This window comes from Apium graveolens, chromosome 2, assembly GCF_009905375.1.
Source record: "Apium graveolens cultivar Ventura chromosome 2, ASM990537v1, whole genome shotgun sequence".
In the NCBI taxonomy this organism is placed as follows: Eukaryota; Viridiplantae; Streptophyta; class Magnoliopsida; order Apiales; family Apiaceae; genus Apium; species Apium graveolens.
The window spans coordinates 86,220,411-86,284,796 of record NC_133648.1 but is presented as its reverse complement, the minus strand read 5'-3'; the positions used below and the strand labels follow the sequence as shown (position 1 = coordinate 86,284,796).

The 64,386-nt window shown below is 34.4% G+C and overlaps 4 protein-coding genes and 1 non-coding gene across 6 annotated transcripts; 2 read left to right on the top strand and 3 right to left on the bottom strand.

The window, feature by feature from the left end:
* Positions 1–19,378: 19,378 nt before the first annotated feature.
* Positions 19,379–20,056, bottom strand: LOC141691150 (uncharacterized). Its single transcript, XM_074495891.1, has one exon. The coding sequence runs from the start codon at positions 20,054–20,056 to the stop codon at positions 19,379–19,381; it is 678 nt and encodes a 225-aa protein (XP_074351992.1).
* A 2,250-nt stretch (positions 20,057–22,306) lies between these two features.
* On the bottom strand, positions 22,307–26,736 carry LOC141707612 (hypothetical protein At1g04090-like). The gene is made up of 2 exons (XM_074510859.1): positions 26,341–26,736; positions 22,307–24,423 (listed from the first exon to the last, which is right to left on the bottom strand). Exons 1-2 carry the CDS (start codon positions 26,564–26,566, stop codon positions 22,820–22,822), a joined length of 1,830 nt encoding a protein of 609 aa, XP_074366960.1. The 5' UTR covers positions 26,567–26,736; the 3' UTR covers positions 22,307–22,819.
* Positions 26,737–31,748: 5,012 nt separating this feature from the next.
* LOC141707611 (uncharacterized) lies at positions 31,749–33,572 on the top strand. Of its 2 annotated transcripts, XM_074510857.1 has the most exons (4): positions 31,749–31,895; positions 32,020–32,885; positions 32,982–33,154; positions 33,239–33,572. In XM_074510857.1, exons 2-4 carry the CDS (start codon positions 32,055–32,057, stop codon positions 33,375–33,377), a joined length of 1,143 nt encoding a protein of 380 aa, XP_074366958.1. In that variant the 5' UTR covers positions 31,749–31,895; positions 32,020–32,054; the 3' UTR covers positions 33,378–33,572. The 2 variants fall into 2 exon arrangements, with proteins under 2 accessions (XP_074366958.1, XP_074366959.1); XM_074510858.1 differs by having other exon boundaries at positions 31,826–32,885; positions 33,263–33,572.
* A 103-nt stretch (positions 33,573–33,675) lies between these two features.
* On the bottom strand, positions 33,676–39,420 carry LOC141707610 (nuclear transport factor 2-like). Its single transcript, XM_074510856.1, has 9 exons — positions 39,266–39,420; positions 38,628–38,762; positions 37,617–38,133; positions 36,867–37,123; positions 36,485–36,668; positions 35,525–35,646; positions 35,378–35,443; positions 34,840–34,933; positions 33,676–34,029 (listed from the first exon to the last, which is right to left on the bottom strand). The coding sequence occupies exons 1-9, from the start codon at positions 39,293–39,295 to the stop codon at positions 33,932–33,934; spliced, it is 1,503 nt and encodes a 500-aa protein (XP_074366957.1). The 5' UTR covers positions 39,296–39,420; the 3' UTR covers positions 33,676–33,931.
* Positions 39,421–58,435: 19,015 nt separating this feature from the next.
* On the top strand, positions 58,436–58,542 carry LOC141709297 (small nucleolar RNA R71). The gene has a single exon (XR_012569883.1). It is a non-coding gene; the product is annotated as a small nucleolar RNA R71 (small nucleolar RNA).
* The last annotated feature ends 5,844 nt before the right edge of the window (positions 58,543–64,386 follow it).

Below are 64,386 nucleotides of genomic sequence, written 5' to 3'. Positions count from 1 at the left end.
TTCGTAAATTCTCAAATTAATTAAACAAATATTTGAATTTTAAATAAATTAATAAATTAAAAAATAATTAAATTTCTCTCATCATTTATACTTTTTTCGGTACCAAAAATATTTGTATATGTGATGAATTTTATCCATGTATATAATTTCTTATTATATATAATACTATTCGAATTTTTATTTTTTTTTAGTATTTTCAAATTTTTCCCCATTTTAGCAAATTAATAAAGGAATATTGGGAAAATATCTCGCCATTTTTTGCAAGGCTAAATTCTACCGACACCGGTTGAATTTAGGAGTTCCAAATAAATTCATTGGCGGGAAAATTCCCTTCAATTTTTGGCAAGGCTAAATTCAACTGTAAAAATATACCGGTTGAATTTAGCAGTACTAAATTCGACCATACAAAAAATCGCTGGAATTTAGCACTACTAAAACTAAATTCGACCGTACAAATAAGCGGTCAAATTTAGCCGTGCCCGTTCAAACTTTCAGGTTGACCATAAATTCAACCGAATTCGGTCGAATTTAGACCGATCAAATTTGTTCGGTTGTATTTAGCCTTATTTTCTTGTAGTGCAAATAATTAAAGTTAAAAACTAGATATCACACATTAACCTAAAGATCAAGAGTGAATAGTACATTGCAATCATACATTTTGCGAGATTTAAGTAATACACATAATAATCATTGATCAGTTGATACGACATGCACAAGTATTTCAAAAGCATGGTAAGTAAATATATAGACAGGATATTAAAACCTGGTGCAAGCATGATAAATGGCAAGGTCATCAAGAGCACTAAGAGCAAAGCCAGCAGTGACATAAATTAGTGCCCCAGAAACCAATCTTCTTCCCCATTTCCTTCCCTTATTTTCGTCAACCAACTTTTCACCCAAGCTATCATTGTGTAACACACACACAAAGTTAGGAGCTTTAGTTAAATTCATGAGAATCTTGGCAAATAAAATTAATGGGCATTTAAGAAATTTATAAAATACTACTCCCTCTGTCCCAAAATGTTATTCCAGTTTTGAATTTTTTTAATGTTCATGGTAAGAGATTGACTACTAATTTACGTCTAATCTATAATATCAAATATAGTCATGAGTGATTTTGTTGGATTCATATTTATGAGTACTTTAATACCATAAGGTTTTTATACTTAATACTAATACGAAATTAAAGATATTAACAATCAAAAGTGTGCATTGGCAAATGGGTTCAACACAAATGCGAAATATTTTAGAGACGGAGGGAGTACTACTACTCCCTCCGTCCCGGCCAATTGTTTACATTTGGTTTGGGCACAAAGGTTAAGAAATATGTATAAAGTAGTGAAAAAGAGAAAGAAAAGTAAGTGAAGTAGTGAGACCCATTGATTTTTAATGTATAAAAAAGAGATAGTTGAGTAAAAATAGTGTGAAAAAGGAAAAAAAAAAAAAGGAAAGTGGTGGGACCCATTTACTATTTTTGGTAAGTTTTGAAATGTAAAGAATTGGATGGGACATCCAAAAAAAAATTTAAAGAAATGGTTGGGACGAGTAATAAGGAAAAGAAAATATGATTACCTAGGGAACTGTGAATGTGGGGTTTTCTACGGAGGGAGTACAAATTTACGTACTTTAGCATGTTTTCTACTACAAATTAAAAATTATGTAAATTATTACATATTTACGTTAAATTACAAAATTTGACATTTTAGTCATTGTTATATTTATATAATAGATGTGGTAGAAACTAGAGTGAAATTTTGGAGAAGATAATGTTTTATCTTATTCACAGAACTAAACAATGTACAAACAAGCCTTTATATAGGCTATCTAAACATAGATTACAAGATAATGAAAAGCCAAAGGTTGGAAGATCTAAAGCTTGGAGAGCCAAAAGGTTAAGAACTTGAAAGGTTGTGATAAGCAAGAGTCAAACAAGAGTCATTCACATTTAACTTGTACATAACACTCCCCCTTGAATGACTTATACGAACAACATGCCTCATAAAACCTTTACTAGAAAAAACCCAGTAGGAAAAACCCTAGTAGAGGAAAAAGAGTACATGTTTGTAAATAGTTTAAAATAATGCCTCCCCCTCATTTTAACATAACTACAAGATGTCCCGAAATTTGCGCATTCCAATCTTGTGTACTAACTTCTCGAAAGAAGATGTTAGAAGTGCTTTTATAAACAAATCTGTTGGATTTTCACATGAGCGAATTTGACAAACATTAATATCTCCCCTTTGCTGAAGTTCATGAGTGAAGAAGAATTTTGGATCATGTGCTTTGTCCGATCTCCTTTAATGTAGCCTTCCTTGGTCTGAGTGATACATGCTTTATTATCTTCGAAAAGAACAGTAGGAATTCCTTTATTAACTGAAAGTCCACATGATTATTGAATATGATGGACTAGAGATCTTAACCATACACATTCTCGACTTGTTTCATGAAGTGCTAACAACTCAGCATGATTCGAAGAAGTTGTTGCAAGAGTCTGTTTTGTCGATCTCCAAGATATTCCAGTCTCGCCATATATGAATATATAACCTGTTTGTGATCTTCCTTTGTGTGGATCAGACCGATATCATGTATCTGCATAACCAACTAATTCCATTTTTGAGTCTTTAAAATAAAATAAACCCATATCCATTATTCCTCGAAGATATATAAATATTTATTTCACACCAGTCCAATGTCTTCGAGTTGGAGCAGAACTATGTCTTGCCAAAAGGTTAACAGAAAATGCAATATCAGGACGTGTACAATTGGCAAAATACATTAGTGCACCAATGGCACTAAGATATGGTACTTCAGGACCGCGAAGTTCTTCTCCCTTTTCTCTTGGGCGGAATGGATTTTATTCTTTTCTAATGATCATACAATCATGGGCATGTACAATTGGTAAGATACATTAGTGCACCAATGGCACTAAGATATGGTACTTCAGGACCAAGAAGTTCTTCTCCCTTTTCTCTTGGGCGGAATGGATCCTTATTCTTTTCTAATAATCGCACAATCATGGGTGTACTCACAGGATATGCCTTGTCCATAATAAATCGTTTAAGAATCTTTTCAATATATGAAGACTAGTGGACAAAGATTTCTTTAGATAAATGTTCAACTTGAAAACTAAGGTAAAGTTTTATTTTACCCAAATCCTTCATTTCAAACTCTCTTTTCAAATATCCAATCGTCTCATGGAGTTCATCTAGAGTTCCAATGATGTTTAAATCATCAACATATATTGCAATGATAGTAAACCCCAATTTTGTCCTTTTAATAAAAACATATGGACATATTATATTATTAGTATATCCATCTTTCAGAAGATATTCAATAAGACGATTGTACCACATACGACCCGATTGTTTCAATCCGTATAATGATCTTTGTAATTTAATTGAGTAAATCTCTTGGGGTCTTGAACTATATGCTTCAGGCATTTTTAATCCATCGGGGATCTTCATGTAAATGTCACTATCGAGTGACCCATACAAGTAGGCAGTCACAACATCCATTAAATTCATTCGGAGCCCTTCTAGAATTGATAAACTTATTAAAAATCTGAATGTTGTTGCATCCATTACTGGGGAATAAGTTTCTTCGTAATCGATTCCCGGTCTTTGTGAGAAGCCTTGAGCAACAAGGTGTTCCTTGTATCTTACAATTTCATTTTTCTCATTTCTTTTACGCACAAATACCCATCTATATCCAACGGGTTTTACACCTGCAGGTGTTTGGACAATAGGTCCAAAAACTTGGCATTTTTCAAGTGATTTTAATTCTGCTTCAACAGCTTCTTTCCACTTTATCCAATCATTTCTTCTTTTACATTCATAGATCGATCTAGGCCCATGATCGTCGATTTCCTCAGAAATGTCAAGTACAGCTGCATATGCAAATATATCATCCATGATAATTTCTTTTCTATTCAACCTCCTTCCTGAAATGACATAATTTATTGAGATCTCTTCATTATCAATAATTTCAGGTGTTTGATCATCCTTGGAAGACGTCTCTTCAGTGATCAAATTTATGATGTCATTTGATGTTCCAACTTTCTTATCAAGTTTCCTTATTGTTCTTGGAGTTTTATCCTTGGATCCAATAGGTCTACCACGCTTCTGGCGTGCTTTAGACTCATTTGCTAGCATGATTTTATTATCTTATTCAGGAAGTTTAATCTTGCAAGGAACATTAACAGCTGGTATATGTGACTTTGTCACATTCTTGACATCAGTAAATGCATCAAGCAATCTATTTGTGACTTCTTATAGGTGGATAATCTATTGAACTTCAAGTTCACATTAATTTGTTCGAGGATCATAATGAGCCAAAGATACTGCATTCCACAAAATTTCTTGCTTTTCTTTTTCAAATTTTGTCTTATTTCCCCCTAATGCAGGAAAAAATGTCTCATCAAATTGACAATCGGCAAATCTTGCCGTGAATAAATCACCAGTCTTGGGCTCCAAATATTTAATAATCGAGGGAGAATCAAATCCAATATATACCCCTAATCTTCTTTGGGTTCCCATTTTTGTTCGTTGGGGAGGGGATATTGGAACATAAACTGCACACCCAAAAATTTTCAAGTGAGAGATATTTGGTTCTTGACCATTTACCGGTTGTATTTGGGAGTATTTATGATAAGAAGTCGGTCTTAACCGGACTAAAGAAGCCGCATGTGATATTGCATATCCCCAGGTGGTAGTTGGTAAATTTGTTCTCATAAGTAATGGTCTCGCAATTAGTTGTAGCCTTTTAATGAAAGACTCAGCAAGACCATTTTGAGTGTGTGTGTGGGAAACAGAATGCTCCACTTCAATCCCAATAGACATACAATAATCTTTAAAAGATTGGTATGTAAATTCTCCTGCTTTGTCCAATCTTATTTTCTTTATATTATATCAAGAAATTGTGCTCGTAATCGAATTATTTGAGCAAGGAGTCATGCAAAAGCCACATTACGAGTGGACAATAAACTAACGTGTGACCATCTTGTTGATGCATCAATGAGTACCATAAAGTACTGAAATGGCCCACTAGATGGGGTAATTGGTCCACATATATCTCCTTGAATTCCCTCCAAAAATTTTGGGCATTAAATGACAACTTTCACAAGAGATGGTTTTGTTATCAATTTTCCATGAATACAAGCAACACATAAAAAATCTTTGGACAATGGAATAATTTTGTGGATGTCCATTTAAATTTTCAATAATTCTTCGCATCATTGTTGAACCCGGATGGCCTAAACGATCATGCCATATAGTAAAATTTGTCTGGTCAATTGATCTTGTATTAATAGTCATTTGTGATTCAACTGGATTTATGAAAGTATAATATAATCCAGAATTATATAATTTCTACAGTGTGTGTGACCTAACAAGTGGTATCAGAGCTTATGTGTTAACACACAAACAGTTTAAGATCCAAAAACAATCATGTCTGAAGCAGAAACTCCAACCAAGCCCACCAAAACTGAAGAACCACCAAAGACTCAAATCCATAGTCGATATGAGGCTATTAGAGTTCCCATACTGAAGCCATCTGAATATCCCATATGGAAGGTGAGGATGACTATGTTTCTGGAAGCTACTGATCCAGAATATCTTGACAGAATCCATGAAGGACCTCACAAGCCAATAAAACTCGCTGTTGTTGCAGGTAAAGCAGCAAAGTCTGTACCAAAGGAGAAGAGTGATTACACTGCTGAAGATATCGCATCAATTGCTAAGGATGCTAAGGTACGACACTTACTGCATAGTGCCATTGATAATGTAATGTCAAACAGGGTAATTAACTGCAAGACTGCGAAGGAGATATGAGATGCCTTGGAGACAAGGTACCAGGGAACTGATTCGATTAAGAAGAATAGGAAAACAATACTCACTCAAGAGTATGAACACTTTGACTCAAAGCCTAATGAGTCATTGACTGATTTATATGACAGATTTGTCAAACTCTTGAATGATTTGGCACTAGTTGATAAGGAGTATGATATTGAAGATTCAAACCTTAAATTCCTGTTAGCTCTTCCTGAAAGTTGGGATTTGAAGGCAACAATTATAAGAGACAACTATAATCTTGAAGAAACAACTCTTGATGAAATTTATGGGATGCTCAAGACTCATGAACTTGAGATGGAACAAAGAAGCAAGAGGAAAAGAGGAAAGTCAAGGACAGTTGCTCTTAAGGCTGAAGAAGAATCCCCCAAGGCAGCTACCTCAAGGAAAGGCAAGGGAAAAGCGCTCATCACAAAGTCTGATACTGAGTCATCAAGTTCTGATAGTGATGATGACTCAGAAACTAAAAGCTTGCCTGAGATGGATGCTGATGAAGAGATGATGAAGCTGTGTGCTCTTATGGTGAAAGGAATCACAAGGATTGCATACAGGAAGTTCAAGAAGGGAAAGAGGTTTTCCAGGAAAGGTGCAAGTTCTGATAAGAAGAATTTCAGAAAATCTGAAGGCAAAGGAGGGAAGTCTGACAGAGGAGATCACTCAAATGTCAAATGCTACAACTGTGGTGAGAAAGGCCACATATCTCCTGATTGCAAGAAAATGAAGAGTGACAAAGGCAAGGCTCTTTTCACAAAGAAGAAAAGCTGGACAGACACTTCAGATTCTGAAAGTGAGGAGAACTATGCCTTGATGGCAAATGCTGATACGGCAAATGCTGATAGCAGTCCTGAAGCTGCTGAGTTAAAGGTACCTCAAACTACTTATGCCTTTCATACTGATGATATTAATTAGTTGAGAAGATATCTTACAACCATGTTTATTAGTTATAGAGATCAAACTTTAACATGTGAAAGATTAACTTCTGAAAATCTTACTTGTAAAAAGAGGAATGATTATTTAGAAAAAGAGTTAGTCATGTTCCATCAAACTCAGAAAGATAGAGATGATGCTTTCTATGTTAGGGATGAAGTACTTAAAATGAATGAATCTCTAAAAACTGAGCTAGAAAAGGAAAGAGAGATTATCAGGACCTGGACTAACTCTGGCAGAACAACTCAGAATTTGTTAAGTAGTGGAAACTGGAAAGAGGGCTTAGGTTATGGAGATGATAAGAATGATAAAGGAACTGTAGAAATTAAGCCTATAGTTGTTAAACAAAAGCCAAAGTTAAAACCTGTTAAGTTTGTAGCTGTAAAGTCTGAAACTGAAAAATCAGAAGTTAAAGAGGAATTAACTTCTGACAAACTAAAACAGGAAAAGACAACTGAAGTAAACGTGGGCTTAATGACAAAGAAGCAGCTTAAGCAAAAGCTGAAAGAAGTTAAGAATATAAACAAGGTAAAGTCACCTAGGAAAAATAGGAATGGAAAGGAAGGTGTAAATAAAAGCAATGATTATAAGCCTGTTCCTAATACTCCTAGAAAAACATGTCATAATTGTGGAAGTTCTAACCATCTGGCTTCTTTTTACAGGAAGAATAAGAACATAAACTCCTTAACTTCAAAGTCAGGAGTTAAGAGTCAGTCTGTTAGATATAAGCCACAAAATCCTTGTATTCATTGTGGTAGTTTATGGCATTCCATTTATATTTATAAGGAATATCATAGTTTGTACTATGATTATTATCAAATAAAACCTTCTTTAAAGAAACTTAACATTGTTCCTTCTAGTGTAAGTTCTGATACAAAGTCTGATAGTATAAATACTGATAAGAAAAATGTTAACATAAACTCTGAAGCTAAATCCGCTGCAAATGTTAACAAACTTAATAAGGCCACAGGATCCAAGCAAGTCTGGGTCCTTAAAACTAATCATTAGTGGTCTTTGTGATTACAGGGCAACAGGAAAAACATCCTAGTTCTGGACAGTGGATGTTCAGGACATATGACTGGAAATAAAGTCATGCTATCAGACTTTGTGAAGAAGGCTGGCCCAAGTGTTTCTTATGGAGATGGAAACATTGGAAAAATATTGGGATATGGCAATATCAATCTTGGGAATATCATCATTAAAGAAGTAGCCCTGGTCTCAGGACTTAAACACAATCTGCTGAGTGTTAGTCAAATCTGTGACAGAGGTTATCATGTGGATTTCTTTGAAGAACATTGTGAAATTATAAGCAAATCTACAGGCAAAGTTGTTCTAAAAGGATACAGGCATGGTAACATTTACGAAGTCAAGCTTTCAACAAGTACTGATGGGTCTGCAATCTGTCTGGTGAGTAGAGCATCAATTGAAGAAAGCTGGAAATGGCACAAGAAACTCTCTCATTTAAATTTCAACAATATAAATGAACTGGTCAAGAAAGATCTTGTGAGAGGACTGTCAAAGTCAGTATTTGCTCCAGATGGCCTTTGTGATTCTTGTCAGAAGGCTAAACAAAGAAAATCTTCATTCAAGAGCAAGACTGAATCATCAATTCTTGAGCATTATCACCTACTACATGTTGATCTATTTGGTCCAGTGAATGTCATGTCTATTGCAAAGAAGAAATATGCTATGGTCATAGTGGATGAGTTCACCAGATACACATGGGTGTATTTCTTGCACACAAAAAGTGAAACTGCATCTATCTTGATTGATCATGTCAAGCAACTAGATAAATTGGTCAAAGATTCTGTGAAGATAATAAGAAGTGATAATGGCACTGAGTTCAAGAATTTGACAATGGAAGAGTTCTGCAAAGACCATGGAATCAAGCATGAATTTTCTGCTCCTGGAACTCCACAGCAAAATGGATTTGTTGAAAGAAAAAATAGAACTCTTATTGAAGCTGCACGAACTATGCTTGATGAAGCAAAGCTACCAACCTATTTTTGGGCTGAAGCTGTGCAGACTGCTTATTTTACTCAGAATGCAACACTCATTAACAAGCAAGGAAAGACACCATATGAGATGGTGAAGAAAAAGAAGCCAAATCTGAAGTATTTTCATGTATTTGGATGCAAGTGTTTTGTTCTTAAGACTCATCCCGAACAACTATCCAAATTCGACTTAAAAGCTGATGAAGGAATTTTTGTTGGATATCAACTTTCCACAAAAGCCTTCAGAGTCTAGAATTTAAGAACAAGGGTTGTCATGGAATCTATCAATGTCTCCTTTGATGATAAGAAGATTACTGGACTTGAAGATTTCAATGATCATGATCAGCTGAGATTCGAAAATGAAAACTTCAATTCTGATACTGAAAATCCAGACAGTCTAAATCCTGATACTGCAAACTCTGATGGATTAAACTCTGATATTATTGAAAGTGTGGTGACCATGTCAAAGGAAGATGCACATGTGCAGGGGGAGCATACTGAAGATACAACAACATCTCAAGAAGCAACAGAACATACAACTGGCTCTTGAAATCTGATTCATCAAGTTCTGATAAGCCAAGTTCTGATAGTTCTGAAAACTTAAATTCTGAAGGATCCAACTCAGAGTGCATAGTTTCAGGGGGAGCATCAGAAAATATTGATGAAGATAGCATGGATCATGGGGGAGCATCCAGTTCTAGAGAAAACCTTCCATCTGCAAGGAAGTGGACTAAATCACATACACCTGACTTAATTATTGGAAATCCTGATGCAGGTGTCAGAACTAGAACAACTACTTCAAGTGAATGTCTTTATAATTCTTTTCTTTCTCAGACTGAACCAAAGAAAGTGGAAGAAGCTCTTCAAGATGCTGATTGGGTGCAGGCAATGCAGGAAGAGTTAAATGAATTTGAAAGAAACAAAGTCTGGACCCTAGTGCCAAGACCAAAGAACAGATCTGTTGTTGGTACAAAGTGGGTGTTCAGAAACAAAACTGATAGTGATAGCATAATTACAAGGAATAAAGCAAGGTTGGTTGCAAAAGGATATTCTCAACAGGAGGGAATTGATTATGATGAAACATTTGCACCAGTTGCTAGATTGGAAGCCATAACGATATTTTTGGCTTATGTTGCTCACAAAAAGTTTACTGTCTTTCAAATGGATGTGAAAAGTGTTTTTCTCAATGGAGAATTGGAAGAGGAAGTATATGTTGAACAACCTCCAGGCTTTATAGATCCCAAATATCCAAATCATGTCTACAGGCTTGATAAAGCACTTTATGGCCTTAAGCAAGCTCCAAGAGCATGGTATGAGACTTTAGCTCAGTTTCTTCTGGAAAGTGAATTTAACAGAGGAATTATAGACAAAACACTGTTCTACCTCAACCATAGAAATGACTTACTTTTGGTTCAGATATATGTTGATGATATCATTTTTGGTTCTACAAATGACAGACTTTGCAAGAAGTTTGCCAAACTAATGCAGTCAAGATATCAAATGAGTATGATGGGGGAACTTAGCTATTTTCTGGGCCTTCAAGTCAAGCAGAATGAAGAAGGCACTTTTATTTATCAAACCAAGTACACCAGAAATTTGCTGAAGAAATTTGGAATGCAAGATTGTTCAAGTGCATCCACTCCCATGGCCACTGCAACAAAATTCGATAAGGATACTGGTAAATCAGTAGATATTACTGATTACAGAGGTATGATTGGCTCTCTACTCTATCTAACTGCTAGTAGACATGATATCATGTATGCTACCTGTCTTTGTGCAAGATTTCAAGCAGATCCAAGAGAACCTCACTTAACAGTTGTGAAAAGAATTTTCAAGTATCTTAAGGGAATAGCTGATCTGGGATTGTGGTATCCCAGAGAATCAGACTTTAAACTAATAGGTTACTCATATGCAGATTTTGCAGGTTGCAAAATTGACAGGATAAGCACAAGTGGAAGCTGCCAATTTCTTGGAGGCAGATTGGTTTCTTGGTTTAGCAAGAAACAAAAGTGAATTTCCACATCAACTGCAGAAGCAAAATACATTGCTGCAGGAAGCTGTTGTGCACAGATTTTTTGGATGAAGAATCAGTTACTGGATTATGGGTTAACATATTTTAAAATCCCTATTTACTTTGATAATCAAAGTGCTATTGCTATGACAGGTAATCCAGTTCAACACTCAATGACAAATCACATCAGCATTAGGTACCACTTCATAAGGGAACATGTGGATGAAGGTACAGTGGAATTACATTGTGTTCCAACTATTCAACAACTAGCAGATATCTTCACCAAACCACTGTGTGAAGCTACTTTTACAAGATTGGTAAATGAACTTGGAATGGTTTCAGGTTCTTTCTCTAAATCTGCTTAGCTTTTGTTCTGATGCATCAGACTTTATGATCAGTATTTACAGATATTACTATCTTTGTGTATTCTGTGCCTAATTGAAAATTGCTTAAGTACTGATTGTTGTCTGATGTGAATTTCTAAACTCTGATAGTGATATAAATATTTCTGTGACTATTCAATCCAATGAGGATAAATATGCTAGATGCTAACCTAGTAGTCTTTAATATACTAACAAATCCCATGTTAGAAGTAATTATTTATGTGGAAATCTATTGACACAAGCAAATTCTGATATTGAGCTTAGTTAAGTTTACTTTGTCTATCTTATTACTAAGTCAAAAACTAGAATAATGTTTCTCATCTGTTAAGTTCTGATGTTAGTAAATCCGATGAATGTACTAAGTGCTGATAAGCCTCACTTATCAAAAGAAAAGGAAAAGAAAAAGAAATAAAAATCAGGTACTCCTTTGAGATCTAGAGTAAAAACTGTGGAAGGGAAGACCCAAGTGCATTGCTGGTATTAAGTAATATGCATCTTAAAAGCAAAAATAAATATTTTTCTTGGTGACTTTTCACACTCTATGATTACTGGAGAAATACTCTGATAATAGCATAAATTCTGATAAGCAGTCGTGACTCACTTACACTGAGAAGCCACTGTAAAAATGCAATTTCAAAAGATGCATAAAATGAGCATAAAACAGTTGAGGTAGACTCATGCATGAACTCATTCTAAAGTAGACTTCAGAATCATGACAGGTTTTGAGCAAAGTTCTTAGTTATGCCTTATTTTTAAGATGTATTGAAGTGAATCAGACTTTAATCTTTATCTAATATTTAGCTTACTACACACACATACACTCCATATGAATGATGAAAATTACTGTGGTGATAAATGATATTTTAGATGAATAGTTTATGTGTCAGATTGCATAAATATTGAGGACAAGTCATGATGGAAGTTCTGATGATTAAGTTCTGAAGAAATGAAATCAAAATTTGTGTGAAGAATTGCAGAAATAGGCATTTACTTTTCGAGTTAAGAAATCATGTTCTGATGACTGTTAAATTCTGATATGAGTCTAAGTTCTGATATTACACTCTGATTCTTTACTTGACTTATTTGTGGTTAAAATCTGAAATAGTCTTATTTAAAACCAGAATATGTTTGGGTGAAATATTAACAGTCAATACAATTAGGGTTAGTGGTACACGTTCATGCACAATAATTTTTACTTGTTTCATGTGCGCATTAAATCCTGTTTTACACTTCCAATTGCTGTTTTTATTCTCATCAGTCTAGGGAGACGAGGTAGAATTATTTCTACCTATAATCATTAAATTTTCCTTGCATCTCCTGACATTCCATTGGCTATATAAACCAACACTTCATTCCAGCCAGCACATCTCTCATTTTCTCACACACCCACTCTCGTTTTATTCTTATCACCAAAAATGGTTGCGTTTGGCTGGTTTTACAATTATGGTACAGAGACAGTACATGTTTTTCTAAATGGAATTCCAACTCTATACCATATCAACAACATCCCTCACAATCTCTAGATTCAATTTCCAGAGATCATTAAACGTGATATGTTGACAGTTCGAAGAGATCTACATCTCTGTCATCTCCGACAGCAGGAGCGAATCATTCGTCTCGCTGTTCTTTTTGTTGAGAGTATGAAGAAGAAATAGTTTATGCTCCCTGTTTCTCTTCACTGTCAGCTTTGTCTGGCTTCTAAAGCTTAGGATAAAAGCTGTTGATGTTAGGACTTGTAGCTTAGGATAATCTTGTAATTTTGTGATGTAATTTAAATTTCATGGAATGTATTTGCTCAATATATTAATGAAATTTTATATTTATGCAAGATTTTGTCTCTGAGTCGTTTGATATTCTGATGCATTTTTAAATCCTGAATTACCCATATTCTGATGACCGTTTTAACTCTGATACAAATCAAGTTCTGATTCTGACGTGTCAATATTTGTTTACCTGGTTTCTTTATGGTCATTCCATCATTGGTCATATTTTTACAGAATATTGGTCTCGCAGTGAAAATAATTTATTAAGTGGGAACAGTTTTAAATTTAAAATAAAACTGAACTACCTTAATTAATGGGATTACTTGGTAAGTGGAACAATTTTTCCTTGAAAAACTACATGTGATAAGTAATGATTACTATATTCTCGTGCCCATTAATTATCCTTTACTGCTGCATGTCTGACAGGTGTCCAACGGTTACTTTTTCTACCGTGTATAAGTAAAAGAGAGAAAAGATTCTAAAATCTTTTATTTACTTTCACATTTTATCTCTCTCTTTTTACTACTATTCTCTCTCATCTCCTGACGCTTTTTCATACAGACATTTTATCAAACACCTTACAGGCAACCTTATTTCTCAATTTTTCTAATGGCACCTAAGGATTTGATTATAGATGGAGCCAAGTTTGTACCCAACAACTATGCTGCAATCTTGAACCATGCTGAAGCTCCATCTGATTTGCACTTTATGCAAAATCTTCTAGCACACAGTGAGATTGGGTATACGTTAACCCAACCTCAAGTCATTTCAAGCCAACAAGTTCTGACGTTCTGGCGGACTGGGCATTTTGATAATGGTGGTGCTACTGGTACTTCAAGCATTATTTTTGAAGTAAATGATGTTGAGCATGTGGTAACTCCTGGAGCAGTTCGTAAAGCTTTACACTTACCAGAAGGCTGCATTTTCTCAACAGCGGAGGAACCTGTTCTACAACAGCTCATGGCCAATTTGGGGTATGAGAAGAGTTTGGCCAAGCTTGGACAGTTGAAAAGAGCACATATCAGAAAGGAATGGAGCTTTTTCGTCAACTGCATCACTAAGGCATTCTCCAATAAGTTTTCCAACTTTGATGTCATTCCAATTATGAGTCAACACATCGGGTATGCTATTATTCACCAAACTCATTTTGATTTTGCAAGAGCTGTGCTAGGTTTTATAGGGGTTAGGATGACAGAAGATAGGAATGTAGTATACTTTGCTAGATTCTGTCAGCTTATATATAACTTCTGTTGTGCTGATGAACCCCAACCTACCACTGACTTAATTCCACCCTTTAAACTTGCAAAACGGGCTTTTAATGACTTGGTAAATGCTGACCTTAAGAAAAAGGTGGTTAGACCCTTACAGATACCTCAGTCTGTCAAACAGATCCTGGTAAATGCTGATCCTCAAACCTACAGATCTGTTTACCCTGATGTTCAACCCACCAACACATCCCAGACATCACAACAACCATCAGAACATACCACATATACACCTCAACCTACTCAACCCTCTATCAGAACATATATCAAACCTTCACAAATATCTCAACCTTCATCATCAGCACATACTGTGAGGCCTTCATCTTCAAGCCCAAGAGGACAAAGACTATACCTCAGACACCACAGAAGAGAAGAAGGATTATTCTGAGAGATGAGTCAGACAGTGAGGAACAGGTTCCTGTGTCAGAACCTGTGGTCAAAGAAGCTGAGAATGTCTCTTCTCAGAAGAATACTGGAATTGGGGGCTCTAAGCTTCTCAAAAGGCTTAGAAGGATGTATTTTGTTGAAACTCCCAAGGAATCTCCACCTTCAAAGAGATACAAGAAACAGAGAGCACAAAGGTACATGGTTGAGTCAGTTTCAGAGGATGAGGAAGTAGCAGCTAAGGAAAGAGATCAGGAATCTCTGATCTCAAAAGAGCCAGAATTTGCTGAAGCTACTGCATATACACCTCCATTGTCACCAACTCAGGAAACTACTCAAGATAAAGTATCTACACCACCTGTGTCTCCTGTAAATAAACCAGTATCTACTGCAGACCCAGGCACAAGTACCGAGATTGATATTCACAACCTAATTGTGCCTGAGGTTCTCTACTTAGAAGCTCCACCAGCTCCACTCAATCCATCAACAATACCTATTCTTGATGCTAATGAAACTCCATAATTGTCTACAACACCTTCTCTACATCTAGACATTGAAGATCAAACTATAAGTGAGCATCAGAATATGGCTGTTGATCAGAACTTGGAAGCAGATCAGCACTTAGAGGATTATGTTGATATTGAAGCCTCAATAGCCTCTCATACTGTTCTTTTATCAGAGGATGTTGACTCTGTAAGTTCTGATGCTGCAAATGTTGATGATACTGATGATGCTGCTACAAATATTGATGCTGATGAAGCTGGTCCTTCTGGACATGCACCTCTACAAGCTCCTTCAAAAGCTGAACTAGTTAAAAAGTTTGTTAGAGGAGATGCACCAATACCTTGGATTGAAACTCCTAGAGGACAGGAGTGGACTAAGGAGTGGAACACAGTTACCTTTGTTCCAAATGAAAGAATTCTTGCTAAGCACTTGGCAAAAGCTGATGAGATGCTAGTTAATGATGATTTCAAGACACATCTGAGAGTTACTGCATTGAGTACTAGACACCTTCAAGGTCAACACTCAACAACTCATGCCGAGGTGCATAAAATTCAAGAAGCTTTACTCAAGCAAGAAATTACTATGAAACTTGAAAAGAAAAGTTTTTTCCAACCTACCTTTGACAGAGTTGCTTACATTGAGAAAACCCAAGAGAAGCAACAATCTCAGATTGATGAAATTTTGAAAATTCAAGCTTCTCAGCAATCTCAACTCGATGAAATTCAATCCTCAGTGGAATTGCTTGTCTCTCTTCTTTTACCTGCTGATGCCAAAAAGGGGGAGAAAGTAATTAAGTCCAAATGCAAAACTGTTAAGACACTGAAGGGGAAGGATGATGAAAAAGATGACCAGGGAAATTCTGGAATGGGTTGAGGTCATGGTCAAGGTAGAGGTCTCTCATCAAGAAGAACTGGAACTACAAGTCATACAACAAGTTCTGATACTGGAAGACGAATAACTTCTGATACTGGTAAAATGATAAGTTTTGATAGGGCTGTCAAACGGATAATTCGGATACGGATCTGCCTATATCTGTATCCAAATCCGAATCCGAAAATCCATATCCGTATCCGTATCCGAATTCGAAAATATTTAAAGAATTATATCCGGATCCGGATTCGACGAATACTATCCGGATACGGATAATATCCGGATCCGAATCCGATTTTAAATCAGATTTTTTATTTTCTAATTAAAATTTTAAAAAAAATGAAAAAAATTAGAAAAAATATAGTAAAAATTAAAAATTCATTTTTAAAAATTAAAATAAGAGATAAAGTGATTTAATCATATTTATTTATTTTTTTAATTATTTTTTTATTTATCTTTTCAATAAAATCGTTATCTTTAAATTGTTGAACTCAAATGATTTTTTTCTCCATGTCTATAAAATTTTACAAACATAATATATCCGTATATATATATATGCATGTATATATATACACATAAATATACTATAAATTTAATATAATATATTTTTAAATTATTTAAATATTTAAATATAAAATATTTTTAATCGGATACGGATATTATCGGATACGAATATGCCTATATCCGTATCCGTATCCGCAATCGTCGGATTCGAATAAGGATAATATCCACTTTATTTCGGTTACGGATAATATCCGCTTTATTTCGGATACGAATGTGGATTTTTCGGACGAATATCGAATTTTTTGAATTTTTTTGACAGCCCTAAGTTCTGATAAACTTTTGGATCTTGATGAAGAAATTTCAAGACATCCAGGAATGGACTTTGAAAGTCTAATGGAAGAAGAAGCTAGACTTAAGTCATAAAAGAAACTTCATACGGCTAAAGGCATTGTGATAAAAGAAAGGACAAATCCTGTGGCAACTAAGGTCAAATCACAATTGCAGATAGATCCAAGGTCCAAGGGCAAAGAAAAAGTTGGTGAATCTATAAAGGTTTATGTGCCTCCTATGGATGAAGAAATTTCTGTTGAAGATGCTGATCTTACTCTGAGTTCAAGGAAGATTTCTAAGACAACCTCTGACATGGCTCAAGTTGTTCAGAGTCAAGATTTAGTTAGTTCTGATATAAACATGAAGCAAGCAACCTCTGACATAGTTCAAGTTGACTTGATATCAGAAGATAAGTCAAAGGAAACCTCTGACATTGCTCATGTTAAATCCTTAAAGTTACTACTACCAGGATTCACTAAAGCCAAACAGACTCAACCTTTGAAGACTGCAGCAAGTGGTTTTGAAGCAAGAGTGGTTACTGGAAAGGAAGCAAGAGATAAATCTGGATGGGGTTGTGCTGATGAAAGAAGAGTGCAGAACACAACCAATGATCCAACTTCCTTAAGTGAACCAGGTGTTGGAGCAACTCCTGAAAGATTGAATCAACTAGAATCTGTACAGATGGTCTACCATACCTACTTGAAAGAAAACATCTTGTTATATTTCATGACAGATGGTAGGGTTTACCATATAAGGGAAAATGTTATACCACTGAAGTATTTTGAAGAACTAGAACATGTTTTATTCTTACTTCAAGTTAATGACAGAATAACAGAAAGTGCTGCAAACTATTTGAAGACACAAATTCAGAGACAGAAAAGGCTTTATTCTGTAAAGTCTGACATTATATATCGTCCAAAGTACAGAGATCACAAGGGTGATATTGTTGAGATGAAGCCTAGCTCTTCTAAGATTATAACTACCTTTCTGGGTTATAAGGCTGTAGAATTCAATCTTGAGTCTGACAAGGCATATTTGATCAGACTGGATCAGGACATAAGGAAAGCTAGAATAAATGATCTTAGGGCTGCTATCTTTCAAACTGATGAAGATTCTGCAGAACTCAAAGATGCTAAAAGGAGGATGATTGATGAACTCAGATATGCTGAGAGATGTTTGTTAAAGAACTATCTCAGAACAACTCCTGACATCAAAGAGATCAGAAAGTGAATCCAAGTCAAGATCTACAACTGCTCAAATTTTGATATATATATATATATATACAGACTGAAGTTGTTATCAGAAGTTAAAGTTGGTAAAGCTGTAAGGACTGTAAGTTGTAGTTATCTAGTCCATTTCTCATGCATTTGTACTTAATATTTTTGACATCATCAAATATCTGTTAAACTTGTATATTATGCTAATTTATAAGTTGGGGGAGATTGTTAGATATATTTGATAATGTCATGTCTCATATGATTTATGTTTAGTTTTCAGATCTTATTTAAACAGGACAAATCAGTACTTAACTGAAATCAGCACTTATACTGAAGTCAGAACTTAAGTAATCAGTACTTAAGGTTCAGGAGATATTTATCAGGAGATAATATCATAACTTAAAGGAAACTTTCAGATAAGGAAGGCGGCTGATTGAAAGGAAAGAAGATCGAGACAAACGTAAGAAGAGATATGCATGAAGAAGGAATTCTACGAAGAATGGAATACTTGGAAGAAAAGATATCTGATTGATATATTTTAGGAAGCAGAATTATATTCCATATCAATTAGCGATTATCTTGTAACTGTGTAGTATATAAACACAGACAAAGGGTTTACAATATAAGTGTTATCATTATCGAGAATATTATTCATTGTAACCCTAGCAGCTCTCGTGATATTTGTTCATCACTGAGAGAGGACAGTTCCATATTGTAACAGAGTTTATTGCATTGAATAAAGTATGTTTTCTGTTACTTGTGTTATTTGAATTCGATTTGATTGTGCTATACACTGTATTCAACCCCCTTCTACAGTGTGTGTGACCTAACATAGGAGTTTTTCTATCACATGTCTCCTCCCTGAGACTATAGTCGTGATACATAAATATTCATTATCACGTTCATTTATCGTCTCAATATGATAACCATTGTGGCGTATATCTTTAAAGCTCAAAAGATTTTTTTTGATTGGGTGGAAAACATTGCATTTTCAATCAATAAACATGTACCATTGGGTAGCACTATACTTGCTCTTCCGGAGCCTTCAATTATATCTGATGCACCCGATATTGTATTTACATTAGCTTTGGCTAATGTTAGATGCGAAAAATATGCTTTATTTTTCATAATTGTATGTGTTGTTGCACTATCCGCCAAACAAAAAGACTCATCATCTTTTATAATACATGATGAGAGGCTGCTGGCCATATTTCTTCACGAAAAATTAAATAAAATTATAAGTAGAGGTAGAACATCTCAAGTACTTCATTAACGAAAAAAAATATGTAAGCAACTGATAAGGATGATTATCATAGTTCAAAAGTTAAAACTGACAATCCAAATAAAGAAAAAAATTCAACAAGCAATGTAAGGCCTTGTTTAGTTATTCTTAGGCTCATCACCACCAAATTTAGGCATATTCACATCAATATCTTCAAAGAAATCACTAACTTCCATGTAAGTAAAGGTCGAAGGATCAACTTGATCATCACTTCCAAGATGTGCTTCAAGATGGGAAATCCCCAAAGGATCATTCTGTTTGGTGAAATTAGTTTCAACATTCTTTAAAGATGCTTGATATAGGTCGGCAAAGTGCTTGGAGGTACGGCATGTACTTCTCCAGTGACCTTTTATTCCACATTGACTACAAGTTCTTTCACCCCTTTTAGCCATCGTACTTCCCTCAGATTTCTCCTCATTTATTGTCCGTTTCTGGTAGTAAGGCTTCCTTTTAAAGTTAGGGGGGTTTTGTTGATTACGGCTTCTACCATGCACAAAATCATGACCACGGGCACGTCCACGTCCATATCTATGCCCACGTCCACGTCCAAATAATTTATTATCTCTATATTCATTATTAGTCACCGCATTTACTTCAGGGAATGGTGTTGAGCCAGTTGGACGTGTTTGATGATTTTTTAGCAAAAGTTCATTGTTTTGTTCAGCAAGAAGCAAAACAGAAATCAGCTCAGAATATTTCGTGAATCCACGTTCACGATATTGTTGCTGCAAGAGCATATTATTGGCATGAAAAGTGGAATATGTTTTTTCCAACATATCTTTATTGGTGATATTCTCGCCACATAATTTCAATTGAGATGTAATTTTAAACATGGTAGAGTTATACTCGCTCACACTTTTATAATCTTGCAATCGCAAGTGTAGCCAATCATAGTGAGTTTTAGGAAGTATCACCGTTTTTTGGTGGTCATATCTTTATTTGAGATCCTTCCCAAGTGTTGATGGATCTTTAATAGTCAAATATTCAGTTTTCAATCCTTCATCAAGGTGGTGGCAAAGAAATATCATGGCTTTTGCCTTATCTTGTTCGAGGTTTTATTTCCCGTTTTTATAGTGTCACCGAGGCCCATTGCACTAAGATGGATTTCAGTATCAAGAATTCATGTCAAATAATTTTTTCCGGTGACATGAAGTGCGTTGAATTCAAGTTTTGTAAGATTCGACATTTTGATTACTAAAAAAAAGGATAATACACATTAATATCAAGATAATGATATATCTTAATTTAAAAGTTCACCAAAATTTCATATTTCACATGTATAATAAACATAATATAAAATAAGACTAAAATTCATGGCAATGAATTTATATTCATGCCCATGAATTTCTGTTGTATCTCAAGTTGGTTCCCTTTCATGTGCATGATTCGTTAACACTTTTATAATAAACACATTCAGTCAATATTTAAAATATGCCAGGAAAACACATATGACATATGCATTAATATTTTAGAACGCATGATAATATAACATTATGATGGTGCATTAAATTCAATCTAATGGTACATTGAATGCAATCTACTGTATATGTAACGACTTAGCACATTGCACCCATTTTCACCTTTATAATTTGTCTCACCCCACTCCAAAAAAATAGAGTTTCTTAGTATATTAAAGCAAGGAAGGTGAGAACTATTAAAGCAAACAAGGATGAAATATATTGATCCAATATCTCAAATCAAATATCGTACAAAATGACTAATTATGATAAAGTCAAATCTGATCAGTTTCAAAGAATACCAATTTACTCTATAAAGATGATTTTAACTGAAAAAGTATAAAACACGAAAAATATAGAAAATTCCGGGATCTTTCCAGAATGGTAAGGCTCGTTGAAAAAGAACAAGTAACGAATTCAGAAAATAAATATTTGTGGACTGTAAAATCAAAATCAGCTCCTGATTATGATAGTATTTTGATATTTAAGACATCAAAATCATAGTATATGGTAATGGAATGTAAAAACAAAAGGTAGATATCAAAATGAGATTTCCAGAATGGTATGTCTCATAATATTTGAACAAATATTTAATTTACTATGAATTTTAGAAGTTACTGCATATCACCCTTAATCATACAATCAGATTACACAAAATGCGGATTTTGACATACTTATAAGCAGATTTTGGAAAAACACTAGGAAGAAAGATTGTATATAATCAAAAAATCTTTACAACAAGTATAAGCTCAATAAATTCCGATGGATAATGAATCAAATACAAAATATACAAGAATCAGACAAATAATAAGCACATAAAGATCATCTTATTGCCAGCGAAGCAAAGTAAACTTAAAAAAATAGTGTACTTACCTGATAGACAAACTGAAATAATAAAAATTTCGTAGAATCCTTCTTCTTCTTGGATTTCCAACACGCATTTACACTATCGTGCTGATAACGTGTTATATTTATATAATAGATGTGCTAGAAATTAGAGAGAAACTTTGGAGAAGATAATGTTTTATCTTATTCACACAACTAAACAATATACAAACAAGTCTTTATATAGGCTATCTAAACATAGGTTACAAGATAATGAAAAGCCAAAGGTTGGAAGATCTAAAACTTGGAGAGCCAAAAGGTTAAAAACTTGAAAGGGTGTGATAAGCAAGAGTCAAGTAAGAGTCATTCATATTTAACTTGTACATAACAGTCATTTTAATTTAAAGTTGATGCTTGGAAAGGAAATTTTATCTATTCAGAAATTCACTGATTTTTAAAATATTCCATTTTAAGGAAAAAAAATTTGAAATGTAACTTAATCTCCTTCTTTACATGTCTCGTTACAAGCCTGCAAAACTATGCTATAAATTTTTTAGAATTTAAAATACGAAATTTTACGGAAGAGTAAAAGTCGTTTTCCTAATTTTGTTACGTTCCAAAGTGCTTAGCGTGCCTAATCAAAATATCTCCCACCTGAATTGGAAAATAAAATGATTTACTCAGCTTAATATGAATGAAATTTTTATTTCAGACAAATAAATTGCTAAACTGAAACCATTAATCTTGAACCAAACACCCTACTTATGCGTAAACTTTCCAAAATTCTGGTAGGTTAATTCACATCAGGAAGCTGAAAAATCTTACATGGAAAGGAAAAAAATGCAAGGGATACAAATAATATTTTCTATACCATTAGTCCATATTAATCAATGTACAAACTACCACTATCTCTCACAATTTACTAATTTCTTGGCTATTTCACAATCATGAGGCAAAATCGCTCGTACCAAAAGTATGATTACTGCAATTTCACGAATTGTACCTGCAGAGAAGAATATTTACCGCGCTGATTGAATTCCAAATGCTTAAACACACTTCGTTATCTTCCTTGCATTCAATATCACATCATTCAAATTAACTTCCCTTGAATCCCTGGCAACAACGGTAAGGCCCCAAGAATATCCCAGACAAAGATACAATACCAAATACTTAGCTACTCTACAAATCTACAACATATATGCTTCAATGTCCGATCTCTGCTACGTGTTAGTGACTCAATCCGCCTTGCATACGAACTTACCATCTTTCATCTCCAAACCAATTATCTTTTTCCTTTGGCCCAGTTGGACCTTTCTCCCCAGAAAGTTCGTTGGGAAACTTGGCAAAAACATTTTTTAATGAATCTCTATACCTTTGAGGCAAATGATTGATAATCTTATCAACCTCAATTCTTGAATTATATTTGATCTTTGGTCCCCACTCTCTCATATATTGCAACCAAGTAGGCTCGGTTACAACTCCATCACCAAGATACTCTGCAGCAACAATTACATACTGGTTATTTGATTCAATATAATGATTGCTTTGAGCTGCATCATTCCTTATTCCAATTCCTATCTTAGAGGATCCTTGAAGGTAAGTCCCAGGATGATGAAAGCATGCGTGCCCATATTTTGATGAATATATAATAGCTTTATTTTCCTCTATGAATTCCAAATCAGTGGCTTCCACCCATTGGCCGCCACTGTGCTGCGAAAGATAGATACTCCAAAGTTCACCTGTAAAGTTACTTATTCGGAGAGTAAAATGCTCCCAGTCACCCACATGCTGCCCAATCTTTCCAAGACTTACATTCATAAACTCAAACTTCAGAATGCCTGGCCCGTTGAAAGGGCAAAACACCCACATAACGATATCGGTAAATGTACCACCCAGAGCTGGTTTTACATGTACATAAAGTTTTGCACTTGTTAAATTTCCGTGCTTGACGATTTCTCTTTGAGCGTCACTGGGCAAATCTATCCAATACTCCCCATCATTTGTCCCACCAGCAGGCAAGTTAGAGCCTTCAGAATTAATGTTCTCACCATGTGAAACATTTTTTTTATACAGCAGAGCTCCATTTTCAAAAAACCAAGAAACAGATGAAGGCATGTAAATTTCACTGGGATGGAAGAAAACAGTAGGCCCATAATGTTTAATGAGTGCATGAACCTGATTGAGATTTGGCATTGCATGCAGATTGGAACTAAAGTTTCTCAAACATGCCGCATTTACTTCTCCAGAACTGCAATCACTACAGCAGAAAAATGTGCCCACGGCTACACCTTTCTCATGCATTCCACGATCACGGGGTCTGGTGCTCCAGACTTCTAATGGTGACTGTAAGTTTGTAGCGACAATTTTGAGTATTTGATGGTAAGTTTCACAGTTGTCCGTCAGGTCTGCTCGGACACATCTAACTTCCTCAACATTGGGCCTTTGTAGCTTGTTAGTGACTAAATATCCTAAAGCTTTATAACCATCAGGTGGTTGTGGAAACCAGATGTAAACACCTCCGTTAAAGTTATCCTTGCTCCTTTCATCCATACACCAAAGTAGTGAATAACTAAGGGGTTTGATGAGAGCTGGTGCGTAATCTGGGTTGTTAGTACAGGAATCCTCTTTTCTATGTGGAACTGCTTCCCGAGCCACGAGAACAAACCCTCGTACAGGCTTCCTGTTCGACTGGCAGTAGTAACCAAGGATGAAATACCCATTTGGTACTCTGCACGGCCTATAGAAGCTAATACCACTTTTGCTCTCTGGTGTCGATTTGCATCCCCAAATGAATTCAAAATCAGTGACTGCACAAACTTCTATTTCTCCCAAATTAATTGTTCCTGCTGCAAATCCTTGACCTAATCATTCAAGGAGCCAAAGAGAAAGATCAGAATTAAAGGGTTAAATGTAACCACCTAATTTAAAAACTTCACGCATTGACTTATCCCCAGGACATATGGTTCACATTTGTTTCATTAAAGATTAGAGGAATGTACGATGATTGAAACCCCAAAGCAGTTCAGCATCTTAACTTAGTAGTAAACAAACAAATTTTCCAAATAACAATACTAAATTAGGTAAAATGGAATCACAACAAATTGTCAAAGACTCAACCCCCATTAAATTATGAATAGAAGATGTATGTGTATATCAACCAATATTAGTATATGTCAAATACTGAGTTGCAAGACTCCAAAAGCAAAAAAAAATACTCCACTATGAAGTGGCATGGAGAACCTATAGTTCCCACGATAGCAGGGCAACAACCAACAGGAGATCATTCATCAATGAGGTTATTAAAAAAACAAGAACATAAATAATAAAATTCTGTACTGGGCTTAATTATAACTTAGTCCTTAAAGTATTACACAATGTACACATAAACCCCTCAACAAAAAAGTTGTCCATGATAATCCTTCAACTATGAGATTTTTACACTTTAACCCTTTTCTTAAATTTTTTACCGAAATCACCCGCGAGGGTTAGAATGTTCGCATTGTATACTTCAAAGGCAACATTGTTCGTAAATCATTTTTTTGTCCCTTTTTATTTATCAAATAATAATATTTTTAAAAAAAATTGAATTGTGTATTATATATTAAATAAATATTTATATTTTTGAAACTAATTAATATGATAAACAATATTATAATTTATGATAAACTTACTAAAGGGTTAAAGTGAACAAAACTAATAGTTAAGGGGCAAAAATATACAAAACTCGTACTTAAGGGGCAAAAATATACATATGTGAGGGTAATATTGGAAAATATTTTAGCAAATGGCTTGAAGTGTACAAAACCTATAGTTAAGGGGTTAAAATATACAACTTTTTTATTTAAGGGTTCATGTGTACAATGTGTTATACTTTAAGGGCGAGATTATAATTAAGCCTACTGGGCTATAGCGGTTAGTAGCTTACATTTTAATCTATGAACGACAATTTTGAAATCAAAAGTTAAATTACATTGGGAAAACTAGAAAAAATTGTCGTTCATAGATTATGGCCTGCATAATTAATAAATAACTATAGTATCATAAACGGAAAAGGTAAGGGACCACAGGCACTTGTTAGCTATAGCGGTTAGTAGCTAGAGATCCTCAAGAGGTCGGCGTTGCTAACAGGATTGTTTCTACAGCTGACTGTTGATACCAAAAAGCTACAATAGTTAAGCATCCAAATACACAATTAATGACATCATGTTCACCATTTAAACAACTACATATAGCTACTTACTAGATGATCGCTACACCATAAACTTGAACATCACAATGTTACTTAATCGCTGAAAACAAGCTTAATCGCTGCATCACCAATGCCATTCAAAACATAGACATTTAATGAAAGTAACCCCTTACAAGCCAAAGGAAATCATCTCTCAAGCAAGAATACATAACAACCTGGTGCTGGTGAGTTCTTATTACGCTAACATATAAAAAGCTCAACAATAGGAATTCAAGCTCAAACTTGAACACGACTAAAGAAGATTAAACTATAGGTTCAATAGCTCTTGATCACTTTACCTTGGGCTACACATATAAGAAAGACCTTAAAAATCAATACAACAGCAAACAGACATAACATAATCCTTAAAAGCAAGAAAAAAACACTCTGAAAATCAAACAATCCCACATAGCCAATTAGTCCAAACAGCCTCTCATACTAAATGCAATGTATCCATCATGAAGATGCAACCATGTATTATAACTCATTATCACACTAAAAAAGTAAATTTTGCACCACAGAGAGAGAGAGAGAGAGAGAGAGAGAGAACCTTGAGGCCATTGTGGGATAGGAGCAGGAAGAGAGAAAGATGGAGGGTTGGAATGGGAATGCAAAGAATGAATAGCTTTTCTCCACCAACATCGATATCCAATCATATTGATCCTAAAGATACAATCTTTAGCCAAATTAATGAAAACCCAAAACAATCTTCTAATAAAAGCAGGTAAAAGCATGAGCTTTTCCCAAAGAATTTTATCCGAGGCTGAAACAGACATGAAATCTAATTAATATTCTCCAATTTCCCCATGTACAAAACAATCGCAAAATGTATATATATACACAAAGCTACATGTATTGACGATGAATGATAATGATTCTTTCTACAGTTGATCAAAAGAATTTGGATATCGGTAGGTCTTATTCCACCAGCTGCATATATACATTCAGCCTAACCTGTCTTTTATTCATCCTTTAATTTTATATATTACTAAAAATAAAATAAAAACTAGAAATCATTATTCTTTAACCTTTTATATATATTATATTATTTTTTTAATATTAATAATATTAGTTTATATTAAATATAATATGTTGACAAGTTAAAATTAATTTTTTATAACAGTTTTATTTAGGAAAAGTTTCACAAAAACGAAGACAAACCAGAATCCGAATAATCCAAAAAGGAATATAATTTTTTATTTTATTTTATATTTCTTCTAAATATATAGCAGTTTTAATTAATAATAACTAAAATTGTGAATGTCCCCAAATCGCTTCAATTATCAGACTTGTAGTTGGAAAAGCGGTACCTCTTGCAGTACTAATAATACACGTGCCTAAATAGGAAAAAGGGGAAAAAATTGTAGGATTAACATAAAAAAGGTTATCTAAATTATTGTTTTTGGTTACTCTATTTTAAAATTTAATTTAAGCCCAACATCGGTAACAAATAATATTGTTACGCAGCAAAATAATATTATATTGAAAATATGAAAAATGTGTATAATAGTTATTCTATATTTTTTTTAAAGAGTGTTAGACAGTTATTCTAGTATTTTTATGATTTAATTATTGTTATCAGAATTATGTCATTTTATATTAATATTTATTATTCCATTAATATTACTATAAATGACAAAAATAACAATGACAAGAAAAGGGTGTGCTTTGTCAAGCAAAATATGCTAAGGATTGCATACATGCTATTTATTTCAATACAATGGAAATTTAGCTTAAAAGTGTGAAAATCATTATTTGTAATGTAAATCGAAAACACAAACTCAGGAGTAGGGGTGTACACGGATCGGGTTGGGCGGGTTGGGAGAATTTAGCAACCCAACCCAATTAGTTCGGGTTTTCAAAATTTCAACCCAACCCAAACCGTTTAAATTTGTAACCCAAACCAATTTGTATACTTCGGTTTGGTTCGTTTTGGATCGGTTTGATCGGTTTATTAAATATACAAAATTAAGATAAAAAATTATAATAAAACATAAGGTTTCAAAGTTTAAAACACTTGAAAATAGTTCAAAACAATATTACAATCCTCCATATTGAATAGTCTTAAGCATCTAATTTTCGACATCAAAAGTACTAATAATATTGCTTACGCTTTAAATATTGGAATGAATCATTAATGCAAAAAATATAACACTAATCAAATATCTATTGTTGTTACGAAATGAACTATGAACATAGAGGTTATAAGTTACATTTAGAGTTAGAGATATATGGATGTATGTAAATGACCTAAATATAATTTTGAATTAACTTATTAGCATGTACATATATATTTTAATCGGGTTGGGTTGGATTGGTTTAAAATTATCGAAAACCATATCCAACCCAATTAAATCGGGTTGACATTTTTTCAACCCAACTATATATCGGGTTGAAAAAAATCGGTTTGGTTCGGCCGAAATATGGTCGATTCGGTTTGGATTGGTCGGGTTGGCCAAACCGTGTACACCCCTACTCAGGAGTATGGTCATGGATGGCCTGACCATAGAAGTTTATGGATGGCCTGACCATCAAAGTTTTTGGTTCGATTTTAAATGTGTTTTCGAATTGTTTTTTATTGTAGTTAAGCGTAGTTAATCTGCAGCCGCTATCCTTCGGTTGCGTACCCGGTAAATTTTACGGGTTCACATAATAGCCTGTAAATTACGTGAACCAAAATAAACTATATTTAAGCGATATGTTCTGACTCATGAGGCATGATACCCACATATTATTTTTAATATTATATAATTTTTAAATTTAATTTGAAGTGAATAATTTTAAATTTTGAAAATTATTTATTAGAACTTGTTAATAATGTAATTTGATAATTATTTTAAATATGTATATATATAATTTAGTGAAATTTTAGTTTATAAAAAAATATCACTAATTGAAAGATTTAACTTTTGTTAAAATTCATAAATTTATTTACAAAAGATAATTATGTTTTATTTAAAAGATAAATTTTAGCTCACAACAATAGTAAACGAATTATTTTTACTTTGGTATACCGAACAAATCTAACTAATTATATTCAAATTTATTTTGGTTTAATTTATTTAAACCCGGATCAATGATAAAAAATTTATGTATCCTTAATATAAAAATTATGTTAACCCGAATAAAAGTACATATTATTTTATTTTAGCTAGTATAATTATTTTCTTACTTTAATTTTGATTTATCAAGAAATAATTGTATAATTTTTTTGCCTGGATGAAGAGCATGTATTGAATTATTTTAGTTCAGCGGAATTATAATGACTAAGAAATCATCTCTATTCTCATTCTATTAAAATAGGTTTGGATATTATGAAAATTTTAAAAAAAACGTAATTATATGAACCCAAACATTTTACACACGGATTTGCAATTAAATTTTTAATATTTCGGCTATTAGGATCGGATCTGAATTATCCCACAATCCTGGACCTACATTATAAATAATAACGAATTAAATAGACCTTAATTTTATTTTAACACGGATTAGTAATATAAGAATTACCTTTATTTTGAATTTAATTTTAGTTTTAGCGTAGATCAATAATATACTTTAATTTGTTCTAGCCCTGGATCCATTATATCGACCATCTAATTATATCTAGTATGTTTTTAATTTTAGTTTAGCTCTGTTTTAAATATTATTTTATTTTAAGCCGGATAGATAATATATTTTATTTTATTCTGATGATATTATATCGACCAACGCATTATGTTGTAACTCGGTTTAATAAAATATTTTTTTAGCTAACTCGGTAGTATTTATTATATTGTTTTATCCTGAGTTAGCAAATCTTGGTTTTAGTTTCAGACCTGTTATGTCAACCAAATTCAGCTAATTATATTTAGTTATTTTATTTAATTCCATTTTAGCCCAAAATGAATATTAATGTTTTAGACCGAATTGATAATATATAATTTTATTTTAGTCTGGCGACATTATATTTTGCCAAACGAATTTACATTCAATTTATTTTGTTTTACCTCTTTTATTTTTTTATTTTAGACTAATGACATAATATCGACCAAGCGAATTTGTTTTCAATTATTTATTAGTCTTTATTATTTTATTTTAATTTGAGGCTGCAAATCCAACTAATTGTACGTAATTTATTTTTGTTTTTTATTTATGATTGGATCGATAATATAATTTTATTTAATATTATATACTATTTTATTTAAATCAAAACCATTAGACATACTATAATTCTATTTATAATTATATAATTATATTGTGAATAGTAATTTATTTATGAGAATATTTTATTTTAAATATCTATAATTAGGGTGACCAGACCGACGACCAACCGAACTTTTATTGTTTCGTTTTTAATATAGTATAGATGCTATGACAGTGAAATATTGTGATAGCCGTCCTCAAAATTAATCAAGGTGTGTAAAAGGTGTAAACTGATCCGAACACATGTTTATAAAATAATAATAATAATAATAATAATAATAATAATAATAATAATAATAAGGGAATTTATCAAAAAAAATTATGTTTTATAAAATTATTTCATTATTTCGTTTTTAATATTATAGTATAGATGTTATGACAGTGAAATATTGTGATAGCCCTCTTCAAAATTAATTAAGGTGTGTAAAAAGTGTAAACTGATCCGAACAGTGATTACAAAATAATAATAATAATAATAATAATAATAAGGGAATTTATCAAAAATATTTCATTTTTTATAAAATTATTTGCGATTTTACTAATTTTTAAAAAAAAAATTGCAAAATTATTATTTTACTCTGAAAATATTTGCAAAATTACGATATTGCATAATAGGTTGCAATTTAGTATAAATTGTGTAACTGTTTTAGGTTGTATTTCGGGTTGCATGTTAGGTTGCAATTTACATAACGTATTTTTACAATTTTTTTTATAATTTGAAGTTGCAAACATGGTTGTAAAAATGGTGCATGTATTTTTGCACATATTTTTAAAAGTGATAGTATATTTATAAAACTTTGTAAACTTTTGGTATTTCTGAAAAATGCCTAATAATAAGGAAATTTAATAATAATGGTATTTCTGAAAAAATGCCTAATAATAAGGAAATTTAATAATAATGGTATTTCTGAAAAAATGCCTAATAATATGGAAATTTAATAATAATACTCCCTTCATCCTAGCTATTTGTATACAAATAGTTTGGGTACAGAGGACAAGAAATATAATAAAATAAAGTTAACTTTCTTAAGATAGTGAGATATGAGAGAAAAAAAGGTATAATTTAGTGGAAAAAAAATATAAAGTTGGTTAAAGTGGTGGGACTATTTAATATTTAATAAATAAAGTGAGTGCAGTGGGAAAAAGTAATGAGTGGTTAATTTTTAAAGTAGAATTTTTTTTACTATTTTTGATAAGTTTGAAATGAATATAATTAAATGAAAAATTCAAAAAAGGAAAGTGTATAGAAATGAATGGAAGATGAGATAATAATAATAATAATAATAATAATAATAATAATAATAATAATAATAATAATAATAATAATATACACCGTCCAAATAAAATAATTAGTTACCACTGCTCGGTCTCTAGGCGGATAGAAATTTAAGAAGCCCCCAATAAAAAGATTGTAGAAGAGTGGGTAAAAAAGAAATAGAAAACGTGTTATAGGCTGTTGGAATAATGATTTTGTACGATATATATATATATATATATAATATATCTGTAAAAGAAGATTATTATAGAATTGTTTATGACAGACAAGCTCCCAACTAGCACCCCCGGCCGGCGTAATTTTCAATTTATAAACATACAAGTAGAAAGAATAGATGGGACAACAGTGTAGAAACAAATGGACGACCAGAATTGGTTGAACATTGAGATGCAAGAAATCACCATTTACACGGAGATATTTTCCTATCTCTTTCCTGGAATAAGCAACCTGTAGACCCCCCCATCTTCAGCTTCGTTCATTCTACACCATTCAAAATCCAACTTACTCCATCTATTATTTCATTCATGGAAAACATATACAGCTATATAAAAAAAGTGCCCCCCCCCCTCATGTCTTCACATGTTATTCTTTAATTATTCCTGTGTGAAAGTTGTTTCTTTACTCAGCTATTTTATCAAGCTGAGCAGGTCTCTCTCTCTCTCTCTCTCTCTCCCCCTCTCTCCCTCCACACACACACAATATGAAAAAGGTTGCATCTTTTTTGACAATGACTTAAAGCTATACTAATAGCCTTCAAATTCCTATCTGCAGGGGTCATACCCACTAGAAAGCTAGCTATCAACAAAATGTTACTTAGAAGCTCTTCAACCCCAGTTCTTGGATCCCCCGTCTCATCCATCTCAGATCAGAGTCCCAACCACCACCATTACCACCCTGAACTACCAAACCATAATGTCAACATACACCACCCAACAACTGTCCTTCCTCAATGTCTCAACAAACTCTCTTTTCACCAAGGAGGATCTCAGAGCTTCACTTTCTCATGCAATTCTTCTCCAATTTCACCTTCTATCTCTGAGCTCTCCTTTGGTCGAAGCTCCACCAACGGGTTTCGAAGGGCTCAGTCAGAAGGAAATTTGGAAGGGTTAACCAATACCTCAAGCGATATTGACGAGTTCAGTTTTTCAAAGCCAATCAAGAAGTTTACGAGCAGGTCTAGTGGTTCTTTTCTGGAGACAATCCCATCCTTTTCATTTCACAAATCATCTGGCAAGTACGAAGATGATAGTGAATATGAAGAAGACGACGATGAAGAAGACAGCTGGGGAAATCAAGATCAGCTAGTAAATCATTCAATAAGAAATGATGTCGACAACTTAAAGTTCGGATTCAATGAAGAAATGAAATATGTCAGTGCAAATGCAAACGTAGGCTTACAAAAGGAGATCGATAATCAGAATTCACAGATGTATGTTGCGAGGGGGCTTGGAATTTTTGGAGTTGACATGAACTTTGGTGGCAGTAATGGATCTTATGGTGGTAATGGTGGTTTTGGAGGGGGTAACAGATCTGAAGATGGCGATGAAAAGGATCTTGAGAAGCACTATAAGAAGATGGTTCAGGATAATCCAGGAAACCCATTATGTTTGAGGAATTATGCTCAGTTTCTGTATCAGGTAATCCTCATTTCTGTTGCAAGCTATGGTTTAAATCCCCTACCTTATAATACAAAACACAACACTTACAATATCAACATGTTACTCATTTTGCAGACTAAGAACGATCTTCAAGGAGCGGAAGAATATTACTGCAGAGCAATTCTTATAGATCCTAACGATGGTGAAATACTTTCACAATATGCTAAACTAGTATGGGAGCTCCATAATGACAAAGACAGGGCTACGGGATACTTCGAAAGAGCAGTTCAGGCTGCATCTGAAGATAGGTTTGTGTTGCATCCCTGTGTATACAATTTTTATTCTTCTCCGTTTAACAGATAACTTACCTTCACCTCGTTTTATTTCTTCAGCCATGTTCATGCGGCGTATGCTAGTTTTCTTTGGGAAACCGAAGACGAGGATGAAGATGATGACACATTGAATGATTCCCAAATTCTGCCACCCGCTGTTCATAGAGGAGCTATGGCTTCCGCAACTGCTCAATATTAGCATGTATAGCCAAGCATCATAACTAGAAACGCAGTAAAATGTAAAATATTTAGTTTCAATTAGGTCAGCAATTATATTTTTAAATAATGATGTTGAATCTTCTCCTTCCCCCACATAGGTCGGACACGATATGTAAGAAAGCAGAATTTATGTAAAACATTTGATAAATATATTTTTTCAAAGATTATTCATTAACCAAGGACCAAAATTACTACTATATTGCAAAAAAGTTAATATTAAATATCTCAAGGAACAGACCCTGTTGAATGCTAAAAACATCTACCCCCAAAGAAACAACTCTACGAAAACCACAAACTGCACACTACGAAAAATGGAAAAGAAACTGTCTTTCAGTTTTTCCTAGTAAAACCCGCACTCAAATTCAACAATTGTTTCCTAAAAACATGAGGGTAAATGTTTATATTTCAAAACAATAAAAAACCAAAATCACTTCTCTGCCAAGTCCAGAGCGCAAAATATAGGTTCTTGCTTGAACAATCACGTCTGCTTGCAGCTGTAGTAACAACTGTTGCCAGTTTCCCATGCTATTTACGTCAATATGAACCACGGCCACTGTTGCCTCGACCATAAGACCGTCCACCAGAACGCCCACGTACATCATTTTGATAACTTCCTCTACCTCTTCCTCTTCCTGTTAAAACAATTCAAATGCCCGGTTAGTTCAACACGTAAGGTCCTTATGTTTAAATGGGCAACTAACCTTTGGCAGAGTCGATAAATTAAATAAAGTATCCATTTCCATTTTCTAGCTAATCGATGAATAAAAAAGAGAAAAGGTATATAGAAAAGTGCCATATGAGTTTCGATGTTTATATTATTGTTTGCTCGAAGCAATAGATATGTTTTCAAGTGGCGGGAAAGATGAAACCATTTACCTACAAGTGTGCAAAAACAGCTCATAAACAAAAAATTTCCTAAATATGATAATATTATATTTTTCAAATATGATAATATTATATTTTTCAAAGGCCCTTCCGAACAAGGAAGACTGGTCTATCATTAGTCGGGTGAATATTATTGGGCTAGTCACTAGTACATTCAGAACTCTCTCCTCGTAACACTACAGTTAACAATATACAAAGATCATAATGTTAAATTAGTATAACGCTCTCATGATCCGTTAAATGCTTAGTTTCTGCAGAATTCCAACAATTAGGTAACCAATCTCCTCAATCTATTAAAAAATGTTTAAAATGTAATGACAAATGGCATTTGCTTAAAGTGTTCAAAATACTAGGGCTTAACTTGTTATCGTAGTCAGTCATAAGATTCTAAACAAATTTTAAGCCAAATCTAAGCAATTCACTATCTCTACCTCAACTTGGCTAGTTTACAACATTTACAGACAAATTTATTTCAATACATGTGCATTGTGAATGTTATAGAAATAAGAAATGTAAAATACAGTAGTTTGTTTATAAAGAAGTGTTGAGATACTTACTCCCTCCTCCACGTGACATGGTGCTGCTGCTATTGCTGCTTGGTCTCCTCTCCTCAACGTAAACTTGTCTTCCAACCAGCTGTAATGGAGATGCCTGTGGAAAGGACAAGAATTCAAAGGAATGCATTATACAAACCGAATCACGTGTTCAATTTTATAAAAAAAAATGATATCGAACGCCACAATATTGTAACTTAATGGAGACTAACAAGACTCAATTCAACAAATAGCATATCCCGCAACTCGGAAATTCAAAGTTTACTGTGATGAAGAATTTTGAAATATTTTTGATTAGTTCTCCTTGTCCATCATTTATAAGGGTTTTCTGTATTTAAATTGAACTACGCTTAAACATAACAAACATATGATACACCAAAGGACACATGGTTCACTAAAATGAATAATAAATTTAGAGGCTTATATATTAAAACTACAGAAGAAAGAATTAAATCACATAAGATCTGTTAAGAAATTATAAAAATCAAATAGTAAAGGTATATACAAGCAATTAAATATACTTAGTGATATAAGCTCATACCCTGATCGCATTCTGAACACTTTCTACATCTTCGAACTCCACGAAGGCAAAACAGACACCAACTTCCTGTACATAGTTATATCACTTAGAAATTAAGATTGCATAGGCTACAGATATAACAAATTGGAGGGTTTAAGTGCTTCCTACCTTGCGATTCTTTATAAAAACACCATCAGGCTTAATTCTCCCAAAGTTTTCAAACTCTTGCTGAAGATCAAAAGTAGTTACCGTAGGGGGCAGATTCTTAACATAAACTGATTTTGATTCCTCTGAAGAAGAAAGTAAGCATGAAAGGTTAAACATGAGCTCCTTTAAATAAGATTATCCTCTAACCAATGCCAAGACAAAAAATTACCAAGGATATCTAGTACTGGATACAAGTATAAGAAATATAAGAAGCCAGTTAATCAATTAAGGACCCATCTGTTTACGATTAAATGGAACTAAATAAGTTTATGATATTTCTTTAATAAAGGGTCCTAAATGGTCATGTTATATAATATTAAGGTTAAGAACTTAAGATCATTCAATATGTACCACTTAAATTTAACAATCAATGGCACCAGGATCTATTTGTAAAATACTTAATTGCTTTTTTTGAAAAAAGAACATACGAGCAAGTCTACATGCACCAATGACTAATGTTTGCTACATCATACATGATCCATCACGATGATAATATGCTAGAAAACAAAACAAAAATACTACATTAATTTATGAACAGTTGTTATACTATACTAAATAATAGTGGTTGGACACTTAGATTAATCCTATTTCCTCTAATCACATACCTTGGATATTCAGATCTCATCCCGTCATCAATTTTAAAAATTCTAAAACTAATATCTTTGAGTAACATGGTGTATGATATAAATACTATGTTAAAGTGTACACGGTCACCTTTCCCAATATATAAACAGGAGACAAATATCTTTAATGTATAAAATTGGGTCATGACTTGTTTACCACTAGATCCAAAATGTAAAACATGTAATTAGTAGTTCTACCAATGAAATCCACGATAACATCCAGTCAAGAATTAAAATCAAATGACATGTTCATATACGAAACTATCAGCAGAAAATGTTGTGTTCAAATATAGCATACCTTCTTGAGAGAACGTATCTTCAACCACTTCTGTATTAGAATCAGGCAAAAAAGACGATACGAAGTTTGATGGTTGACTATTTGAATGTGGAGGCGAGTCCCACTCAGAAACAGGAGCTGGTGCTTTTTTGGGATATGCCTGAACAGTGATCAACGGAGCAGGTTTTCCTGTTGAAGCTTGTAACTTCATGTATACAAGATTTAAAATATACAAAAGCACGTATTAGTACAAAAATCATTTGACTAAATCATAGTATTAATTCATATCCAAGGAACCTTGTCTAAATACAAGGGCACAACAACTCAATTTATAAATAGTACAAAATAGACATGCCAGTGAAAACACCAACTATAAAGTGGCATGAGGATAGAGATAACATACTATGGAAGCATAAGTAAATTTCCTTGGCTCGGCAATGGGTTCCTCAGCAGCAGCTGGTAAAGCCTCCTGTTGATGATTCCCCGCATTTAGTGAAGCAGAGAAGGAATCTTCTAGAGGAGCTGCTTTAACATATTCATATTCCACAACTGGATCCTCTTGTCGTTGGTCATAATTATTGTACTCATCGATTGGGACGTCTCCATCAATATGAACTGAATTAAGATGTTCACTAACCTCCACCTCATAGTTGGAAACATCTAACATAAAAATAGCTTTATCATTAAAAGACATAATTACTACTACGTAAAGCATTTTAAAAGTTTTCTTCATAATACAGATTGTTAATCTAGATTTATTATTATGAAAACTACTTTTTTGAGTTATCATCAATAAAATATGTAAGAAGAACACGCCAAGTATATGCACCCAAATCATTACATACATCTCTTGACCAGAAAACTATCCCACCCCCAATTAAATTTTAAAAAGAAATGCAGTGTACAGTAAACTTCAAATCATCTTAATTATATAGGATTCACAGCATTAATAACCTAAAAATACTAGAAGAATTAAACATCTTTATAACAATTTACCTAACCATTAGAACAGGAAGTGACCAAGTCGGCTAGAGTTAAACAGGTCCTGTCTACAAGTGTTAGGTACTCAATTACAATACGTAACTACACTTAAACATCCATCAAACAAAAAGCAAGCTAATATAGTGAATACCCCGAGATAATTCCACAATACCTCGTGACTCCGAAAGTGCACTATGATTTGTCAGCTGGGAATCAACTCCATTGTTGTAATATAGAGGTGCCGCATGCTGGTAGTCTCGGTCATCATTTAGTGTCTGTCCTGGATGATGCTGGTAATCAACAATGTTCTCTGAATATGCGTTTGTCGAGTGTTGGTAATCAACATTGTTATCCGAATATATGGGTGCTGATTGCTGGTATTCAACTCTGTTCTCTAAGTACGCAGGTGCTGAATGCTGGTAGTCAACTATGTTCTCCTGCAACATTTGTGCTGAATGTTGATGAACAACCTCCTCACCAAGGTGGAAGACATCATTCAATACAAAGAAACCTGTCTCCTGAGGAGCAAGGAGAAACGTTTGCACAAAGTTCCTTCGTCCAGTAAATTCCTTGGTCTTCACAGAGCCAGAAACAACTACCAGTACACCTCCACTCAAGGACTCAAGAGAATTAATGGTCTTGATCTCGATTCCAGTGAAGTTCAGCGACGTGATAAGGTTATGAATATGCTGCACATTAATAAATATAGATTAAAAAATGGAAACACTTACCTTTTGGATTGTAAAGTATCCATTAGATATGATGGTCTTTAAAAAAGAACTAAAACAAGAAAAAAGTATAGTTGCACAAATCAGTTCTCTCTAAAGAAAATATAGCTTAACAAGAACAGTCTACAAAAAATGCTGATAAAACAAGAAAACAGAGCTCTATAGCATGGATGGTAAAAAACTGTTAGGCCCTTATCAAAATCATTTATGCCACTGTCACAATGCATCCTTATTAATCCTATAGCAAGGTATGAAAGATAGCTGGATGTATTATCTACAGCCAATATATGAATCTTGTATGATTACACCTACCTTTAAAACTAGCCAGCAAAAGTTTACACAAATTAAAGCTGGTAAGTGACAACTATTGCTAATTCTACATACAGACACCTGTACTAATTAACAAGATAACAACAAACAACAGAAATCTTTAGCAAAATCTAACTGATAGTTACCCGAATCTCCGAAGCCTCCTCTACCGAATCCCCATCAACCCGAATAACAGAACTTGAGTCATTATAAAACTGATAAATTAAATCAGGTTGCTGTCGAAGAACATTATAGTACTGAGTAACAAAGTAAGAACCCACCTGCAAAATCACAACCAAAGAATATCAATCAACTATATGCATCAATACATATAAACAAACTAAGACATGGGCATCCAAAAGGTTGAATCTTTAACCATTTTTTCCATTAAACATGTAAAAAACTGAAAACCCGCCTGCAAAATATCAATCAACTATATGCACCAACACAAATCAATAAATCAAAGACTTGGGCATCAAAAAAATTGAATCTTTAAATTAAATTTCCATAAAAAGGTTAAAAAAACCACTTCCAAAAGATGAACTAAGAATATCAATAAGCTATATCCACCAATACAAATTAAGAAATCGAGACATGGGTATCAGAAAGATTGAATCTTTAGACTAAATTTCCACTAAAAAGGCAAAAAAACACTGGCAAAAGCAGCACCAAAAATATCAATTAACCATGTCCACCTATAAAAATGAACAAATCAAAACATGCGCATAAAAAAGATTGACTATTTAGATGAAATTCACAGTAAAAGAGTGAAAATCTTGAATACCTGAACAGCCCCCGGGTACAAATTGGCCATTATCGACTGTTCGATCTCCAAAACGCTAGAAAGGCCTTGAGATAAAGAAGTATATTAGGGTTTAAAAGAGAGGTGCAGTAAAGTTTAGAGTTTTATAAAAGAATTAATTATAGATACGAGTAGATCTGTATCTATACGTGTGCTGTATATCCCCACGGGAGATAAAAAGGTAAATTAGTCAATTTTTACCAAGTTAGTCCACCATTGTCTTCTTTTATAAATTTTGTTTTGTACCTTTTCTAGTATACTGTTCCCTCCGTCCCTTTCAATTATTTACATTTTTTAAAGACTGTCTGACACGCATTTTAAGGTGCATAAAAAGTATAGTTATGTAACTTATTTTTACATTTTTCTTTTTCTAAATAAAAGTTGAATGTTTTAATTTTTATTCAGAAAAACAAAATTGTAAAAAAAAATTACAGAACTATACATTATATGCACCTTAAAATGCGTGTCGGACAGTCTCTAAAAAATGTAAACAATTGAAAGGGACGGAGGGAGTATTATATAACCCGTGCTTACCATTGTTTTTATCTCTCTCAATCAATCAATTATATCCTATAATCTCGTCTAGGACAGTGTCTGGGAAGGGTATAGCCTGTTAATCAATCAATTGTATCCTATAATACCGTCTAGGAAAGTGTCCGGGAATGATATAGCGTACGCAGCCTTACCCTGATTACAAAAAATGAAGACCCCCGGCTTATGTGTGCACTAGGAAAACAATGATATATAAAAGTAAGTAATAGTAAGTAAGTTAGGCAACGATATACAGTGATACAATACCTCCGCCTATGGTTTTTTTTACATGGGACTTACCTATACCGTATATATATTGTAAATTCTAATTTTGATATGTTATTGGCAGAATTCGAACTTTATATCTCTTAAATAATACTAATTTTTTTATATATACTTTTAATATGTTACCGGAAGGATTCGAACCTTATATCTCTTAAATAATACTATTTTTTAAGAATAAATCTAGCGGTTCTTGATCTGACGGCTCTGGATTAGTGATCAATGACCAACAACCACCAACAACCAAACTTTTAATATTTCGTCTTTAATATAATAGTATAGATTTTTGAGATAAATTTTATTGAAGGTTAAATATTTTTTTTATTCCTGACAAAAATAAAAAAATATTGTGACGCAACCGTTAAAAAGCGTATAAGAAATGACAATGGTTAAAATATGCATCCCGATGGGTCTCGGATCTATTATCTGTATTAACTAAAATGTACCAACTTAAAATTCGTCTGAGCACAAATTTTTTATGATATTATATAATTTTTTAATAAAAAATGAATTGAAAATTTTAAAATACAAAATTTGTTTATTCAAAATTTAATATCATATTATTGTCATACAAATGCATATAAATATTTGATATTTTTATTTAGGATTATCTAATTTGAAAAAAATTAATATTACTTATTGAAATATATAATATTATTTTTATTTCTACACGTGCTTATGAAATATAACTATATTTTAAATTTAAACAATAAATTTTAGCCCGAATTAATAGTATACAGATCATTTAATTTAATTTTTATTTTGTTTTATACTAAAACCAATTATACTTATAATGAGCAAATCAAATCCAACTAATTATATTTAATTTGATTTTAATTTTGTTTAAAGTATAATTAATTGTATACTTTTATTTTAACTTAGATGAATAGTATATATTATTTAATATTAACTGGTCGAATTTTATTTTGATTTTAATTCTATTTTACTGTGGATCCGTTCTTTGATTTATTAGCCTGAATGAGTCGTATATATTATTTTGTTTTAGCAAGACACTATTGTACCGATCGACGAATCAACAGTTCAATAATATTATTTGTTTAGCTGAATTAATAGTATTTATTATTTTATTTTAGTCCGAAATCCATTATACAGACCAAATCAACTAATTATACTTAATTTGACTTTAAGTGTATTTTAACATCGATCAATATTATAATTTTATTTTAGCCGGTATAAAATAATGTATATTACTTTGTGTATTACAATATCATTACACCGACGAACGAATTATCTCTAATTTAGGTTTTAAAAAACGTGGCATGAGTAACATAGATACAAAAATAATCTCGTGTATTATATAAACCCAATTATGGTATCGACTGAACGACTACCAAGTTTTTAATGTTTCGGATTTAACAAATATTTATTAATTTAAAATAGTTAAAAAATAATCAAATTAAAGTTTGAACAAATAAAAAAAATTACCGATTTTTGTTTGATTTTATTTCGACTCTATCTTAAGTTCTATAAATCAGGTTATGATGACTTTATAGCCCACACACTCTATCTTAAGTTCTATAGATCAGATTTTTGACGATTTTACAGCCTACGCGAAACTCATGAAGTAATGTTTAATCCAGTGATGGTTTAAAAAAGTTATCCAACATAAATTATCTTGATAGGTCCGTAATCAACTGTAGAGGGGGTGAATACAGTTTATGCAAACAATTCGATAAACTTTAACATGATCAACAATTTTTTTATTAATCTGATAAAAACTGTTACACAAGTAATCTCTCAAAGGATGAACAATTATCCTTGAGAGCTGCTAGGTTATATGAAAAATATAATAATTCGTTCTCAACACATATAGTGTAAACCTAATATGTGCTTATATAGTGCACAGTTACATAATCAATAAGGAATCATATTCTATTACAATAAGAAAACCTAATACATATCCATGTATGATTGCTTCTGATATAAAGTCCTTCATCGCCTTGAATTCTGTAATCATTTTCCTTCTCGAATATCTATAGAAGTGACTAAGTCCTGATGAATCAAATGCTGATCATCAAGTATTGATAGATAAGTACTGATGACGTCCCCTTCAGTAAATACTGATATTAAGTCCTGATAATAAACTCTGATAGTTTATATCCTGATATCATCAATTAAATCTAACAATCTCCTCCAAATTGTGCATTATGTAATTATGTACAAGTTCTAATTGATGATGTCAAAATTATCTAAATGCAGAAATAAAATAAACATATATGATCTTACAAACAGTGATTATCAGACTTTATTCTTCATTCTAAACTCTAACACAGTCTGGAGCTTCTTCAAGAAACTTCCTCAACAGATTTTATTCCATTACGTCCAAGTACCAGTGCATCATCTGTTTGTCTTCTTTTAGCTCATCTGTTGATTCATAATTTTGGTAGATGGTTGCCCTGAGATCATGTAGCTTTGAATTTCTAAGAGATAGATCATCCGATTCTAGAAATCCAATCTTCTTTCCATCAGGATTAAAAATTAAGACTTGCCTTCCTAGACTCATTTCTATCTTAACTCATTCAACAGGCATATCAACAGCATATTCAGTTTGATCAATATACTTTGGAATGTAGTTTGATTTGTAAGGCATTCCTCTATGCTTCTACCGTATCAGGTTCTTTATAAATGCAGACCATCTGGAAATTACAGAATTTGTTACCTTGAGAATTGTAGCAACAAGTTCTAATTTCTGCCATAGTTTGTCTCTTAACTGTTCTTGTGTCAACCTTAACCTTCTCCCAGACTCCAGAAAACAAATCATTTTCTCTCCAACAAGATTAATAACAATTTGAACTGATATGATCTTCTGTAAGTCTTCAAACATCACATTTTCTCCAATTTCTGTCAAATTAACATACTTTCTTAGAACCAAAGCATCACCTACAGATGAATCGACATTGAACCTTCCCAGACCACTTGTGATTCCGGGTTTTATAGCATGAAAACTTCCACTTTAAATCTTCTTTAATGTTTCAGAGGAATCTCTTCTAGGTGTAGGTTTCTTGCTTCTCCATAGTAACTTATTCTTCTCTTCAAAAGTAAGTTATGGCTTATCAAAGTTAAAGTTTTCAGAATCAGGATTTGATAACTCAGCTTGAATTAGGTTTGAAGAATTAACAACATGAGTAGTATCAGAGGTTGTGATTGGTTGAACAACAACATTTGCTTCTTCATTAACTTGAGCAGTGTAAGAGGTTAACTTCAGTTTTTTAGCCCAGTCAGCTCCATGAATCTTTCTTCTTTGATGAGCCTGACTGATTTTTTCTTCTTCAGCTATTTTATCAGTATCAAAAGATTGATCAATTGTATAGATTGGATCATCAGTATTTGTGATTTAGCTGCCTTAGATACTCATTTCCTCTTAGCAACAGCTTTGGCTTTAGGCTTTGGAGGCTTAGACTTCTCTCCTATTTTCTCCTTCCCATTATGACTCCTTTCAGCATTTAAGATTTCTTGAAACATCAGATATCTTTCAGCATCTGCTTGACTTGCTTCATTTATAACTACCCCTTTGGTTGGTCTGTTAGAAGGATCATCTTCATAAGGATCTTGAGAGATAACATCATCAGTATTTGTTATCTTCATAGAATTCTTGAATTCTTCCTCTATCTGCCTTGGCTGTTCTAGATCAACTCCTGGGTTTTCTTTCTCAAATATTTTTCTACTCACCTCAAAGTCAGATGATTGAATCTTTGGGTCCTTATAGAACATAGTTGTCTTTCTGCCTTTAACTTTCAAAGTCTGTAAATACTGACTTGCTTATGCACCGGCTTCTATCTCTAGAATGTCTTGGTCATCACCAGTAGTTGTGACTTTCAGAGTTTGCTGAGTTGTTGTAGTCACAGTCAGTTCCTTTAATTTTTGAATTATCCTCTTACTTTTCATGCTTCCTCCATCTTGTCTAGATTAGTGGCTTTTGATGATCCACTAGTCCCAACTAGATCTTTTCCTCTCCTTTTCTTCACAATCTCTTTCCTTCTTCCCTTATCTTCACCATCAGGATTTGTGTCATCAACTTCTTTCAAAGTTAGCTGTTTGCATTTAAATTTAGCAATCTTCTCCCCCTTTTTGGCATCATCACCAAGCAGTAGAGAAAGAATCAGCTTCATTGAATTTTGAACCTCATCAAGTTGTCCAAACATTTGCTCTTGTTTAGCTTCCAATCTAGCCTTATTGGCGTTAATCTGAGTGTGTCTTTTAGGAATTGGTTTAGTTTATTTCAATATCTCCTAATGAGTAGTCATCTTTGTAGCCAGGAAAGATTCTTTGATTTGATTGATTTGAGAAGTGGTGGCTTTCTGAGCAATATGCAAAGATCTTACCAATAAAGTAGATGCTTTCAGATGATTAAGCATATCAGGATTCTGAATGGTCTTCTCAGCTGTATCCAGATGATTGACAACATAAGCCTTTGAGATAGGATAGTCAATATCCTTCCATTTCTTGTTCCAGACATCATCAAAGAAATCCTGGTCCTTCTTAGTATCTAACTCTTTCAGCTTTTGTTGCCTCACATGTGTAGGCATATCTTCAGGGAAGAATAGATCATCATCAGGATCTATAATAACATTTGAAGTATCGGCTTCTTCAACATCATTAGATTCTGTCTCATAGACAAATCCTTCATCAATAACTGGATCTTGAACTATCTTCTAAACTTCATCTCCAGCTTCAGCATTTAAGATAAAATCAGAATTTGGAGCTGTATGTGATCCAGCTACTTCAGAAACTTCTATATCATCAGCTCCATATCTTCAAGAATTGTAGACAAATGAGCTGGAGCTTCAGGATTTACCTCCAGAACCTCGGTACCTGTGGAGTGTTGTGGTAATCCTGTAGTGAATAGATCTTTATGAATGGACTGTTGTGCTACTACATCTTCAGCAATAACAGGGAGAATAGAAAGTGATGAAATAGTAGAGTGAGTGGACTGTAGGAAAGTATCAGTACTTAGAACTGCAGGGAGATAACATTACTTGGTACATCAGAGTTTAACCGAGGGTCTACAGACTATTGTTCAGTAGCTGTTTCTTTTGTACTGTATGCACCTGCAAAAAATAATAAATAACACTTAATCTCTATGTTCTTTTAAAGTAGTCTCACTACTCCTCACACCACACAACTCATAACTTTTAATAGTTAGAGTTTCCTCACAAGGATTACTAAATCCTGACTCTCATCTACTTCTCCTTTTGCTAGGAGGATCATGCCTATCTTAAATTCTGTTTTTCTCTAAATATTTTCATACAACTCACAGAAAAGGCTCAGATTAATATTCAATCCTACAGAAATAAGAGGTGGCTAAAAAAGGTGGTATGTGGTCATACAGTTAGAGGTATTCCTTAAATAAGGTATAGATATAATCATTCCAACAGGATTTATAACATGCATAATAAATGCTGATAAAATAAAATCGGTATTTAAAGTAAATGCTGATAAAGTGAAATCAATATTTATACCTTGTGAATATGAAGATTCAGCTTCTGTGCAGACATTCAGTGGAGGGACTGATAAGATATTAGTAGATGGTGGTGATGGATGAATTCTGCCTTCAACGTCTATTACCAGAGTCACTGCAGCAGGAGTGAAGCCTTCATTACAACTTTGATGTAATGGTTCTTGTGTGGCTGGAGAATCAGGAGTTGTTGGATGACTTTAACACCCAGGTTTTGTTAGTCGCTAAACACGTGCTTATAATACACACAAGTATACGTGTTCACAAGTAATATAGAATTAATTCTAGTTCGTTTCCACAGAGACTGACTTTGGTTAACTAATTAATTTATGCACTTATACAACAATGATATGTCTATTATCCAATGCTAAGACGAATAACAATTTGGGTTTTTGATTATAACTAAGAATTAAACTAATAATTATAACTAAGAGAATTAGAATGGTTAAATTAATATATATGACAAACATGGGATTCTAACTTCATTAAATACTCCATTCAATAGCTTTTTCGTTCTTAACCTTAGCATGTAATGATGATGACACTAATCAGATAACACGAAACTGATAAACACTAACTTTCATTGTACGAATACCATACTACCAGACATCCATAAATTAGATAGATGCTGAATAGACACCAATTATATTGAGACCCTATATGTCTATATTATATTTGACAACATAACGGTTTAAAGCACAAGTTATCTATCGTGATTACATAGGGAAAGTAAGATGGTTAAAATTACCTACGAATCATGAATAACAATAACACATGAACCTATGCTAGCATGTCAAGTTCTAAATCCTTAAATTCATTGTCATTTCATTAAAGATTAACACGTTATCTTATAAGTTCGCGACGCTCATAAAACGAATAAGCACAACCAATACTAGGTTATCATACAATCACCATACACTAAGGTATCGAAATAAGTTAACTAAAGAAATCCATAAATAAATCCGCTGGAACCCCACGATAACGATTAGCCCATAATAGGACTCATCATCAACGTGGGTTCTGATGAAAACATGGTATAATAAACGTAGTCTTTATACTGAATAAATAATAAAACCAAGTACGAAATAAGAGTAAGGTTCACGAATAAGAAAACTAGCATCCAAGTTACAACTTAGAACACAGATTCACAAGTAAAAATAAGATTTTCTTCGTCTTCATTGAATCGTGCTAACACGGTCTTCCTACGACTCTCCTTATTCTCTGGTATCTCCTTTTTTAGAAAACGTCCTTTATTTTAGTATATATAGCAGCCCATGTAAGATAGAAGTCCTCCAATTGCAAATCAATTAGAATCAGGATTCTGAGATCCCGACCCGGCGCGGCCGCGTGCTTCATCAACGCGGGCGTGCTAGCTCTCTGACAAATGGGCGCGACCGTGCGCTAGACCAGTGCGGGCGCGTCGTGCTTCTGGAAAAACTTCTGAATTTCTTTAATTCCTGCTGCAATCGAGTTGGCTTCCAGAGCTTTATTCTTTGGACAACATCCTAACACCATATTAGCACCAAAACAATGCTAATTCACCTGATTCTTAGAATAATGCTTGAAATGCAAAAATACTAGAAAACACATTAAAACACCAACAACTTGAGTATATTTACACCAATTCAAAGCTTTACGGAGTGTAATAAAGTGTCATAAATGCCACTCAACATACCCCCAAACTTGAATCGATGATTGCCCTCAAGCATAAACAGACTCAAAGAACAAGAAATAAAAATGCATGAATGCAACTAAATGAATGCAACGATCCCCAATAGAATAACTAAACCAATCAATAAGCAACATCTCAACAAATGTAGTTATTTGTATAAGATCAATAAAACCTCACAAATCAATCTACAAACCAGAGACGTGCGTGTGTATACAACTACTTACAAATATACTATCGCCACTAGATCAATAATCATGACTCACCATTCATCAAAGCAATCACAAGGTTACAAACAGAATAAAAGCTAGACTCAAAATAACTTATATCACTTCAATTATTATATTGGAGTTTTATATGGATTCACGCTTTTATTCAAATAAAACAACACATTTATGCTTATTTAATCGTGCAATGAGTGAGGTACACAAAAGACTTATATAATAGTACCCATGTAGCGAGCGTTAGGTTAGCAGATCCCAGACTATAAAAGCCTTAGGTCATTAGGCACAAAGTTCCCTATGAACTTAATAACTCGAATACTAAAGAGCCCACTCGTGATCAATTATACATAACACATACATACTTTTTTTTCTTCTTTTTTTCACAATTTCTGAACGAGTGCATTTCACTCCATCTCATTCAACCCTAGACTACTCATATAAATATGAGCCGGCTACTAGCCAATTGACACCTAGCCAACACAACTAGCATTGAAATCCAAATTTTCTCCAATTTCTAAAAATTCATGTTATATTATTATTAAGAGAATATCCTAAATTCTAAATATAAATAAGTGATTAAACCTCGACAAACAAATAAACCATAACCATGATCTAGTACTTTAGCAACCTATAAGACTTAGTGAAATACAGTTATCTCTAACATGCAAATCAATTCGATAAGACTTAACATCACTAAATACGACATCACTACACTAACATCAATATTACAAATCAATCGGAAAAATTATCTAAGGGATCATGCTACTATGCAAATGCATGAACTATATGAACAAACTAGTAATAAAACTACCAAAAACAAATAAAAAAACTACATGGCAAAAATGCAACTATATGAACTAAAATATAAACATATTCCTTCAACTACTACCCCCAAATTTAAAATATTCACTGTCCTCAGTGAAGGTAATAGTAAGGAATCAAGCATACCTAATCCGAATCAGGATCTTCACCTTCAACGGGTGGAGTGTCAGGCGTGTCTGGAGGCGGATACACGGAGTCCTCACTAGATACTGGCCACTGGATGTCAACATCGGTGGCTCTGAAAGCTGTCCCCAATGCCTGGGTGAGATCACGTGCAAACCTGTTGTGAATGTCATGCATCGCATCCATCCTCCTAGCCAGACGCCTATACTGCGCCATGCTCATGCCAACTCTAACATCAGCTCCTTCCTCCTCCTTATGTGCCTGTTGCGACGTACCAACCTCCTCTCCTAACTGAGATCTCCAAGCAGTCTTGCTCGTCTGGGTGGCCCCAGCAGTTGGCCTCCCACCAGGTAGATGGTCAAAAGTATAACCAAGCCCCTTCAGATCGGACTTGCCTCCATCCTACTCTTGCATCGTAGCCAAAGTAGTGCTATCAATAGGAGCACTCGGGATCTGCAACTGCTCATGTTCTGGCCAATGAACACCAACTGCCATGCACAATTTCGTCACAACGGACGCATACGGTATAGACCCAGTGGTACTCCCCCTCAAAAACTTCAGGATAACCTGATAAATCACCATCCCAAGATCCACATAATCACCCTGAAAAATGCCCCACAATAGTCGTACACGCTCCACAGTAATCTCATGCACATGCGAAGATGGCATGATGTTAGCACAAATAAACGCGTTCCATGCACGGGCAAACCTGTTCATGTTGGAAGCCGAGAACGTAGAGTACTCAGTAGTTCCCCTCTTGATCTTCCAGTGTGTGTCAGGCATGCATATCGTAGCAATAATAAGATCCAGATCAAAGTCCTCTAGAGTCTTATCATTCCAAGTGTCCTGCCCCGGCTTCCTCGCGGGCTGCTCAATCACCCTCCTAATAGCATCTGTACTATACTCCACAGTCATCCCTCGCACCACCGTGAAGCCATTATTCTCAGCTTTCACGTTCACATAGAACTCGTGAACAACACTCATGGGTACAATAGCGGGTGCCTCACAAAAAGGAACCCAGGCCATCTCCAGAATCATCTCCAATAGCTTACCATCTTTCCCCGATGGAAGAAAACCTCTCTCCTTAATGATAGGCTTCGAGAGAAGCCTCGTATACTCCGCTTCAGCCTCGGGAGTAGAAAACCTCGGCCTCACACCACCCGTACTCGAATAATCGGTGGTGCTGCTGCTTACTTGTGTTCTTTGTCTCTTGGGTGCCATTGGAATTGAGTAGAGAGATAAGAGTTGTGTTTGAAAGAGAATTTGTGTTTGAGAAATTTGTGAAGTGGTGAAGAAGTTTGTGTATAAGTGTATGTATTTATAGGAGGTGAAGAGAGAATTATATATGGAATAGAAGTGGGATTTGATTATGGGAATAGTGGGAATAATGGGTTTGATTTGGAGAGGGAAATTTGGGACGTGGGAGAGTAAAATTCGGGTAGGAATTGATTTTGTTGAAAAAATCCCGTTTTTCCTCTTCAAATCTGTTATTTTTATTTTTCTGAGTCGGGAGACAACGCGGACGCGCTCTACTTCTGCCAAATCAGCGCGGCCACACGCTAGATCAGCGTGGGCGCGGGTGGTCTCTGTAATTTCAGCGCGGCTGCGCGCTAGATCAGCGCGGGCGCGCCTGGCTTCTGAAGTTGGCCCTGAATTTTTCTATTTTTTTGATTTTTTTGTGATTTTCTCTTTTCTTCTTGTTTCCTCTACTTACTAATGTACAACAAACTTGGGTTCCCTCCCAAGAAGCGCTTGCTTTACGTCATTAGTTTGACGTAGAAATTCGAGATCAAACGGATAACAAAATGACACTAACCACCTCGCAGTTTGCCATGTCACCATAGTAATACTTCAACCTCTGATCATTTACCTTGAATGCTTGGCCCAGATCATTCTCAAAAATCTCCACCGCTCTATGTGGAAACACAGTTTTGACAATGAACGACCCTGACCATCTTGACTTTAACTTTCCAGGAAAAAGACGGAGACGAGATTTGAACAAAAGAACTTGTTGCCCCGACACAAATGATTTGAGCACTAGACCCCGATCGTGCCACCTCTTGACTTTCTCCTTATACATTTTGTTGTTCTCATAAGCTTGAAGTCGAAACTCGTCGAACTCATTTAATTGAAGCATCCTCTTCTTACCAGCTGCATCCAAATCCAGATTCAATTTCTTCAAAGCCCAATACGCTTTATGCTCTAGCTTCACCGGAAAATGATACCCCTTACCATAAACCAACTGGAATGTTGATATTCCCAATGAAGTCTTGTATGCTGTTCTATAAGCCCAAACAGCTTCATCAAGCTTCAAAGACCAATCTTTCCTCGATGGACACACAACTTTCTCCAAAATATGCTTGATCTCTCTGTTAGACACCTCCGCTTGGCCATTTGTCTGAGGATGATAAGCCGTAGCAATGCGATGATTCACATTATACCTTTGCATCATAGCGATGAACTTGCGGTTGCAAAAATGCGACCCCTCATCACTGATTATGACTCTTGGAGTTCAAAACCTTGTGAATATCTGCTTGTGAAGAAAATTAAGCACCACTTTTGCATCGTTCGTTGGCAACGCCTTAACTTCAACCCATTTCGACACATAATCAACCGCCAATAAGATATACTGATTGTTACAAGATGAGACAAATGGCCCCATGAAGTCAATTCCCCAAACATCGAAGACTTCGACCTCGATAAGCACATTAAGTGGCATCTCATCCCTTTTGGACATATTACCCACACGTTGACATCGATCACATTTCAAAACAAACTGATGAGCATCTTTAAATAATGTTGGCCAAAAGAACCCTGTTTGAAGAATACGAGCTGCTATCTTTTCTCTGCCATAATGTCCCCCATAAGCCGTTGAGTGGAAATCTCGCAAGATCCCCCCATTTCGCTGTAAGGAATACATCTCCTGATGATTTGGTCAGCTCCTTGGCAAAAAAGAAATGGCACATCCCACATATACCAATTTACTTCATGCAGAAACTTCTTCCTTTGAGCGTATGATAAGTCGGGAGGCATGACATTGCTCACAAGGTAGTTCACAATGTCTGCGAACCACGGTTCTTCCTCTTGCACTCCAAACAACTGCTCATCGCGAAAAGACTCATTTATCAATATTTTATCCAGTGAAGTAGCATTAGGGTTCTCTAAATGTGAAAGATGATCAACGACTTAATTGTCAGTCCCTTTTATGTCCTTGATCTCTAACTCAAACTCCTGAAGTAAAAGAACCCATCGAATTAACCTTGGCTTTGAGTCCTTCTTCGAGACGAGATAACGAATTACAGCGTGATCAGTGAAAACTGTCACCTTCGTCCCGAGTAGATAAGATCAAAATTTCTCAAAACCATAGACCATAGCCAAAAGTTTTTTCTCCGTAGTAGTATAATTCAGTTGGGCACCATTCAAGGTCTTACTAGCGTAGTAGACCACATGAAATATGTTGTTCTTTCTCTGCCCAAGAACTGCTCCAAGTGCATAGTCACTTGCATCGCACATCATCTCAAAAGGTTCATTCCAGTCAGGTGCAGTTATGACAGGTGCCGAGGTTAAACTCTTCTTCAATGTCTCAAAAGCGGCAAGGCACTCATCATCTTGAAAGGGACATCTTTCTCTAGCAAACTGCACAATGGCTTCGAAATCTTAGAGAAGTCCTTGATGAAACGCCTATAGAAACCCGCATAACCAAGAAAACTGCGAATTCCCTTAACAGAAATTGGTGGAGGAAGATTTTCAATGACCCCCACCTTAGCTTTGTCCACCTCAAGACCCTTACTAGAAACCTTGTGCCCAAGAATAATGCCATATCGCACCATAAAGTGACATTTCTCCCAACTGAGAACTAAGTTGGTCTCAACACACCTCTTGAGAACATGTCCAAGATTCTGCAAGCATTTATCAAAAGAATCTCCAAATACAGAGAAGTCGTCCATAACACCTCCACATTCTGGCCAATCATATCAGAAAAGATGGCCATCATACATCTCTGAAATGTGCCTGGTGCACCATACAGACCAAAAGAAACCCATCTGAAGGTGAATGTACCAAATGGACAAGTGAAGGTAGTCTTCTCCTGATCTTCTGGAGTGATACAAATCTGATTGTAACCCGAATAACCATCCAGAAGATAGTAATACTCGTGACCAGCCAACCGGTCAAGCATCTGGTCAATGAAAGGCAGAGGGAAGTGATCTTTCCTAGTGGCCTTGTTTAGCTTCCTGTAGTCCATACAAACTCTCCATCCCGTGACTGTTCGAGTAGGAATGAGCTCATTCTTCTCATTAGCAACAACTGTGATACCTCTCTTCTTTGGTACACACTGAACTTGACTCACCAAAGAACTATCATAAATGGGATAAATAATTCCTGCATCCAGCCACTTAAGAATTTCTTTCTTCACTACTTCCTTCATGATCGGATTAAGTCTTCTCTGCTGCTCAACCGTAGGCTTGCTACCTTCCTCTAGCAGAATTTCATGCATGCAATAAGAAGGACTGATTCCCTTAATATCTGCTATAGTCCATTTAATTGCCGATTTGAACTCTCTTAGAATCCTCAAAAGCTTCTCCTCGTCTCTACCTGAAAGGTCAGATGCAATATTAACAGGTAAAGTAGATGCATTATGTAACACCCTCCAAACCCGGGTCAGAAATTTGGGGCTCACAATACGTACACACACAATATATAAACCTGTATATAAAATATTATATGCATTGACCCTTCTTTTCTTAACCATGGATCGCAACAAGTTCAAGTATGAAAACAAGACATAATCTTATCTTTTATTACATCATACCAAATCCCAACTAGTTCAACTTACATCTAATAATAATATCATTCTTACAATTTCGCATAACTCATCTAAAATATAAAGCTCCTGCTAGCTCGATCCAACTTAACTTGGAATCCTAGCTCGCACACTAGACTGAGAATCCTTGTTACCAACAATTTCCTTTTCAACTGTTGAATACACAAAAAGGTTTGCAAGAGTGCGCTAACTAGCTCAACAAGTCATAATAGCAATAACTGAGGTTAAACAATAACCAATTGAAATGATTTAGAAGAATTAAGTTTCTGAATAAGTAATAATTAGAATTTGATGTTCACTTTTCATTTAAAAAAACAAGGTTAGGCTGCTGATCAGTCACACACTAACCTCGAGCAAGGCTCCTAGCTTTGCTCTATATACTGAATCCAAGGCACACATTGGCCTATTATGACCACGAATCTGGTCCGACCACGAATCTGGTCCATATTTATAAAACCATCCAATTCTAAAACAATTCAATATGATAACCAATGTAATTCAATAAGCTGAAATATAAACAACATTTATCTTGAAGCATAGGGTGATTCACAATACCATGAAGGTATAACAAGAAAAACAAAAAGATTGGTTTTCATTCAAGGAAAGAATCAGAAAGTAGAAGACCAAGGGTTACAAGGATTGGTCTTCTGTTAAACAAGTAATAAGGGTTGGTATGTCAAGCAATTCAATATCAGAATCAATATGTGGTAGATATGTATTTGTGGAGTAGTATCGTATGCGTTTGGCTCGTATCTGAGAATTCAACAATCAATAGTTTATGAAGAATAAGGCTTATGGCTCAAGATCAATAAGAATCAGGGTTCAAGGTTGAATAGATTAAAGCGCTTGTAATATAAAACAAGAGTTATTTTGAATAATAGCAACATGTTATGAGATAGTTTGAAAGTATTTGCAATATATCTTGAAGAAAGGTTCAGAAGTTCTTGCCTTATCACAGATGATTTCCAACCTTACTTGTATTCAGCTAACAGTTCTACTCATCAACGACTTTGCTTCTGTTTCCATGCCTTGCTTCCATTCATTGATCATTTGCTTTCTTTTTCTACGCTTCAGTTCTATATACTGATCACTGGCTTTCTTTTATATGCCTCACTTACTCTGTTAGGTATCAAAAATATCTATCAATACTCAATCTCATATCATTCTAATTGTCACATAGACGTCATAATCTTTTATCTACCCTTCATTTTACCCAAATCCGACGTACAGATTGAAAGTTATAAACAAAACCGTTAAACAATGCACATACAGTCGTATTATACATCAGTTTGTTCACATATAGCACATAGCACATAAGATATTCGATCAAAATAATTTTTCAAAGAAGATTCAGGGTTAAAATGATTTTCCAGGTATTTAATACGAATTTTTGAACATTTTTTGGAATTAAAATGGGCCTCTGAATCATTTTATAATTAAATAATAGAGTTCAAACACTCGAATCTGACTTTAAAATAATTTTATAAGAATTATCGAGTCTTGAAAAGAATTTAAAATAATATTTAAAGCTCGAAACTATTTTTCAAGATTTTTAAATCAAAAGAATTAATTAAATCTAATTAAATAATCAATTAAAATTAATAACTAATTAAATCAATTAATATATTAATAATTAAATTAATTGATTAATTAAATAATTAATTATCACTTAAAATTAATTAATTAAATAATTAAGATTTAATTTCAAATTTAAAATAATTTTTAAAATTAAAAATATTGATTTTTTAGAATTTTAAAATAATAAAATCAATTTTTGAAAATAATTAAACAAAAATCTTATTTTTGTAAATTTATAAAACATAAAATCTAATATTCGTAGAGTTTTAAAACAACAGTACTAGAACTGCAAGTTTTGGAAACTAGGGGGACCAATTTGCAATTTGGTCATCTTCCCCGATGACCGCCGCCGGCGGTTGCCATTAACGACGACCGTGAGCTTTTCCGGTGACTCGAAATCGACTCAGAAATTCGTCAAAATGTGCAGATTTGTAGGTATGGATTCGAGGAACACAAGTACATGAATTTCATCATCAATAGATTACAGAATCGGCCGGAAATCCCCTCTGAAAATCCCTGCCGCCGCCTTGAACGATTTTCCGATGAAGCTCTTCCTGCTATCGTCTGTTCACTACCCATATCTCAATAGAATTGTCTTTGGACGATCTACAATTCCGTGCAATCAATTTCATGTAATAACCCTTAATAAAGAAACACCTAATTTTCAATTAAGAACATTCATACCAAGAACCCTAATTTCATTTCTGAGAATCAAACATCAATTTTTATATGTTATTGAACTCCAAATTTGATGTATAATATACCAAAATGACCAGAAAAAGATTATCTACATGATGGAATCATCAAATCATATCAACAATATCAAGAACAAAAATTCATATTTTAGTCTATAATTAATTCGAAATAAAGTAATTAAATAAGATAAATACCTTGATTCCTGCACAAAAATGGTTGGTTGATTCAGAAAGGTATTTTCGAGAGCTTCGATTTGATATATTGCATGCCCGAATCGGAGTTCGATAACGCCTTCGTTCGTGCGTTTGATTATGAAGAACGTGACGTGAATTCGACGTTTTCTCTGTATTTTATCGGTTTTAACTGACTAATTATGATTATACGAGTAAAATGAAATAATAAAAGGGCTTTATATATTTATGGAATATTGGTTCATGTTGGATCATTTTGGATCGATAAATTAGTTACTTAGCCGCTAAGTAACTACAAAAACGATCCGATTTGATACCCGTATTGGATAATTATCCAAACCGGGCTTCTTATTAAACAATATATACGAAAATAACGTAATAATATCCCATCTTTCGAGTATACGGGTTTTGTTGCTTTATCGAAATGATTATCGTATCGAAAATTTTGCGCCGGGCCGCGCACGGGTCAAACCGTAATCCGGATCAAAAAGTCAAAACACGGAAAATGTCAGGAATTATCAGATTGGGTTAGGAAGGAGTTTTCAGAAGAGTTTCGGGTTGTAAAAATGTAAAAACGGTTGAAGTTGGACGATTTCCGGCTTTATAAAATAATTTTGTAATTATTCAGAAAATAATTAATAAATTCATAAATTAATATAAAATCATATAATAGTCCAAAAATTACCAGAAAAATACCTTAATTATCTAAATTTTATTTTGGCCATAATAAAATTAACATACTTATACTTTACCACATATCAACATCCACATAACAACACCAATCACCAAATATTTCACCAATAATCACATAATAATCATTTATCGATAAAAATAATTACACGCAATATCCCGAATATTACACATCACCTAAAAACGCATACCTCAAATGTTCAAGTAAAGGCTTAAGCTCAAGAGTAGGAGCTTCCTCAATATATGGCTTGAGACGTTTAGGAGCTTTGTTCAATTCCTCCATTCCAGTAGATTCAAAAGGCATATCAATCTTCCTCTTCCAGGGAGAAGAATTCATATATTGCAAGTGCTCATCACCTTCGTCATCTTTACTATCAGAATTCCCCAATAAGGCTTTCTTTAAGGCATCAGACCTTAGCAATTAATCGAGTTCAGAATTAACCACAATATCGACCATTTCCACCCTAGAACACTCCTCATTTTCCATAGGAAATTTCATAGCATTGAACACATTAAAAGTTACATCCTGATCCAGCACTCGCATTGTAAGCTCATCCTTCTGCACATCTATCAAGGTTCGACCAGTCGCCAAGAAAGGTCTTCCCAAAATTATGGGAATCTTCTTATCCTCCTTGAAATCAAGAATTACGAAATCAGTAGGGAAGATGAGTTTATCAACCTTGACCAAGACATCCTCCACAATACCTCGCGGATATATAATAGAACGGTCGGCCAACTGCAAAGTCATATAAGTTGGTTTTGGATCAGGCATATTCAACTTCTTGAAGATTGACAAAGGCATCAGATTGATGCTAATTCCCAAGTCACATAAACATCTGTCAAAAGACACTTTTCCAATAGTACATGGAATAGTGAAGCTTCCTGGATCTTTAAGCTTCAGAGGCAACTTCTGTTACAGCACAACACTGCATTCCTCCGTGAGAGCGACAATCTCTAAATTATCTAGCTTCACTTTCCGAGAGAGAATACCTTTCATAAAATTTGCGTAACTAGGCATCTGCTCAAGAGGCTCAGCGAAAGGTATGTTGATATGAAGTTTCTTGAATACCTCCAGAAACTTCTCAAATTGCTTATCCAACTTTTTCTTCTGCAGCCGCTTAGGAAAAGGCGGTGGAGGATAGATCTGTTTCTCTCCTATATTACCCACAGGAGGAGTGTGCTCAACAGTAGTCTTCCTTGGTTCCACTTCTGCTTCCTGCTGCTCTACTTCTTCTTCTGTCCCAGCTTCTTCATTCGAAACTTGAGTTTGTTCGGGATTTGCAACCTTTCCAGACCTCAAAGTGATTGCCTTTATCTGCTCCTTAGCTTCCCTCTTTCCTGGCACTTCAGTGTCACTAGGTAATATATCAGGTTGACGATTTAGCAAAACATTGTTAATTTGTCCAATTTGATTTTCCAAGGTCTTGATATAAACAGCTTGACTCTTGCACATAGGCTTCAACTCCTCTAATTCAGATTTTTCATTAGCTTGTTGCAGCTGAAGTTGCTGCCTTGGTGCATATTGCGGTTGTTGAAAACCAGGGGGTTTGTACTACTTAGCTGAGTACTGCTGATAAGGCTGTTGAACCGCATTCTGAGCGTTGCTCCAGCAGAAATTAGGATAATTGCGGTTGTTGGGATGATAAGTGGCTGGCACAGGTTGCTGCAATCGCTGAAAGTTGCTCACAAACTGAGCTGATTCACAAGAAATAGCACACTGATCAGTCTCATGGGCACCAGCACAAAGCTCACAGACACTAGAGATTTGATTAACTCCATAATTGGCCAAAGTGTCCACATTCATCGTCAAAGCCTTAAGTTGGGCAGCTATAGCAGTTGCTGCATCCAACTTCAGAATTCCTGCTACTTTTCCCTGAGTCAGCCTCTGAGAAGGATTCTGGTATTTATTAGCAGCCATCAGTTCAATCAATTTATAAGCTTCATTATAGCTCTTAGCCCACAAGGCTCCTCCTGATGCTGCATCGAGCATGGGTCTAGAAGTAACACCCAAGCCATTGTAGAAATAGTTTATAATCATCCAATCAGGCAGGCCATGGTGTGGGCATTTCCTTAGCATCTCCTTATATCGATCCCAAGCCTCACACAGAGATTCACCAGTTTGCTGAGCAAACTGAGTAAGAGCATTCCTGATTGCAGCAATCTTCACCATAGGGAAGAATTTAGTGAGAAATTTTTGAGCAATATCCTCCCATGTGGTGATAGACCCTGGTGGTAGAGAATATAACCAGCACTTCGCTTTATCCCTCAGAGAGAATGTGAATAGTCACAGCTTGATATCATCTTCAGTCACACCATCGAACTTGAAAGTGTCACAAATCTCGATGACATCCCTGATGTGCATGTTGGGGTCTTCAGTAGGAGAACCCCCAAACTGAAATGAGTTATGTATTAACTGGATCATGCTTGACTTGATCTCAAAAGCGTTAGCCGAGATGGCTGGCCTGATGATGCTTGAGCTTGACTGAATATCATTGATCTTAGGCTGAGAATAATCCATCAAAGCCTTAGGATTTTCTGCTAGATCTCCCATCACTACTAAAACTGGTTCCTCGACTTTCTCTTCTTCTATTAACTTCTCTTCATCCTCAAAAACTTCCCTGTGAACCACTACAACTTCTTCCTCGGCTTTATCCAGAGTTCTCTTACGAGACCGCGTACGCGTATGCATACACGCTCGCTAGAGTACCTGAAATAAGAAAAGAAAACAGATAAGTAACAATGTCCGAGTTAATGAACTTTAATGATCACTGATGACAAACAAATAAATAAAAAAATTAACACTGCAGTCCCCGGCAGTGGCGCCAAAAATTTGTTAGTTGCTAAACACGCGCTAATAATACACATAAGTATATGCGTTCGCAAGTAATATAGAATTAATTCTAGTTCGTTCCCACATAGACTAACTTTGGTTAATTAATTAATTTATGCACTTATGCAACAATGATATGACTATTATCTAATGCTAAGACGAATAACAATTTGGGTTTTTGATTATAACTAAGAATTAAACTAACAATTATAACTAAGACAATAAAAATGGTTGAATTAATATATATGACAAACATGGGATTCTAACTTCACTAATCACTTTATTTAATAGCTTTTTCATTCTTAACCTTAGCATGTAATGATGATGCCACTAATCTAGTAACACAAAACTGATAAACGCCAACTTTCGTTGTACGAATACCATACTACCAGACATCCACAAATTAGATAGAAGCTGAATAGACACCAATTATATTGAGACCCTATATATCTATAGAATTTGAAAACATAACGGTTTAAAGCACAAGTTATCTATCATGATTACATAGGGCAAGTAAGATGGTTAAAATTACCTACAAATCATGCATAACAATAACACATGAACATATACTAGCATGACAAGTTCTAAATTCTTAAATTCACTATCGTTTCATTAACGATTAACACGTTATCTTATAAGTTTGCGACACTCATAAGACGAATAAGAACAACCAATACTAGGTTATCATACAATCACCACACACTAAGGTATCGAAACAAATTAACTAAAGAAATCCATAAAAAAATCCGCTAGAACCCCACGATAATGATTAGCCCATAATTGGACTCATCATCAATGTGGAAAGCATGGTATAATAAACGTAGTCTTTATACTAAATAAATAATAAAATTAAGTACGAAACAAGAGTAAGGTTCACGAATAAGAGAACTAGCATCCAAGTTACAACTTAGAACAAAGATTCACAAGTAAAAACAAGATCTTCTTCGTCTTCGTTGAATCGTGCTAACATGGTCTTCTTACGGCTCTCCTTGTTCTCTGGTATCTCCTTTTTTAGAAAACATCCTTTATTTAAGTATATATAGCAGCCCATGCAAGATATAAGTCCTTCATCAACGCGGGCATGCTGGCTCTCTGACAAATGGGCGCGGCTGCGCACTAGACCAGCGCGGGCGCACCGTGCTTCTGGAAAAACTTCTGAATTTATTTAATTCCTGTTGCAATCAAGTTGGCTTCCGGAGCTTTATTCTTTGGACAACATCTAACACCATATTAGCACCAAAATAATGCTAATTCACCTAATTATTAGAATAATGCCTGAAATGCAAAAACACTAGAAAACACATTAAAACACCAATAACTTGAGTACATTTACACCAATTCAAAGCTTTACGGAGCATAATAAAGTGTCATAAATGCCACTCAATAGGTTCTTGTGTACTCTTCTCCATAATAACAGTGTTTGATTCATGTGCAGGCTCTTCATGAAAAATAGTGGCCTGACTGAATCTTTTATGATCAAATTGCCTACAGAAGTCCTTTATCTGAGAAAAGTCTGCATGAATTCTGGGAGTTTCTTCATCATGTCATTGTTGAATGGTCTTTTTATTTAGAGTGTAACACCCCCAAATCCGGGGTCGGGGATCCGGGTTGTCACGAGTTCCATTTCCCTTAATAACACCCAATCTTAATAAATAATCGATTACTCTGTACTGCAACCCCACAATAAACACACACACCACAAGTTATAGTCTCAGAGATGAATATCCAAAAATAATCACAAGTCGTTTTATTCCACAATTATATGCCAATACACCTTAAAAGGGTTTCTGAATAAATTTACATTTCTTTGCCATTATTACAATTCATAAATATACATAAATCTGGTACATCAAAAGTTGGAGCCTAGCCTATTGGTAGTTCCTACCTCAGCTACAGCGACATCAATGCCTATAGGAAACTGCGGAACGTTTCCTATCCGCTCGCGAATTGGGAGCTTGGTCCTGTTCATCTTTTCTATCTGTTGTTGTGTGATGAAAGAAGAAAGCAAGGGTGATCAGCAAGCCCACCAAAATAATATGTATAATGATTAACAATATATGAGCCTTCTCATAGTACTCATGAAAGTCTTGGTCAAAAGAAATGAACCAAGTTTGATATCTTAATGCGATGAAGTCACAAAATATTCAGTATATATACATATATACTTTTCAAAATCTTGGAAGTCCTCTTCCATGCATAATATACACAGAGTTCCAGTTTATAACTGTATTAAAATATCGTTGCAAGGTGATCTCATATGTCTAACCTTGTCTCAACGTTTTTCTGAAAATCTTTGTCATGCATAAGATAATCATTTACTAGATATAAGTTTAAAAGATGAAGTTACAAGATACTCCAATATACTTATATCTTTTCCAAATACTACTTGAACTACCACCGTTCAAGTTATAATTAGTTTCAAAAGTTCATCACGTAGATGAGACTACAAGACCAGATTTGAATAGATTAAATCTTTAAAATATCATCAAAATAAAATGAAGTTACGAGATACTTCATTTGATGCAAACATCATTTTGAAAACTTGACCCTGCCAACACTCAACAATCGCCCAATTGTAGCCTTTCTATCGAAGTGCTCTGGGTAGTGTTGCAGAAATATCCAATTGGATGATGAACTCATTACGGGAGTTTGCCGCGCCAGGAAGACCACTTACGATGATCAGTCGTAGTAGTGCAACCCCACCATTTTCTACATGTAGAGGAGAACCTGTCGGATTTACTTGTCAACCGAACACTGAACTCCTAAGGAATGGACCGCCTTAGCGGAACTTCCAGGCCATTTGGGCCAATATAATAAGGCTGGGCCGGCGCCACTCGACCACTTACGCCACTCCTAGTTCAGATGAAATCCATGACTCTGAAACGTAAAGCTCGTTCCCCCTTTCCCCAAGTAGAAACTTGTTGATACGGCTCCACCAAGAAGTCGTATCTAGTTGGAAAGGAGAACTCACCGATATTTCCCAGGCGATGCCTGTTAATGGATTAACTTGTTCCAAGAATTTTACTTCCCGAGTGTTGGGTAAGTAATCAATTCATTTAATAAAACAACAACCTTATTGCGAATATAAAACACACCACAGAGCCGGATCCCTCAGGTTTTGAGCGAGTATTTAAATCCCCTTTGAAAGGAGGATCTTAAATATAAAAATGAGTTTTGGGATCCGCTCTAACTTTTAAAAATCATTTTGAAGACTCGCAAAACATTTTTAAGAATGTTTGGAGTGATGCTGATTTAACAAAATAAATCAGTCCCAATATATTAGAAAATATCTGAATATTATTATTTAAATAATATTTCCATAAAGAATAATCTTTATAAAAATAATTGAAGTAGAAGTTTTGAAACTTATACTTGAAATGAATATTAAATATCCAAAGATATACCTATACGAAAGTACTATCTTTATTTGAATAATCAAAAGTGAGTTTGATTATCGACACCTTATTCTTTAATAAAATAAAGAATATATCTCAGCAAATAATCGGAGTCATAGATCCTCAAATGAATATTCAAATAATATTCAATAAATAAAATAAGCTGAGTCATAAGCCCTCGAATGAATATTCGAAATAATATTCAATAAATAAATAAGCTGAGTCATAAGCCCTCGAATGAATATTCGAAATAATATTCAATAAATAAATAAGCTGAGTCATAAGCCCTCGAATGAATATTCAAGATAATATTCATTAATAAAATCAAGTTATCGAATAAACCTTATTCGATTAATAGTTTTGAAAACTATAACCATATATACATATATAAATATATATATATATATATAAAATCTACTCGGGATCCTCGACTCCCGGTTTTAGAAAATGTTTTCACCTTTGGGTCCCTATACTAAGGGTATATGCAAATTACCGCTATTCTCTAGCATAGGTATTATCAACTGAACCAACAGATATATATATATGGCAAGAATACGAAACAGGCATGCATATATATACCATATCAGCATACTTCAATATATCACAAAATTTGCTAATTAACCAACATGCATCTATCACAAGATAATGCATATACATATATACATCACAACAACAGTATAACGGGTAGAAAACTTGTCTGAGCGACTGGGGGTTACGAATGGCTCGGGACGAGTCTGGTAACCTATAAACAACAAGTAAGTTGGAATTAAACCAAAGTCACTTGTAAATCTATACTCTAACCAACTCAGACTCTAACACTCATTTTGCGCTTACTGATTCTCTTAAGTCACTCGAGTACCCTCGGCTCCACCATTTTTTAATAATTTAACCATTATGAGTTTTAAGATGATTCCTTCGCGAGTGTCTTACCAACTTCCTATTACACCTTACATAAATGTTTCATACTTCAATTAGTCATTTAAGGTCTTTAACCTATGTTTCAAAGTAAGGCGAGGGGTAAGGGTTCGTTCGCGAAACGTCGTTACTTAAAACGGCCGTTTCTCCTAAACCGTTCATCGGAATCAAACGAACCACATATCAAAACGAAGCTCGTAACATGAACTATCTAAACATGGCAATGGTCAAAACCTAGCAGGGAGTTCTCAGGTCCTAATGTTATGAACAAAAGCAGTCTAAAGTAAATCGGACATTACGACGGCTATGTTTACGCGATTTCCCAAATTTTTACCATTCCAAATCATATCAATCCAACTATCAATCAACAACAACTCAAGATACACATCAATGCTACTGATTTCAGTCATAATAAGCTCAAGGATCTCAATCCAATCATATATTATAACATCTCCAAATTCAACTAAACTACATAACAATTAAGCTCGAATCATGCTTATCATTCAAATTACTACTCATCCATCCAAACCATCTCCAAACTTCAACATTCAAACTTATTACTAAAGGGTGTGAAGATTTATACCTTCCTTGGGAGGTTCTAAGTTTCTAGGAAGCCTTAGGGAGCCTCCTACAAGCTTGATCTTTCCAAAGAAATCAAGAACACAAAGTTAGGCTTTGAAGTTTCTAAAAGTCCGATTTAAAGAACTGTAAAAATGAGGGTCTTACGATGCTTATTTGGAAGAGACTTGTGAACAAAAGTTGTAGGACATCTCAATATCTTTCCAACGAGCTATAGAACACAACATTTGAGTGAGTATTGAAGGAGATATGGCAGTTTGAAGTTGCTGGGTTTGTTTTA

Excerpts from the sequence above, each read along its gene's own strand:
- LOC141707610 (XM_074510856.1), bottom strand. The coding sequence starts at position 39,295 with ATGGCCAATTTGTACCCGGGGGCTGTTCAG. Across the intron at positions 35,444-35,524 it reads TTTTTATAAAGAATCGCAAG|GAAGTTGGTGTCTGTTTTGC; the intron begins GTAGGAAGCACT and ends AACTATGTACAG. Across the intron at positions 34,030-34,839 it reads CATGTCACGTGGAGGAGGGA|GAAGAGGAAGAGGTAGAGGA; the intron begins GTAAGTATCTCA and ends TTGTTTTAACAG.
- LOC141707612 (XM_074510859.1), bottom strand. The coding sequence starts at position 26,566 with ATGTCTGTTTCAGCCTCGGATAAAATTCTTTGGGAAAAGCTCATGCTT. Across the intron at positions 24,424-26,340 it reads TATCCCACAATGGCCTCAAG|GTCAAGGATTTGCAGCAGGA; the intron begins GTTCTCTCTCTC and ends TTGAATGATTAG.
- LOC141691150 (XM_074495891.1), bottom strand. The coding sequence starts at position 20,056 with ATGTTGGAAAAAACATATTCCACTTTTCATGCCAATAATATGCTCTTG.
- LOC141707611 (XM_074510857.1), top strand. The coding sequence starts at position 32,055 with ATGTTACTTAGAAGCTCTTCAACCCCAGTTCTTGGATCCCCCGTCTCA. Across the intron at positions 32,886-32,981 it reads ATGCTCAGTTTCTGTATCAG|ACTAAGAACGATCTTCAAGG; the intron begins GTAATCCTCATT and ends CTCATTTTGCAG. Across the intron at positions 33,155-33,238 it reads CAGGCTGCATCTGAAGATAG|CCATGTTCATGCGGCGTATG; the intron begins GTTTGTGTTGCA and ends TTATTTCTTCAG.